This window comes from Oncorhynchus masou, chromosome 11 (genome assembly GCF_036934945.1).
Source record: "Oncorhynchus masou masou isolate Uvic2021 chromosome 11, UVic_Omas_1.1, whole genome shotgun sequence".
Lineage (NCBI taxonomy): Eukaryota > Metazoa > Chordata > Actinopteri > Salmoniformes > Salmonidae > Oncorhynchus > Oncorhynchus masou.
In genome coordinates this window covers 38,843,393-38,904,616 of record NC_088222.1, presented here as the reverse complement: position 1 = coordinate 38,904,616, position 61,224 = coordinate 38,843,393, and the positions used below count along the sequence as shown (strand labels likewise).

The 61,224-nt window shown below is 41.4% G+C and overlaps 2 protein-coding genes across 3 annotated transcripts; both read right to left on the bottom strand.

Annotated features, from left to right (window-relative positions):
* Positions 1-2,812: 2,812 nt before the first annotated feature.
* On the bottom strand, positions 2,813-14,308 carry LOC135548659 (BTB/POZ domain-containing protein KCTD7-like). The gene is made up of 4 exons (XM_064978482.1): positions 13,883-14,308; positions 9,419-9,588; positions 9,013-9,191; positions 2,813-5,712 (listed from the first exon to the last, which is right to left on the bottom strand). Exons 1-4 carry the CDS (start codon positions 14,183-14,185, stop codon positions 5,336-5,338), a joined length of 1,029 nt encoding a protein of 342 aa, XP_064834554.1. The 5' UTR covers positions 14,186-14,308; the 3' UTR covers positions 2,813-5,335.
* Positions 14,309-27,489: 13,181 nt separating this feature from the next.
* LOC135548658 (syntaxin-1A) lies at positions 27,490-59,134 on the bottom strand. Of its 2 annotated transcripts, none has more exons than XM_064978480.1 (10): positions 58,979-59,134; positions 49,176-49,253; positions 46,898-46,997; positions 43,163-43,237; positions 41,896-41,969; positions 41,684-41,792; positions 29,907-29,980; positions 29,561-29,698; positions 29,226-29,336; positions 27,490-27,867 (listed from the first exon to the last, which is right to left on the bottom strand). In XM_064978480.1, the coding sequence occupies exons 1-10, from the start codon at positions 59,006-59,008 to the stop codon at positions 27,790-27,792; spliced, it is 867 nt and encodes a 288-aa protein (XP_064834552.1). In that variant the 5' UTR covers positions 59,009-59,134; the 3' UTR covers positions 27,490-27,789. The 2 variants fall into 2 exon arrangements, with proteins under 2 accessions (XP_064834552.1, XP_064834553.1); XM_064978481.1 differs by having other exon boundaries at positions 27,789-28,576.
* Between the last annotated feature and the right edge of the window lie 2,090 nt (positions 59,135-61,224).

The following is a 61,224-nucleotide window of genomic DNA, read 5'->3' as shown; positions in this document are numbered from 1 at the left end:
TGCATCTTGGACAGGGTTTTTGGACTGAAAGCAGCAGGGATGTGGTTTCGTTTTTTGTGTGACATATTATTGCCTCGTAAAATAGCGATGTGCTCACCAGGACAAGTTAGACTCCAGTGAGTAGACTGGACCCAGGTTTTATGGACACACTATTGATCGTTATTCCTGTACAGTGGCAGTGCAATGTGTTTGTGCAATACAGCACGAATACAGTAAGACTTTCTTAAACATTACATTTCAAAATTGCAACTTTGAACAAAAGCAGGAGAAATTAACATAAATCATACAATCAAAATAGTGATTTTTTTTAATTGTCATGTTTTTTTACCAGTTCTTTACATTCATTTACTCAAGCTCCAACAATTTCTCAATGTGCTCCACCTTAAAATATTATTTATCTTATAATTCTCTTGCGTTTAGATTTCCCCCAGTGGTTATAATTGTTTTACATATTTGTAACATTATGCACTATGCAAAGCTGCAAAAAATATAGATGTTGTGTCATACACATAGCGTTTTACCGCAGACTTTTATTTTTAAGGCAAAAATCGAAAACCGGAAGGCTTAATGTGGCTGCCGGGACAAAATCAAATCAATAACATTTTCAAACGTTATTGGTTATTGGTCACATATGCTTCTTAAACAACAGGTGTGGACTATGCAGAGAAAAAGACAGAGAAAGAACAGAAAAATAAAACACATAATAATAAATAATAATAGATACAAAATGAGTAATGATAACTTGGCTATATACAAGGAGTACAAGTACTGAGTTGATGTGAAGAGGTAATTGAGGTATATATGTACATATAACTAGGAATAAAGTGACGGATAGTAAACCGTAGCAGCAGCGAATGTGATGAATCAAAAAAAGTTAGTGCAAAAAGGGTCAATGCAGATAATCAGTGTCGCTATTTGGTTAACTATTTAATAGCCTTATTGCTTGGGGGTAGAAGCTGTTCAGGTTCCTGTTGGTTCCAGACTTGGTGCATCGGTACCCCTTGCCGTGCATTAGCAGAGAGAACAGTCTATGACTTGGGTGGCTGGGGTCTTTTACAATTTTTAGGGCCTTCCTCTTGACACCCCCTGGTATTTAGGTCCTGGAGGGCAGGGACCTCAGCCCCAGTGATATATTGGGCCATCCGCACTACCGGATGAAAAGCAGTTGGCATACCACACGGTGATGCAGCCAGTCAAGATGCTCTCAAAGGTGCAGCTGTAGAACTTTTTGAGGATCTGAGGGCCCATGCCAAAACTATTCAACCTTCTGGGGGGGAAGAGGCCTTGTCATGCCCTCTTCATAACTGTGTTGGTATGTTTGGACCATGATAGATTCTTAGCGATGTGGACACAGAGGAATTTGAAACGCTCAACCCGCTCCACTACAGCCTCGCTCATTTTTCTTGCTGATGTTGAGGGAGAGGTTGTTGTCCTGACACCACACTGTGTCTGACCTCCTCACTATAGGCTGTCTCATCGTCGTCGGTGATCAGGCCTACCACCGACGTGTCGCCGGCAAACTTAATGTCGTGCTCGGCCACTCAATAGTGGGTAAACAGGGAGTACAGGAGTGGACTAAGTACGCAGCCGAGGGGCCCCCATGTTGAGGATCAGCGTGATGGATGTGTTCATGTGTTGTTGTCTACCCTCACCACCTGCACAGGGAGGAGTTCAGTCCCAGGGTCCTTACCTTAGTGTTAGCTTGGAGGGTACTATGGTGTTGAACACTGAGCTGTAGTGAATGAACAGCATTCTCGCTTGTCTAAGTGGGAAAGGGCAGTGTGGAGTCAATAGAGATTGCGTCATCTATGGATCTATTGGGGCGGTATGCGAATTGGAGTAGGCCCAGGGTGTCTGGGATGACAGTATTGATGTGAGCCATGACCAGCCTTTCAAAGCATTTAATGGTTACAGTGCTACAAGGGGATAGTAATTTAGACAGGTTACCTTGGTATTTTTTTGGCACAGGGACTATGGTGGTCTGCTTGAAACATGCATGTATTACAGATGGGATCAGGGAGAGGTTGAAAATGTCAATGAAGACACTTGCCAGCTGGTCAGCCCATGCTCTAAATACGTGTCCTGGTAATCTGTCTGTGGCCTTGGGAATGTTAACCTGTTTAAAGGTTTTACCCACATCAGCTACGGAGAGCTTGATCACAGTCATCTGGAACAGCTGGTGCTCTCACGCATGGTTCAATGTTGCTTGCCTCGAAGCGAGCATAGAAAGCATTTAGCTTGTCTGGTAGGCTCACGTTACTGGGCAGCTTGTGGCTGGGTTCCCCTTTGTAATCCGTGACAGTTTGCAAGCTCTGCCACATTCAATTATTTATTAATGAAGCCGGTGACTAATGTGGTAAACTCATCAATGCTATCTGATGAGTTCCGGGAAATACATTTGTCTGTGATAGTGAAACAGTCTTGTAGCTTGGCATTCACTTCATCAGACCACTTCCGCATTGAGCGAGTCACTGGTACTTGCTGTTTGAGTTTTTGCTTGTAAGCAGGAATTAGTAGGATAGAGTTATGGTCAGATTTTCCAAATGGAGGGCGAGGGAGAGCTTTGTACGCGTCTCTGTGTGCGGAGTAAAGGTGATCGGATTACAGTTTTCCTGCATTATGTGGCTGGGAATTGTCAGAAGAGGTGGAGAATTGGAATGGTACCCCTAGCGGTTGGAGTGCAGTAACATTCATGTCATTCATTGTACTGTGTATATTTTTCCCCTGACCCTACATGCATTCATCCATTCCAATTCAACAGTCAGCATACCAACAATGTGGAATATTTGGTTATATATGAGAGAGATGCATATTGAAGCTAGATCAACTTTATTATTAGGCTTATGATGAATAAGACACATAACTGCCAAGAATCAGAGGGAGAGATGACATCCTGGCCAAATGTGGTCACAAAAATTTGATAAGTGCCAAGTTGTTGCACTGATGAATGACACAGATGAGCTTGGTTTCAATGACAGATCAGCAACTGATCCCAGGTCTGGGTCTCCATCCACATGTTTTCAGTTTCGGTTGCTTGGTTCATTTCATGGTAGTACTGCATTTGGCAACTTGAAACATTGACACATTGTTTGCATAACATTATTAATAACCACAGATACTGATCATTTTATACAGTCAAAAACAAACTGTATTTGAACCTTGTTATAAAAACAAAAAATATACACGACTTACTATTAGCACAATACATCATAGCATTACAACAAATAATGCAGTATGTATTTTAAAGCGAGATATTACTCTTGTAAACTTAATAGTAGGCCACTGGTCTAGCTGTGCATTGTTTTTCAACTTTCCCATGCCATGAGCAGCCTAGAAAACATTGGCCAGCTATGGGATCTGCAAAAGACATTCACCAGCCAGGGGAGAAACTTCAATAAGGTGCCTGGAATGTTCATAAAGTCAAATTTGCCTTTAATGCCGAAATAAATAAATAAAATGGGATTATTTTAACCCCAAACCATCCCTGCAATTGAATCTTAAAAGATTGAAGCCTCGATCTGTGACAGGCTTCATAAAATCAATAACATCCAATCAATTGACATCCATCGGTAAGAAAGTGGGCAACTCTTAACACTTGTTGTCAATGACTCAACCTCATCCTAGAATCACAGTTAAACAGAGGGAAAAGACAAGTCACATTATCGAAGTCAAAACTCAAATTGTGTCAGAGACATCACATCAATAGCACAAAACAAGACTTCATCTTGATCTACCTGACGTACCTTATTGTTTGTTCTGCTTTAAAGCATTAATGAGCCTATACTGGATAACCCCAGCCATCTGGACATACAGTATTGTGTTGTTGTAATTGTATTACCTTCTGAAAACTATCAAAGTAATGGATTCACATACATTTTTGACAAAAGAAATACAGGTGCTGTACAAACAGTAAATTGCACATAATCCCTCTAAAACTAGAACTAGTAGCCTATTCTATGAACATTTAGTTAAAATGGACATATTATGACATCTGAAAATCTAATACATATTCACTAAATAACTAAACAACAACATGGGGAGCAAGTAAGAAAACAGAACCCACGGAGGAGTTGACAATACTGTCACTGCAGTCCTTGATTAGAAATATTGCGTGGTTTCCTGGTTTAAACTCTATGTAAGTGAAACAGTTGCCCTTAAGAAAAGGCACTTAAGCTGAATTTGTTTAAATCAGTATAAATATGTCATATAAAATGATCTATGAAACTTGTGTGACTAATCTATGTCATGCTGCAAAAGAAGATTATTCAATAATTTAATGGCAAATATCAGATAAATGTAAAGTATCGTAAAAATATGCTAAATTGACAATAGCTTTTTAAGTGTAAATTACCATTAGCAGCAAATTTCAATGTTCCATCTGCTATAGAAACCCCTTCAGAGACATACATTCTGGGGCAGTAGGGTCACCACCAGGAATTATTTTTACAAAAAGAAGATGCATAATTTTCAACTGCAAGATAAACATTTCCAGTAAAAAAAAAGCAATATCTTGGATCTCTCATGAGGCAACTGAAGTAAAATAACTTTGCCCATGCCTCTTTAACCTATTTGATTTTAAACTCTCTAGTTGACTTTGGGTCTCTCAAACTGGAATAGTAAAAAGAGAATGAAAAAGAGAATTCCAAAGCCTTGCTGATCACAGACCGTATAGCAAAGAACATCTACATTTACTTGTGTCTCTAACCTAGAACTTCTAAAAGTTTATGGGAGAGTAAGTGACAGAAAATACCAGCATCAGTAACAAAAATAGACATTTACTCTTCATGTAGATGAGAAATATTTCATCAGCTTGCTAAATTGCATCCAGTTAATTTGTGAAGGCTTTCTCTCGCGACCATCAATGTGGCTAACAGAGAAACGCAAAGCGTAGAAAACATAATAGCATAAATAGGAATTAAACCAAAGAGACAGACAACACTAATCACAATATGAGATTAACTTGACCCTTTTCTGAAAAACTTGATGGTCCACAAGCTTGGATGAGCACAAAAAACTCAGAGTTTAACACAAAAAAACAGCCAATGAGAGCCGAGGTTAATGCTGTTTATAAAAAAAGAAACAGAAAGAAAAAACATTGGTCACAACTATTCAATAAGGAAACAGAACAACAACTGTCAGACTCGCTCCATTCTATAAACTCAGCACTTCATAGGTTTCAGTTCTTGAAAAGGGGGAATAACATTGAAAAACCCGTTTTCTCTCAACCTGAGGGACCAGGAAGGAGATCAGTCAGCCTATTACAACACAAGTCCACCTCACAACAAAAAACACAGCGAACAGACAGGAAGGGAGAGAGTTCTGTCTTCCCCTTGCTTTACCACCATGTGATCTTGAACTCGTAGATTGGCCTCTTGCAGTAGTAGTGGTTGATGAGGTGTTTGTCACAGACGCCGATGCATTGCTGGTCGGCAGTGATGCCGCGCTCCGCCAGGTCGCTGACAATGCAGTGGAGCAAGTCGTAAACATCCGCCACCGACTCCCAGGGCCCGAACGACACGTCCACCTCACAGTGGTGTTCGAACAGTTTGGCCTCGCTCTCCGTGCGCTCAAAGCGCAGTGAGTTGAAGAGTGGCCGCTCGTACGGCGTGATGGGCATCTCCTCCTTGTACACGCAGATCTTCAGCTTGGCGAAGCGCGCCTTTCTCTGCATGGCCCGCAGCTTGGCGATCTCCACGATGCGCTCTAGATTATCTGGAAACAATACAAGGGATAACTTACTTCACTCCAGTCCAAGCTTTTCCAAAATAGTTAATTGACACATTTCCATTTACTTCACACATTTCTACTTTATAATAGTCAATGCCACTTAAAAGGCCCAATGCAGCCATTTTTATCTCAACATCAAGTAATATCTAGGTTCCATTCAAAAAGAAACTAAATTAGCTTTTTACCCAAAAACAATTTCTCAAGCAATAACTTTGCTAGGACTGTCTGGGAGTGGTCTGAGTGAGGGACTAATTGGAGTGGCCTAATGGGAGGGATATGTAACCTGAAAACTAGTGGTTATGGGTAGAGAGGTTTAAAAGCTTTTTGTTATTAATTTATAGAGCTTGGTGATGGCACCAGGCAAGCCAAAACCCCACCCATGTAAAACCTGCTGATTAGAAGGTCCTTTGTAAATTGTACACTACATGCCCAAAAGTATGTGTACACCTGCTCGACAAACATCTTATTCCAAAGTCATGGGCATTAACATGGAGTTGGTCCCCCCTTTGCTGCTATAACAGCCTCCACTCTTCTGGGAAAGCCTTCCACTAGATCAGGTATTCCCAAACTGGGGTACGCGCAATGCCGTCAGAGGTACGCCAAATAAAAATAAAGTTTTTTTCACACCTGAGTAGCCTCGTTTCACTGCCAAAAATAAAATGAAACCATGTTCAGCGAAATAACAATGACAAATACAAGTAGCCTAGTCAAATAATTAACATTCAATCACATTACTCTCTCGTGGGAAACCTTCACTCTAGCGCAGACATTTAGAAAGTAAACATGACAATTTGAAAAATAAGCCACAGGAGTTTTTTGAGCGAGAATAAAGATGACTTTCGAGTAGTAAGACATGTATAAAAGCAACAGATACCATTAATAAGAAGGGGCTAGAAGCGGCTTATATTTTGAGCTCCATACTATTGTGGAGGACTTAATTCTTCCTGCTGCCGCGGATATGGCTAGGACAATGCTGGGGGAAAAGGCCCAAAAAACTATACAGACAATAAGTCTATATACAATGTGAGCAAATGAGGTGAGATAATGGAGGTAAAGGCAAAATAAAGGCCATGGTGGTGAAGTAAATACAATATAGCAAGTAAAACACTGGAATGGTAGATTTGCAGTGGAAGAATGTGCAAAGTAGAGAGAAATAATTGGGTGCAAAGGAGCAAAATAAATAAATAAATACAGTAGGGGGAGAGGTAGTTGTCTGGGCTAAATTATAGATGGGCTATGTACAGGTGCAGTAAATAAGGTTTAATATGCAAGATGGCTAAATAAAGAGCAAAATTATTGATTATTATTATATTATTATTTGTGCCCTGGTCCTATAAGAGCTCTTTGTCACTTCCCACAAGCTTTTTCCACTGCTCCAGAGTCCAGGCGGCGAGCTTTAAACCACTCCAGCCGACGCTTGGGATGGTGATCTTAGGCTTGTGTTTGGCTGCTCGACCAAGGAAACCCATTTCTTGAAGCTCCCGACGAACAGTTATTGTGGTTACATTGCTTCCAGAGTCAATTTGGAACTCAGTAGTGAGGTGCTCTCGCTCTCTGGCATCATCACGATGGCAGAGAGTGGGCGCCCATAGCCCCATTCATACAATTAGTCTGGGAGGATGAGGCTCAAAGAGAAAGTGTGATAAATAGGAATAGAAAGAAAGAAAGAGAAGCATCAGCGTAGGATTTATCACATGCTAGTCTTTCATCTGACTGTCTGACTGCTTCTATCTTGGCTTAACCCAGCCCGTGGTGGGAGACACATTGTCTGTTTCAAAGGCGGTATTCCACAGATTTCCTGTTTGAAAAAGCTAAGATGGGGATGTAGAGATAGATAATAGTTTCTATGAACCACCTGGGTGTAATGAGTTTATGGTGCCTCCTATTACACCCATAAAAATGCATTATAACATTTGCTAAGCATTCATAAAAGCATATATGAATTCATAACTGCATAGAACATATTCTAGTGTGTACACCCAAATTTGTTCTGAATCATTCAGTGGGGTCTTTCTCTAACATACACTACATGGCTAAAAGTATGTGGACACCTGCTTTTTGAACATCTCATTCCAAAATCATGGGCATTAATATGGAGTGGGTCCCCCCTTTGCTGCTATAACAGCCTCCACTCTTCTGGGAAGGCTTTCCACTAGATGTTGGAACATTCAGACACAAGAGCATTAGTGGGTTTGAGGTTAGGGCTCTGTGCAGGCCAGTCAAGTTCTTCTACACCAATCTCAACAAACCATTTCTGTATAGACCTTGCTTTGTACACGGGGCGTTGTCATGCTGCAACAGGAAAGGGCCTTCCCCAACCTGTTACCACAAAGTTGGAAGCACAGAATAGTCTACAATGTCATTGTACGCTGTAGAGTTAAGATTTCCCTTCACTGGAACTAAGGGGCCGAGCCCGAACCATGAAAAACAGCCCCAGACCATTATTCCTCTTCCACCAAACTTTACAGTTGGCTATGCATTCGTGCAGGTAGCGTTCTCCTGGCATCCGCCAAACCCAGATTCATCCGCCGGACTGTCAGATGGTGAAGCGTGATTCATCACTCCAGAGAACGCATTTCCACTGCTCCAGAGTCCAGGCGGCGGGCTTTACACCACTCCAGCCGACGCTTGGGATGGTGATCTTAGGCTTGTGTGTGGCTGCTCGACCATAGAAACCCATTTATTGATGCTCCCGATGAACAGTTATTGTGGTGTCATTGCTTCCAGAGGCAGTTTGGAACTCGGTAGTAAGTGGTGCAAACGAGGACAGACGATTTTTATGCACTTCCGCATTCGGCGGTCCCGTTCTGTGAGCTTGTGTGGCCTATCACTTTGTGGCTCCGAGACGTTTCCACTTCACAATGTCAGCACTTAAAGTCGACAGAGGCAGCTGTAGCAGGACAGAAATTTGACGAACTGACTTGTTGGAAAGGTTGCATTTTATGACGATGCCACGTTGAAAGTCACTGAGCTCGTCAGTACAGGCTAAAGTTTGTCTAAGGAGATTGCATGGCTGTGTGCTCAATTATATACATCTGTCAGCAACAGGTGTGGCTGAAATAGCTGAATCCACTAATTTGAAGGGGTGTCCTACATACATTTAGCCATGTAGTGCATTTTCAACCAGCAACTATCAGGAAGTAACACTGATCACATTTTTTTCGTTTCCTCAGCTGTTGTCCAATATGATACAACACAGGAAAACCGATTTTGACTGCACTGGGCCTTCACACGTAAGCAACCATATGCAATAGGGTTAGCGGGTGAAAGTAAAGTGCCAGTTACCCTTGTAGTAGGGCAGGAGATCGAGGAAGGCCTGGCGGACTTTTTCTCCTGTGAGTGGCTGAGTGTCCTCCAAGCTGTCTAACAGTGGACCAATAGCATAGTACAGGGCCTCCCTATGTACCGCCCTCACATGATCCCTCTGAGGTAGCTCGCCCTCGCGCAGGAAGTTCAGGATGTCCCTATACAAGGAACATGCAAACAAACACGGTTTTGAGTTGAAATTGCATCCACCATCCTCCATCATCTGTTCATTCAACCTTGTCTAGACATGGATAGCCCACCTTACCATTTTGTCAGTCAACCTGTTAATGGTGCTTTCTTGTCAAATAAGGGTCTGGCATGCTCACTCACTATTATTAACATGTAATAAGCATGTTTTGCTGCAGGCTATTTGAAGAGTGCTCACCTGAAATATGCCCCATCCCGGTCAATGAAGAAGCGACCTTCAGCATCACGTGGGATGTGATGGCGTCCACTGAACATGGCAGCGAGCATGGTGTCTTCATAGCGCCTTAATGTGGACAGGCGGGTGGTGAAGTAGGTGCCACCCACATTGAGAGAAATTACCTCAGGAAACTACGAGTGATCGGAAAAAAATCAGGACAGTGCATTATCCATTTTGGAAGGTCTGTGCATAAAATCCAGTAATTTTTTTTAATTTTTTTAAAGGTGGATTCCATTAGATACCATAATCATGAATTCATTTAAAAATATATACTTTTATATAACAACATCAGACCAATTTTACTAAACATTTTAAAATGTGACAAGTGAAAATACAGAACTCATCAACAATAAATAACTATTGTCATTTTCTTTTATCACCTCTAATCTTGGTGCTCCTGAGTTGCGCAGTGGTCTAAGGCACTGCATCTAGGCATAGGGCAGCGCACAATTTGCCCAGCATCGTTTGGGTTAGGGTCGGCCGTCATTGTAATTTGTTCTTAACTGACTTGCCTAGTTCAATAAGATTTCAAAAATATATTCCTCTGCAGTTGCTTCACAGAAGCCAAATAAATAAATAAATAAATACATAAATAATTGTGTGTGTGTGTGTGTATATATATATATATATATATATATATATATATATACACACACACATACACACATTACCAGTCAAAGTTTTGGATGCACCTACTCATTAAAGGGTTTTTCTTTATTAGTACTATTTTCTACATTGTAGAATAATAGTGAAAGACATCAAAACTATGGAATCATGTAGTAACCAAAAAAGTGTTAAATCAAAATAGATTTTAGATTCTTCAAAGTAGCCACCTTTTGCCTTGATGACAGCTTTGCACACTCTTGGCATTCTCTCAACCAGCTTCACCTGAAATGCTTTAACAATAGTCTTTAACTTCTTGGTGACAGGGGGCAGTATTTTCACGTCCGGATGAAATGCATACCCATATTCAACTGCCTGCTACTCATCCCCAGATGATGAGATAATGATGAGATAAGATATGCATAGTATTAGTAGATTTGGATAGAAAACACTCTGAAGTTTCTAAAAATGTTTGAATCATGTCTGTGAGTATAACATAACTTATTTGGCAGGCGAAACCCTGAGGACAAACCATTCAGATGTTTTTCTTTTAAGTCACTCTCTTTTCAATGAGTTTTCATTGGGAATCCAGATTTCTAAGGGACCTTCTTGCATTTCCTATCGCTTCCACTGGATGACAACAGTCTTTAGAAATTGGTTGAGGTTTTTCCTTTGTGTAATGAAGAAGTATGGCCATCTTGAACGAGGGTAACTTGAAGTGTACTGTTAGATATAGGAGCGTCACCAGAAAGCTAGCTACAGTTTGTTTTCCTCCTGTATTGAACACAGATCATCCCATCTTCAATTTTATCGATTATTTACGTTAAAAAATACCTAAAGTTGTATTACAAAAGTAGTTTGAAATGTTTTGGCAAAGTTTACAGGTAACTTGAGATATTTTGTAGTCAGGTTGCGCAAGTTCGAACCGGTGTTTTTCTGGATCAAACGCGCCAAATAAATGGACATTTTGGATGTATATCGATGGAATTAATCAAACAAAAATGACCATTTGTGATGTTTATGGGACATATTGGAGTGCCAACAAAAAAAGCTTGTCAAAGTTAAGGCATGAATTATTTTTATTTCTGTGTTTTGTGTCGCACCTGCAGGGTTGAAATAAGCTTCTCTTTCTTTGTTTACTATTGCGCTATCCTCAGATAATAGCATCGTTTGCATTCGCCGAAAAGCCTTTTTGAAATTTGACATGTTGGCTGGATTCACAACAAGTGTAGCTTTAATTTGCTATCTTGCATGTGTGATTTCATGAAAGTTAGATTTTTAGTCATTTATTTGAATTTGGCGCTCTGCATTTTCACTGGCTTTTGGCCAGGCCCCACATATCCCAGTGAGGTTAAGGAGTTCCCACATATGCCGAGCACTTGTTAGCTGCTTTTCCTTCACTCTGCGGTCCAACTCATCCCAAACCATCTCAATTGGGTTGAGGCTGGGTTATTTGTGGAGGCCAGGTCATCTGGTGAAGCACTCCATCACTCTCCTTCTTGGTAAAATAGCCCTTACACAGCCTGGAGGTCATTGTCCTGTTGAAAAACAAATAAGCGCAAACCAGATGGGAGGGCGTATCGCTACAGAATGCTGTGGTAGCCATGCTGGTTAAGTGTGCCTTGAATCCTAAATAAATCACGGACTGTCACCAGCAAAGCACCCCCACACAATTACAGATCCTGCTCCATTCTTCACGGTGGGAACCACACATGAGGAGAACATCCGTTCACCTACTCTGCGTCTCACAAAGATACAGCGGTTGGAACCAAAAATCTCAAATTTGGACTCATCAGACTAATGGACAGATTTCCACTGGTCTAATGTCCATTGCTCGTGTTTCTTTACCCAAGGAAGTCTCTTATTATTGGTGTCCTTTAGTAGTGGTTTCTTTGCAGCAATTCAACCATGAAGGCCTGATTCACACAGTCTCCTCTTAACAGTTGATGTTGAGATGTATCTGTTACTTGAACTCTGTGAAGCATTTATTTTGGCTGCAATTTCTGAGGCTGGCAAATCTAATGAACGTATCCTCTTCCAGTAGAGGTAACTCTAGGTCTTCCTTCCCTTTGATAGTCCTCATGAGAACCAGTTTCATCATAGCACTTGATGGTTTTTGCGACTGCACTTGAAGTAACTTTCAAAGTTCTTGAAATGTTCCGGATTGACTGACCTTCATGTCTTAAAATAATGATGGACTGTCATTTCTCTTTGCTCATTTGATTTGTTATTGCCATAATATGGACTTAGTCTTTTACAAAATAGGGCAATCTTCTGCATACCATCCCTACCTTGTCACAACACAACTGATTGTCTCAAATGCATTAAGAAGCAGAGATTCCACAAATGAACTTTTAAGAAGGCACACCTGTTAATTGAAATGCATTCCAGGTGACTACCTCATGAAGCTGGTTGAGAGAATGCCAAGAGTGTGCAATGCTGTCATCAAGGAAAAGGGTGGATACTTTGAAGAAACTCAAATTTAAAATATATTTGTATTTGTTTATTATTTTTTATTTAACAAGGCAAGTCAGTTAAGAACAAATTCTTATTTACAATGAAGTCTTACCCCGGCCAAACCCTCCCTTAACCCGGACGACGCTGGGCTAATTGTGCGCCGCCCTAAGGGACTCCAGATCACAGCCAGTTGTGATACAGACCCGGGTTCGATCCCGGGCTGTAGTGATGCCTCTAGCACTGCGATGCAGTAGACCTTAGACCACTGTTTAACACTTTTTTGGTTACTACATGATTCCATGTGTTAATTCATAGTTTTGATGTCTTCACTATTGTTTTACAATGTAGAATACAGTAAAAATAAAGAAATACCCTTGAATGAGTAGGTGTGTCAAAACAAATAAAACCCACAAATGTTGTCTACTTGATAGCTTATTTGTGTAGGTAGCTATCTCAAATAAATGTATTAAAAGACTTAAAAGCAATACAAATAAAGTTGGTCAGTATGCGTCTACATATAAATTTAAGCAATAAGGCACAAGGGAGGGGGTGTGGTATATGGCGAATATACCACGGCCAAGGGCGGTTCTTACGCACCACGCATCACGGAGTGTCTGGACACAGCCCTTGGCCATGGTATCAGCAATAAGAGGATGGGATTACTGCTAAGGATATTATAATCACAAGGCAGATATCGACCAGACATATTGGGCCCATCATCAAAAGTGACAGTCATTAGACATGACACTGTCGGCAAGGGTTTCCCTTCACACGATTAAAGATCAATCCCAGTGAGGGGCTGTCACAGAAAACAAGAGCCAATTGGGCTATCCCTCTGTGTGGGTGGTGAACCAATCATGGTAAAGACAACACCGGAAGAAGAAATACATGGGCAGCGTTCAGTATGTTTTTACGTTCTGGAACGTTCAACTGAACGGAAACAGTGCTGTACTGAAGAACAGTTGAAAAACAGGGCAGGGTTGGGTTGTGGAACGCTGTAAGCATGGCCACTGGCCTTTAAATAAGTAACTCATTGCTTCAAGCCACACCTCCCCACACATCAAACGGTAGGAAACGTATCTCAAAGTCTGTTCAAGAACGTACAATAATGTTTTGGGGAAACTTGTCGTTCAGTACAAACGCAACGTAGCAAGCGTTCAAACTAACTGAACGTACCTACGTTGCCCGTGGAGACGGATCCATATAATTCTATTTTCTTTCTGATCAATGCTGAATTGTACAGAAAATGTGCAAATATAGAGATTCTCACAGATAGCGACGTTTATATAGCCATTGAACTCACATCCTAATTAAGCACCTTTAGTAACAAATGCCCCTGGATAAACAACAAAACGCCCATCTCACCTCTGGAGATGGCGATGCGTTTAACGTGGTGCTGAGAGACTTGCCCAGATTTAGGTTCGGTGCGGGAGTGGATAGATTTCGGAAATCACCCTTCACAGAGCCTGCACTAGACATTGCATCGCCTGGTTTTCCAGCCTCACTAGCGGCCGAAAAAAACACCATTACTCTCGAATTGGGGAGTGCTCGCCTCTCCTGAGCGAACACCCGTAACCGTGAAGGAGCCACGGGTAAAGGGCTGGACATGTTGAAAGAGAGCGGCGGTCGTTCTCCATTGGAAGCCTCGTCAGATCCATACTGCTGCATGCACACACACCAGGTCTGTGAGTGGCCAGTGCATCCGGTGAACTCAAATCAATCACCAAGGATAAAGCACCATCCACGTTTGATTGTAAGGGATGACAGGACAACACTAATCAACCTATGGGTGGTACGTGTCAGTTGATAGGGACTTTTACAGTATGGTACGAGATAATAATCCCCTTTACCTACTTTGCGTGTACTCCCATTAACGCCCTCTAGCTGACATATTGCAATAAAGCAGCTTGGAGTAGAAATGTCTCCAGGGAGAAGAAACACGTTACGCACGACGAGAACCTCAAACTGTTACGCCAACTGAGCGTGGTCTGTACAATAGCCTATGGGTTGCTTAGCCTACGTTTAATTCGTAGTTTATATCCTTCCAAATGTTCCGATTATGCGTATGTTAAACTGAAAATGAGACTAACTAATGAAAACCGTGATTTTAAACCGACAAAAATAACATCTTTCAAGATTGTAAATGCATAATAAACTCAATAATACATTTGCGGCCTCCAGATAGCACGACAAAGTTATGCTATAATGTAACCCAAATCAAGCGTGATAATATGCTCTAAATCCCTCAAACTCAACTGTTGACCTCGAAGCCAGTTCCACTGCATTTTTAATCGTTCCCCTCTAATCAGGGACTGATTTAGACCTGGGACCACATGTGTGTGCAATTATTTATCAGGTAGAACAGAATGCCAGCAGGCTGCAGACCTCGTAGGGTTATGCCGCGTTCAAAACCTTCTGGGAACTTGGAAAAATACGAGGTCAAATTATGACTTCAGTGATCTTCAGGTCGCAGCACTAGAAAGAGGCCCAAGTTCCCGAGTTGGAATTCCGATTTGGATGACCGTTCAAATCATTTTTTCCCCAGTCGAAGCTTGTTTTTTCCCCAGAGTTCCCTGTTTTGAACGCACTGAAGTTGGAGATCTCCGAGTTCCCAGTTGTTTTTAACACAGCAATAAGAGTTGAGTACCCCTGATCAAAAGACAGACCCCTTTTGTGGTGCGCGTAAATTGGTTGCATAACAATGGGGAGTTCTTATAGACCGCCAGAAAAAAAGCCCATTTACATGTTGCTTATGGGTGAATTTCACACTAATTTTGGATTATAATTGAATTATTAAGGCTCTTATGAATATCTTGCTTAATATAATGTGTCATCATCGCAAATTGAACTGCATTATATATATATTTTTTTAAACACTTCAACCAGTAAAATGGCTCTTTGGCTAGCTTGTGCTACAAGCTACAGCATATATAAATTAGCGTTAGCATTCTAGCTAACTGCTTCATCCAAAATAGTGTAGCGATCCGCCCAGACAGCTGTGTGTTATGCGATGAGTTGGTTGTGTTGTACTTACCAGCACCCAGTGTTCGCGGGGTCCGACATGCCAATCAACCTGCTATCTGCCAATCACGGGAATGCTCTGATGCCGGATATCCTGGTGGAGTGGCGGGGCAATTGCAAGTTAAGACCATGTTTACCAATTGTTCTCTTACGTATGGTCTTCACAAGAGAAGGTCATAATTGTTTTATAGGGTATCTTTAATTTATTTGGCTTGGGCTACGGCCAAAAAGTAGCCTGTGTGGAGTTAGGTTAATAAACCGAAAAATAAATTCATTGTCCGGACAATTGTCCCTTTATGATCGAGCCAGGTCATTACAATAGTTATTTTTCAAAGATCAAAAACAAATGTAATCTTAGCAACTGTTTCAAGCAACAATCAAAATATCACTGTAAGCGTATGAAATATCACTCTAAGCGTACAAAAATATATATTTTTTTTCTTTAGAAGTCACGTAGATCTAGGCTATGCTGAATGGGTGCTGATGGCGATGGCTTTCCTACTGCTGCCAAGAGTCGCACGCATCTGTGCGCGATGTCAGTGTCTCATGAACTGGAAAATCTTCTAATGAGATGGTCTTGTATGGAGCGAGGTAGCTGCCAAAAGGTTGAATGTCGGTATCGTTAGGATCTTAAAAAAATCTATAAGTAAATTGCGTTCGTAAGAAAAGCCATGCGTGAAACATGAAATGTAAACGTTCAATTTGATATGTAAACTTACAAACCCTGTTTCGACTATGAATTAACATTTATACGTTCAATTCTTACATCTCCCTTTACTCGGTTACAGATATTTTTTTATAGGCACACACATTTGTCATTAATGTGGCATCTGCAAAGGACATTAATCGACCATAGCTAGTCAAAATTAGCTCGTCATTCAAGCAACTCTCCGCCAAACGTTAGAGTTGCTTTGCAGCTTCCAGTTTCATTTCCAAAATAAAAGTCTAGAGTTTGTTATATAACTGTATTTAATAATGACGTTATACCAGTAGATGGCGTAGTATAGGCATGGTGCTTCAGCAAATGACTTGTGTGAGAATGAGACAAAGAAGAGCTGTGGCTAGAATAACCACCTGAGTTGCAATATAGAAAGTAAATATCATTCAGGCTAGGTCTATTCCACTATCTAATTATGACATGCTGTTGTGTGTTATTTAATGGCCATATAATTTCTAAATGTATTTTTATAGCCATGTGGGGCTACTGTGATGATCACGTAACTGAATGAATCACACTTTTTCCAGTATTTGGGAGCACGGACTGTAGGCCTTATATTAGGCAATTTGACTGTTGGATTAGTGAATTCAACTCTGTATGTCGGCTTGTTCTAGCCATTTGCAATGCACAACCCCATCATGCAGAGGCTATATCCATATCAATAAATGAGACAAAACTAAATATTGATGAAGTCGAGGCTATAACCTGTCCTGAGCGAAATAGCCAAGGGGTCCCAAATGGTCAAGACGATCTATAGCCTATCCTTATTGGCAGATCTGTTTTCCCTATCAGCCACTGCACGTGCTTTTTAAACTATTTTGTTCAACATTTATTTAGAGCCGGTATTTAGAGGCCTGTGAGCTAGGGCCTCTTTTTAAGGGGAGCCCTATAATAAGAACTGATAAAACATAGATATAAAATTATCCCGCAAGCAAGACACCAGTACCAAAAATGATAGCCTAAATTGCAATGCCTACAAGCTGAAGGCCTATTTTTTTTATTTGGATAGGCCTAAAAACTTAAATAAGTACTGAATTATTAAAGTGATAGGCTCAAGAACTTTGGAGACTTTAGATCATTTTGAATACACACATGGATTTCAATAATCAAATGGATAAGACTGTTCTATTCTTTTTTTTATTTAGTTCCTATTGCAACTCAGACAAATGACATACTGACTGAAGGATGAATTAAATGTTGGAATGACGAGTTGCACGCATCATGAATGCTCTTTATTTGGCTAGTAGGCAAATAGGCCTACATTCGGGTATAATGACTCTATAGCTGCATGCCTCCAGAAGGGCATCACCCGAGGTTTAGTGGTGCTTTTCCAAAGGTGCATGGTGCTGCATGGAGATCACAAGCTCTTCAACTGGGTAGCAGTGTCGCGATGGAGGGAATAGCCTATACAGAGATTTCCTAAAACCACTGCAACCACTGTAAAATGTGGAAATAAGTTTATGTCAGATTTAGCCTACGTTTAACCTCTCCCTTGTTCATTCCAAAATCCATATGTTCATGACCCGATTCATATAAATCGTGTCAAATTATTTTAAATTCATATTAATCCCTCCTACAGAATATGCGTCGGCAGGATTTTGAATGATTAAATAAATATCAACATGTTCAATAAAAAAATAGAGTGGCATAGACTCCAGTAGTCATACATAATTCCTAGATTAACCAAACATCTATTATTCCGTTTCATTATTTCTAGTAGATACTCCTGGTTATGATTACAGACAGAGCCCAGAGAATGGGATCGTGCAATATTGAATTAGTCATATTCTGATATGGTGCATGCATGGGGATGTTCACTCACCTAGAGATAATCACATGCTTGCAACATAATATTTGTTCAAACCTAAAATGTTAGTCTGTAAACGTAACATGGTGTTTGTATGTTCACAGATGAAATTTCACGTTTACGTTTCATGTTTCACACATGGCTTTCATTATGATCCTAACAATTTACGTATGGATTTTTCTTACTATCCTAACGCTATGCACGTTCAACCTTCTGGCAGGTATCTCGCTCCATAGTCTTGTCTCCGAGCTCGCCAGTTAATAGTTCTAAAAACCGGAAATGATTTACCTCTGGTTCGTTCGGCCATTCCTATGGGCAAAATTAATGGGGAAAGAATAGTGTTATGGAATAAACGCTTGAAAATAAGGTCTGAGGTTAACACATGCTTATGAGATCTTATACGTTTTGTTCTATGAGATCATATCAGTCAGTTAACATGACCTTTATGAATTATTAAGCATTTTTGTATTACATAAATGCTTAAAAATTCACAAAATGTGACATTAGCTGACGAAGATTATCTCATAGTACAAAACGTATAAGATCTCCTAAACCTGTCTTCTACAGACCTTATCTTCTGCGTTTATCCCAAAACTCTACAAAAGCTCCATTCATTTCCAATAGACTTTGGCCAACAAGCCATGGCGGAGTATGACAACCTTAGTGCCTACAAAAAGACGCCATTACTATTGTTCGCTGCCAGCCGTGGGCCTATTGCCTACTTTCGGTTTCACATTCAACAGGTTTTTGCGCATGTGCATGTCAGGAAAATCAGGAAGTATGTACGTCAAGCCTACTACTAGGGTGCGGTTCCGGTGGTTAGAAAAGTCTGTTTATTTTCTCAACTATACATATTAAAGTTAGGACAAACTGATCGTAGATCTGCAATAAACCCACGGTTTGCAACGAACAATAAGGTTGGAACTACAAATATTTTAGCAGGATAAACAAATGTGAAGATCATCAAGAAAGTTACATCATACTTTTCATCTACCCTTGGCAGCGATGGCAGGTAAAATACTGTGCAATAGTGTAGCCTATAAGTGTCACATTGCATATTCATAAAAGTTAAGTGTGATCTATTAATAGTGAAAAACAGTCAGACATGCCAGTAGACAGTATTGTGTCTGTCATGGTTGTCATGAGCAAGTCTGTTATTCCTCCTAACTCATTTCAAGAAGGTCCCCCAACTACAATGTATAAAGACTATGTGTTTACAAATATAGTCTATGTATTTATTTACCAGTTGAAAGTTATGGGAACTGAGCCCTAATAATAAGTGAAATGGTACCACAAAAACAGCCTATTAATTCATTGTTTCTTTGGTATTAATTAATATAAGCACCACTATGCACATTCACAATTTATATAATTAAAAGTACCCATTGATATAATTTCCTTGTTAATACCAAGTAAATGCATTGTAAACCGGTCTACCCTACAGTAACGTACTATAGGCCTATCAACATTTCCAAAATTGTAATGTCAACAGCTCAGCAGCTGCATGGATTGAGGACCAAATTCATTGAAAAGGTGTCAAAGACCGTTCTAGATCAACTGATGGATGACCTCTTGGAAGACATGGTGCTGAACGATGGAGAAATCGAGGATATAAAGGAGAACAACATGCTGAGGGCGGATAAGGCTCGCCAACTTATTGATAGTGTGCGCAGGAAAGGCAACACAGCCAGTGAGAAGTTTCTCATACGACTCCAGGAAAGAGACAACAATGTCTACAGTGAGCTTAACCCCCAGGTGTAGCCAATATGGATGAGAGAAAAAGGTTCGTCTGACATTTGACCCCTTCACCGGGGGAGAAACCAGATAAATGTTGGCTACAATATACTTATTTTGACTTATTTTTTTATCTCCACAGTGTCTGACTCTTGACCCTCTCTTGAAAGACCTGGAGGTGCCACCCAGAGAGCCTCTTACATTCCTTTTGACCAAAGCTTCATAATTAAATGTCTTAATGTACGGTATTTTTTTAAACAAATGAAATATCTATATCTTTCACAAGAATGTTTCATATAGAATAAATACATATACAAACTAAATATATATATTTTTACAATGTTTTTCTACTGAATTTTTTTAACCTAATAAATACTTTTATTTCCTGTTACATTTTTTTTAAATCATTCTTGCCTTATATCCTAGCATCAAATATGAGATGAATCGGCTAGGTGAGCCCCGGACATAACTGATTACAGCGAATGCCACACTAACAAAGCACTTCCCTTACATGCTTCTTGCAGTGGAAAAACAAAATACATACCTTATACCTCAGATTCTCCTGGCTAGTGGATTTGATTAGATAGCATCATCAATGTGTGCAGTGAAGTGGGTTGAGGCTGATCCCCTCAAAGACCTGCTGGGTGCAGTATAGCGACTCTGTACCGGTTGATTTCCCACCAAGGCCTTCTGTGTATTTGTTGACCTAATTATTCAGTGCAGACAACATCCCTCTAGAGGAAATGTTCCCCTGTGTTCCTAGCCAGATGGAATGTCCTGGAATCTCTTTAAAAACAGTAAGCGTATCAAACAATGAATTAACAAACTAGTAAATAGCAAAATAAATGATACCATAGGTGATGAAATATGTGTGTATTTTCACTTAGCATTGCACAGTAGCTGCAGATCTAACATTGAATTGATCTAACAGTGCTCTATTCCAATGAATAGTTAGTTCCCAACAGTTCAATAAAAATGAGTTGCTGCACACTGCACTATCAAAGTATCAATTGTTTATTTGCAAAGTATTGGTTATTTACTTTGCAAAAGTATTTTTGTGACAAAATTACCAAGTAATAGTTTGCGAGTGCAATATCTTCTTATCTTGGAACTGTTCACCATTTTTTTCTACATACCTACAAAGTAATCCCTTGATGTGTAAGTACATGTTACCTTTGTTCCAAATTGGATGATTATGCAATGCATGTTTATTTATTTTACCTTTATTTAACTAGGCAAGTCAGTTAAGAACAAATTCTTATTTTCAATGACGGCCTAGGAACAGTGGGTTAACTGCCTGTTCAGGGGCAGAACGACAGATTTGTACCTTGTCAGCTCGGGGATTTGAACTTGCAACCTTTCGGTTGCTAGTCGGTTACTAGTCCAACACTCTAACCACAAGGCTACCCTGCCGCATGTAGCATAACTACACTGTAAAATATGACCAACACAAATTATTTATTTGTATTAATCACCAATTATTATTTAGCTTTATGCATTAACATGTTTTAATGTGAATTTAATTTAACTTGTTCTGAATCATCTTCATCGCAAATGTGATTACCTGTTCAATTTGAAGCGGAAGCCTTTTTATCATTAAATCAGATAATAGAAGCCCCCGTGTTCCACATAATATACTAACAGTGTACATTCATAGTGATTCATGTGAACATCATAGTGTCAGTTCACAGCTGCAAGTATTGACTCAGCAGGCCGTAGTGATAAATGTTCACTCCCAAAGTTGACACCATAGAAATAGTATCCCTCTATGATTGACACACAGTGGCTTGAACGCTGCTCTTCATTTCCTTATCCAATTAAAACACCATTTAAAATTGCACCACTTGTGAGCATCAACAGACAAGGGATTTTAAGGGAAGTCATTACTCAGTCAGCCTATTATCTTCACTAGCATATAAATTAAGGCAATTTTCTTGTCTAGGGCCTACTACTATCATTAGCCTACTCGGTGTCCTAAAGGCCACATTTACTAAGTGCTTATTTCAGTTGAGGATAACAGACCAAAGACAAAGCTAAAGCATGTCTTAATTTACAATTACAAAATCTATTATGCATTTTCTACTTTATATGCGTTATTCCTTCTGCTGCAAACCTCGCACCGAGTGCAAATACTTCATAGCCTACATCTGGCCATACGTCTGTAGTCAGTAACAACTACAGCATCCCCATAATCTTTTCAGTGTATTTTTTTTCTCCCAACCATGTACCAGGGTACCACCTCCTTTATGAGTGCAGTGGCAGTGCTATATTCAGTGCATTCAGAACATATTCAGACACCTTCACTTTTTGTTACGTTACAGCCTTATTCTAAAATGGATTGAATTGTTCTTTCCCCTCATCAATCTACACACAATACCCCATAATGACAAAGCAAAAACAGGTGGAGACATTTTTGTAAATTTATAAGATAAACATGGAAATATCACATTTACTTACACATGGTTGAAGTTGAAAGTTTACATACACATTAGCCATATACATTTAAACTCTTTTTTTCACAATTCTTGGCATTTAATCCCAGTAGAAATTCCCTGTTTTAGGATCACCACTTTATTTTAAGAATGTGAAATGTCAGAATAATAGTAGAGAGTATGATTTTTCTCAGCTTTAACTTCTTTCAACACATTCCAAGTGGGTCAGAAGTTTGCATACACTCAATTAGTATTTGGTAGCATTACCTTTAAATTGTTTAACTTGGGTCAAACGATTCGGGTAGCCCTCCACAAGCTTCCCACAATACGTTGGGTGAATTTTGGCCCAATCCTCCTGACAGAGCTGGTGCAACTGAGTCAGGTTTGTAGGCCTCCTTGCTCGCACACACTTTTTCAGTTCTGCCCACAAATGTTTTATGGGATTGAGGTCAGGGCTTTGTGATGGCCACTACAATACCTTGATTTTGTTGTCCTTAAGCCATTTTGCCACAACTTTGGAAGTATGCTTGGGGTCATTGTCCATTTGGAAGACCCATTTGCGACCAAGCTTTAACTTCCTGACTGATGTCTTGAGATGTTGCTTCAATATATCCACATAAATTTCCTGCCTCATGATGCCATCCATCTATTTTGGTAAAGTGCACCAGTCCCTCCTGCAGCAATGCACCCCCACAACATGATGCTGCCCCCCCTGTGCTTCACGGTTGGGATGGTGTTCTTCGGCTTGCAAGCCTCCCCCTTTTTCCTCCAAACATAACAATGGTTATTATGGCCAAACAGTTCTATTTTTGTTTCATCAGACCAGAGGACATTTCTCCAAAACGTACAATCTTTATCCCCATGTGCAGCTGTAAACTGTAGTCTGGCTTTTTTATGGGGGTTTTAGAGTAGTGGCTTCTTCCTTGCTGAGCGTCCTTTCAGGTTATGTTGATATAGGACTCGTTTTACTGTGTATAGATACTTTTGTACCCGTTTCACCCGGCACAGTCAACTTAGTGTATGTTAACTTCTGACCCACTGGAAATGTGATAAGTTAAATAATCTGTCTGTAATCAATTGTTGGAAAAATTACTTTGTGTCATGCACAAAGTTGATGTCCTAACCGACTTGCCAAAACTATAGTTTGTTATTAACAAGAAATTTGTGGAGTGGTTGAAAAACAAGTTTTAATGACTCCAACCTAAGTGTATGTAAACTTCAGACTTCAACTGTAAGTATTCAGACCCTTTACTCAGTACTTTATTGAAGCAGCTTTGGAAGCGATTACAGCCTCAAGTCTACTTGGTTCCTCCCATTCTTCTCTGCACATCCTCTCAAGCGCTGTCAGGTTGGATGGGGAGTGTCGTTGCACAGCTATTTTCAGATCTCTCCAGAGATGTTCGTTCAGGTTCAAGTTCTGGCTGGGCCACCCAAGAACATTCAGAGACTTGTCCCAAATCAAATCAAATTTTATTAGTCACATGCGCCGAATAACCAACAATGCAGTTTTAAAAAATATAGATAAGAATAATAGATAAAAGTAACAAGTAATTAAAGAGCAATGGTGAAATAACAATAGCGAGACTATATACAGGAGGGTACCGATACAGAGTCAATGGGCGGGAAACCGGTAATTTGAGGTAGTATGTACATGTAGGTAGAGTTATTAAAGTGACTATGTATAGATGACAACAGAGTAGTAGAAGTGGTGTAAAGAGGGGGTGAGGGGGGGCTGCAAATAGTCTGGGTAGCCATTTGACTAGATGATCATGAGTCTTAAGGGTAGACAATGTTTAGAAACCTCTAGGACCTAGACTTGGCACTCCGGTACCATTTGCCATGCGTTAGCAGAGAGAACAGTTTATGACTAGGCTGGCTGGAGACTATTTGTAGGGCCTTCCTCTGACACCACCTGGTATAGAGGTCCTGGATGACAGGAAGCTTACTCTCTGTAACGCCTTGCGGTTAGAGGCCAAGCAGTTGCCAAACCAGTCAGGATGCTCTCGATGGTGCAGCTGTAGATCCTTTTGAGAATCTGAGGACCCATGCCAAATCTTTTCAGTCTCCTGAGGGGGAATAGGTTGTGTTGTGCCCTCCTTCACGACTGTCTTGGTGTGCTTGGACCATGTTAGTTTGTTGATGATGTGGACACCAAGGAACTTGAAGCTCTCAACTTGCTCCACTGCAGCCCCATTGATGAGAATGGGGGCATGCTCAGTCCTCTTTTTCCTGTAGTCCACAATCATCTCCTTTGTCTTGATCACGTTGAGGGAGAGGTTGTTGTCCTGGCACCATATGGCCAGGTCTCTGACCTCCTCCCTATTGGCTATCTCGATGTCGGTGATCAGGCCTACCACTGTGGTGTCATCTGCAAATTTAATGATGGTGTTGGAACACTGAGCTATAGTCAATGAATAGCATTATCACATAGGTGTTCCTTTTGTCCAGGGGGGAAAGGGCAGTGTGGAGTGCAATACAGATTGCATCGTCTTTGGATCTGTTGGGGCAGTATGCAAATTGTTGTGGGTCTAGGATTTCTGGGAGGATGGTTTTGATGTGAGCCTTGACCAGCCTTTCAAGGCACTTCATGGCTACAGACGTGAGTGCTACGGGTCGGTAGTCGTTTAGGTAGGCTACCTTAGTGTTATTGTTCCTGCGGCCTTCTGAATATTGACCTGTTTAAAGGTCTTACTCACATCAACTGCGGAGAGCAGTCTTCGGGAACAGCTGGTGCTCTCATGCATGCTTCAGTGTTATTTGCCTCAAAGCGAGCATAGAAGTAGCTTAGCTCATCTGATAGGTTTGTGTCACTGGGCAGCTCTCGGCTGTGCTTCCCCTTGTTGTCTGTAATGGTTTGCAAGCCCTGCCACATCCGACGAGCGTCAGAGCCGGTGCAGAACGATTCGATCTTAATCCTGTATTGACGCTTTGCCTGTGCGACAGTTCGTTGAGGGGGATAGCGGGATTTCTTATAAGCTTCCGGGTTTGAGTCCCACTCCTCGAAAGCGGCAGCTCAAGCCTTTAGCTCCATGGCTTCTGGTTGGGGTATGTACTAGAGGTCGACCGATTAATCGGCATGGTCGATTAATTACAGCCGATTTAAAGTTTTCATAACAATTGGTAATCGTCATCAACTTTTTTATTGATCTAGTCAAGGGTGCTTCCTGCTTTAATTTGAACTTGTAAGCAGGAATCAGGAGGATAGAATTATGGTCAGATTTGACAAATGGAGGGAGAGAGGGAGCTTTGTATGCATCTCCGTATGCGTCTCTGGAGTATAGGTGGTCCATAGTTCTTTTTCCTCTGGTTGCACATTTAACATGCTGATAGAAATTTGGTAAAAAGGATTTAAGTTTCCATGCATTAAAGTCGCCGGCTACTAGGAGCGTCACCTCTGGGTGAGCGTTTTCCCAAAGCCACTCCTGCATTGTCTTGGCTGTGTGCTTACGGTTGTTGTCCTGTTGGAAGGTGAACCTTCACACCTAGTCTGAGATCCTTAGAGCTCTGGAGCAGGTTTTCATCAAGGACCTCGCTGTACTTTACTCCATCCATCTTTCCCTCGATCCTGACTAGTTACCCAGTCCCTGCCGCTGAAAAACATCCCCGCAGCACGATGCTGCCACAACCATGCTTCACCGTAGGGATTGGTGCCAGGTTTCCTCCAGACGTGACGCTTGGCATTCAGGCCACAGTGTTCAATCTTGGTTTCATCAGACCAGAGAATCTTGTTTCTCATGGTCTGAGAGTCCTTTAGGTGCCTTTTGGCAAACTCCAAGTAGGTTGTCATGCCTTTTATTGAGGAGTAGCTTCCATCTGACCACTCAACCATAAAGGCCTGATTTGAAGAGTGCTGCAGATATGGTTGTCCTTCTGGAAGGTTCTCCCATCTCCACAGAGGAACTCTGAAGCTCAGTCAGAGTGACCATCGGGTTCTTGGACACCTCCCTGACCAAGGCCCTAATCCATCGACTGCTCGGTTTGGCCGGGCGGCCAGCTCTAGGAAGAGTCTTTGTGATTCAAACTTCTTCCAGTTAAGAATGATGGAGGCCACTCTGTTCTTGGGGACCTTCAATGCTGCAGACATTTTTTGGTACCCTTCCCCAGATCTGTGCCTCGGAGCTCTACGGACAATTCCTTTGACCTCATGGCTCGACATGCACTCAATTTGCTCTGACATGCACTGTCAACTGTGGGACCTTATATGTGCATTTACAAATCATGTACAAATCAATTGAACCTACCACAGGTGGACTCCAATTAAGTTGTAGAAACATCTCAAGAATGATCAATGGAAACAGGATGCACATGAGCTCAATTTCGAGTCTCATGGCAAAAGGGTTTGAATACTTATTTATTTGTAATACATTTCAAAACATTTAAAAAAACTGTTTTCGCTTTGTCGTTATGGGGTACTGTGTGTCGATTGATGTAGGAACATATCCAGTGTGCTACAGAGTGAGGGACGGAACAAACAGGTCACACTGAGTCATTCACACAGATCCATGGCCTCTGGGAGAGGAGATGGTAAGTGACAGCATAATAACACAGCCAGGTGTCTATAAATATAATGTGCTACACTCAATACACTATGAAAGTCCAGCCTACTTCCTGGATCATGTTACGTACTGTTTTTGAATGGGATTCAAGATATCAAATTCAAGAAACGTGGTTATGACGATGACGACGAAGGGAAGGGACGGAGGGTTATGATGATGATGTCATTATGAAGGGACCTATCAGAGAGCAGTTATGAAGATGTCATTATGAAGGAACCATTCAGAAAGTAGGGTTATGATGATGTCATAATGAAGGGACCATCACAGATCAGTTTTTTTGTATTTTTTGTATTTTTTATTTTACCTTTATTTAACTAGTCAAGTCAGTTAAGAACAAATTCTTATTTTCATTGACGGCCTAGGAACAGTGAACAACTTCAGAACGACAGATTTGTACCTTGTCAGCTCGGGGATTTGAACTTGCAACCTTTCGGTTACTAGTCCAAAGCTCAAACCACTAGGCTACCCTGCAGCCCCTTATGACAATGTTATTACGAAGGGACCAATTTGAGAGCAGGGTTATAACGATGTTATGAAGGGACCAATCTGAGAGCAGGGTTATGACGATTTCAGAACCATAAATACTTCCAAGACAAGCAAGCACACACATTTTCTTTTGGAAATGTCATTTTCTGGTTATAGATCGCTAGATCGTTCAGAAGTATTGGTCAGACAAATCAATCAGAAAATGCTGACTTCACTCATCAAAAGAGGCCATTTATTTTGACATACAAAAAAATAAAAAGTTATTTTCAATTGGAATGTAAGAGTTACAGTACTGTTGTCAAAAACACTAATGTCCCGCTCCCGGTTTACAATCAGACCCCAAATACATTTTAAATGTCAACTGTAAAACATTCAACATCCAACAATCAATAAGACGTTTAGAACCACATATTATTTACAAGAGACACTCATGCATAACGAATACACCTGCCCTGTACACTGTCTATCTTATATTTGTGTGTGTGCGCATGTGGGTCTATATGTGTAAAATGTGTCTTCTATGCTAAACTTCCACCAACACTGGAGGCAATAACAATACCAAGAACCACACAACATATAATAATCATTATTTTCTTCTGCATGACCATTATTGCATTATGTCAATCGAAATAAAACAGGGATTCCAGGCAGCATGAAAGAGTAGAGGGGGAAATGGCGTTACCAAAATGGCAAGAAAATGTTAGTCAGAACTACTACTAACCATATTGCCAACAGCATAGTTATGTGCAACAGGTAAAACACACATGGGCATGCTTACACACTGACATTGCTAGGAAATACACACATGCCCCAGCATTTCACAGCCTTAGGCAAACAGATACATTTTGAAAGTATGTTAATGTATTGCAATAGGGTTTTATTCTCTATATATATATGAGCTTTGTATTAGAGTCATACTTTAATTGTCTGTTTAAATTGCAACTTCTCTCAACCTTGACCTGCTATACTATTATCTGACCAAGTGGTGGCAATATTGTACCGCCTGTCACTTGGGAGGAGGAATGATGAGGTTTACCCGGCCTATACGCTGGTCTAAAGTCAGTTTAACATTTTCTCTCTGATAGCAATGCTCAGAAGTTGGTAAGAGTAAGATGATCCTAGATCGGTGCCTAATGGTAAGTTCTACAGTGTGTGTAGGAGAGACAGTTGAATAATAGATGTAACCCAGCAGAAACCAGTAGGCTTGGGGAGATTCATGCTGTTCTGTCACAGCAGCAGTGTTGAGGGTATATAGACACATGGACATCAATGAGACCATGTCACATAAGGTCATGCATGGCTTGCCTGGGTTGAAAAGGGGTTGAGGGTAAATGCAAGTAAACAGTTTGTGCACCTTTATTTGTGACTGTTTAATTTACCCACCTATAAACACTAGATGCAGATTTATTTACTACGGGAGATGAGCAAAACAGAAGAGGTGAAATTAATAGTAGCTTTTTCCACGGAGGTCTCCAGAGATCAATTGATGTCAATACGTGACATATTCACTTTAAAAGTGCGTTTGTGGGTCCAATGTTTTTAGTCTGGTTAGGAGCTGGGAGAGGGCTGTGTGCCCAATATGAAGGGACAGGCACTGTTCCCCATTGCACAGACAACAACTGTACAAGCATCACTTCTATGTGAGCAGGGTCCCATCCTATCCTGCACTGTATCTGTTCAGACACAAGGGGGTGGACGAGACATCTAAAATGTAATGTATGCTGTGTGTGACAGTCTTCTCATTGAACCACTGAATGGAGCGGGAGAGACAGAGACAGAGAGAGACCTATGGGCCTGAGTCAATTATCTCTCACTGAATCTTTTATTTTGGGAAAGACATGCACAGCCGACCAAGCCACCTCACGTCAACTTACCTCACGTCAAGCCACGTCGCATCTAAGTCATATCGAACGATAACAGTCGCATCAGGTCACATTGACAGTATTTGACTTACCCTCCTGGCTTTACTCTGGTACTTCACTGCCTTCTTGGTGTCAGACACGGCCCTCTCTACATAGTCCACTGAGTGCTCCACGTTGTACTCTATACGATCTATCATCTCCCCCTGAAAAGAAAGAAAGAAAGAGAGAAAGAGAGAAAGAGAGAAAGAGAGAAAGAGAGAAAGAGAGAAAGAGAGAAAGAAAAAGAGAGAGAGAGAGAGAGAGAGAGAAGGTGAACGGCAGAGCAGGAAACAGAAGGAGAGGGATTTCATTATTGTGGATTTTCTAATTGGTATGTGTGTAGTCTTCATTGTTGTGTGTTGGCCAGTCAGTGTGTATAGACTCCTACCTGGCTCTCCACCAGCATGGCCATGTCCATGAACATGTCGTGAAGTTCTCTGATGCTGTTCTCCAGCTTGATGATCTCAGTGTGTCTCGTCTCAATCTCATTCATGGCCTGCTGGGTGATGTTGGAGTCCATGATGATCTAGGAGAGACAGAGACACAGTTTATGTTTCATCACACACTCATATCCACACACAAGTTCTCCCCCTTGTAGGTGTGGCATACTCAGTTGGTATACCACACCTCGCCAACAGAGAAAGTTCATCTGCTAGATTGTACTGTGTATGATTATCTCAGATACTTGCATGTTCTTGTTTGTGTATAGGCTACGTGTACGTGTGGTCACTCACCCCTGATGTGAAGATGGCAGGGTTGTCACTCTCCAGCATGCTCTCCAGTTCCTCATTAGTTGTGTTCCTACCAGCTACAATAACAAAGACAATCCATAGAGTTGGTCTCCAATAACCAACAGCTATTGAGTATTTTCAGCACAACAGAAGACTATACATTCTGAAACAGCAATAAACCTCAAAGTTATCAAACTGGTAATGGCTAACTGTAACTGATGAAGACAGACCGAATGTCATTGTGACAGGCTAAATTAGTATCCTCAGGGATGATCTGTCTGTGTGTGTGTGTGCACGCACAAGTATACAGTATGTCTTTGTATATGTCTATGTGTGTACTATACAGTACCAGTCAAACGTTTGGACATACCTACTCATTCAAAGGTTTTTCATTATATTTACTATTTTCTACATTGTAGAATAATAGTGAAGACATCAAAACTATGAAATAACACATCTAGTAACCAAGAGTGTGCAAAGCTGTCATCAAGGCAAAGGGTGGCTACTTTGAAGAATCTCAAATATATTTTGATTTGTTTAACATTTTTTTGGTTACTACATGATTCAGTATGTGTTATTTCATAGTTTTGATGTCTTCATTATTATTACACAATGTAGAAAATAGTTAAAATAAAGAAAAACCCTGGAATAACTAGGTGTGTCTAAACTTTTGACTGGCCCTGTATATCCAAGAACACGTGTGTGTGTACTTGTCTTTGTGTGAGTGAGTGTGTGTGTTTGTGTGTACAGACGCATCACTCATCACAATGGCAGAGAGTGGGCGCCCATAGCCTCATTCGGGCAAGTAGTCTGGGAGGACGAGGAGCAAAGAGAAAGAACAAGTTTTAAGAGAGAAAGAAAGAAAGAAAGAAAGAAAGAGAGAGTGAGAGAGGCATCAGCGTAGGATTAATCACATGCTAGTCTCTCATCTGCCTGTTTCTATCTCTGCCTAACCCAGCCACTGGTGGGAGACACATTGTCTGTTTCAAAGGCAGTATTTCACACATTTCCTGTTTAAAAAAGCTAAGATGGGGCTGAAAAGATGGATACAGTGCCTTGCGAAACTATTTACCCCTTGGCATTTTTCCTATTTTGTTGCTTTAAACCTGGAATTAAAATGATTTTGGGGGAAGTATGTATCATTTTATTTACACAACAACATTATATTTGCAGCAATTACAGCTGCAAGTCTCTTGGGATAGGTCTCTATAAGCATGGCACATCAAGCCACTGGGATTTTTGCCCATTCTTCGAGGCAAAACTGCTCCAGCTCCTTCAAGTTGGATGGGTTCCTGCTGGTGTACAGCAATCTTTAAGTCATACCACATATTCTCAACTGGATTGAGGCCTGGGCTGTGACTAGGCCATTCCAAGTCATTTACATGTTTCCCGTTAAACCACTCAAGTGTTGCTTTAGCAGTATGCTTAGGGTTATTGTCCTGCTGGAAGGTGAACCTCCATCCCAGTCTCAAATCTCTGGAAGACTGAAACAAGTTTCCCTCAAGAATTTCCCTGTATTTAGCGCCATCCATCATTCCTTCAAATCAGACCAGTTTCCCAGTCTCTGCCGATGAAAAACATCCCCACAGCATGATGCTGCCACCACCATGCTTCACTGTGGGGTTGGGTGTTCTCTGAGTGATGAGAGGTGCTGGGTTTGTGCCAGACATAGTGTTTTCCTTGATGGACAAAAAGCTACATTTTAGTCTCATCTGACCAGAGTACCTTCTTACATATGTTTGGGGAGTCTCTCACATACCTTTTGGCGAACACCAACCATGTTTGCTTATTTTTATTCTATGGCTTTGGCTTTATTTCTGGCCACTCTTCCGTAAAGCCCAGCTATGTGGAGTATACGGCTTAAAGTGGTCCTATGGACAGATAGTCCAATCTCCGCTGTGGAGGTTTGCAGCTCCTTCAGGGTTATATTTGGTTTCTTTATTGCCTCTCTGATTAATGCCCTCCTTGCCTGGTCCGTGAGTTTTGTTGGGTGGCCCTCTCTTGGCAGGTTTGTTGTGGTGCCATATTCTTTCCATTTTTTTAATAATGGATTTAATGGTGCTCCGTGGGATGTTCAAAGTTTCTGATGTTTTTTTATAACCCAAACCTGATCTGTACTTCTCCACAACTCTGTCCCTGTTTGGAGAGCTGCTTGGTCTTCATGGTGCCGCTTGCATGGTGGTGCCCCTTGCTTAGTGTTGTTGCAGACCTTTCAGAACAGGTGTATATATACGGAGATCATATGGCAGATCATGTGACACTTAATTAAATAATGTCCACCTCTGCGCAATCTATGTGACTTCTGAAGGAAATTGGTTGCACCAGATCTTATTTAGGGGCTTCATAGCAAAGGGGGTGAATACATATGCACGCACCACTTTTCCGTTTATTATTTTTTAGAATTTTTTGAAACACGTACACTATTTTGTGTATGTCCATTACATGGAATCCAAATAAAAATCCATTTAAATTACAGGCTGTTAATGCAACAAAATAGGAAAAACGCCAAGGGGAGTGAATACTTTTGCAAGGTACTGTAATAGTTTCTATGAACCACCTGGGTGTAATGAGTTTTTGATGCCTCCTATTACACACATAAAAATGCATTATAACATTTGCTAAGCATTCATAAAAGCATATATGAAATCATAACTGCATAGATCATTTTCTAGGGTATCCACCCACAGAGCGCTTTGGTGATGACAGTTCACTTCCTTATGTTATAAAATACATTTTACCAAGACAAATTTGTTCTGAATCCTTCAGTGGGGTCTTTCTCTAACAAACAGTTGAAGTCTGAAGTTTACATACACTTAGGTTGGAGTCATTAAAAAAATGGTTTTTTAACCATTCCACAAGTTTCTTGTTAACAAACTATAGTTTTGGCAAGTCGGATAGGACATCTACTTTGTGCTTGACACAAGTAATTTTTCCAACAATTGTTTACAGACAGATTATTTCACTTATAATTCACTGTATCACAATTCCAGTGGGTCAGAAGTTTACAGTTGACTGTGCCTTTAAACAGCTTGGAAAATTCCAGAAAATTATGTCATGGCTTGAGAAGCTTCTGATAGGCTAATTGACATCATTTGAGTCAATTGGAGGTGTACCTGTGGATGTATTTCAAGGCCTACCTTCAAACTCAGTGCCTCGTTGCTTGACATCATGGGACAATCAAAAGAAATCAGCCATGACCTCAGAATATTTTTTTTAGACCTCCACAAGTCTGGTTCATCCTTGGGAGCAATTTCAAATGCCTGAAGGTGCCACGTTCATCTGTACAAACAATAGTACACAAGTATAAACACCATGGGACCACGCAGCCGTCATACCGCTCAGGAAGGAGACGCATTCTGTCTCCTAGAGATGAATGTACTTTGGTGCAAAAAGTGCAAATCAATCCCAGAACAACAGCAAAGGACCTTGTGACGATGCTGGAGGAAACAGGTACAAAAGTATCTATAGCCACAGTAAAACGAGTCCTATATCGATATAACCCGAAAGGCCGCTCAGCAAGGAAGAAGCCACTGCGCCATAACCTCCATAAAAAAGCCAAACTACGTTTTGCAACTGCACATGGGGACAAAGATCGTACTTTTTTGAGAAACGTCCTCTGGTCTGATGAAACAAAAATAGAATGGTTTGGCCATAATGACCATCGTTATGTTTGGAGGAAAAAGGGAGAGGCTTGCAAGCTGAAGAACACTATCCCAACTGTGAAGCATGGGGGTGGCAGCATCATGTTGAGGGGGTGCTTCGCTGCAGGAGGGACTGGTGCATTTCACAAAATAGATGGCATCATGAGGGAGGAAAATCATGTGGATAAAATTGACGCAACATCTCAAGACATCAGTCAGGAAGTTAAAGCTTGGTCGCAATTGTGTCTTCCAAATGGACAATGACCCCAAGCATACTTCCAAAGTTGTGAAAAAATGGCTTAAGGACAACAAAGTCAAGGTATTGGAGTGGCCATCACAAAGCACTGACCTCAATCCTATAGAAAATTTGTGGGCAGAACTGAAAATGCACGTGCGAGCAAGGAGGCCTACAAACCTGACTCAGTTACACCAGCTCTGTCAGAGGAATGGGCCAAAATTCACCCAACTTTTGTAGGAAGCTTGTGGAAGGCTACCCAAAACATTTGACCCAAGTTAAACAATTTAAAGGCAATGCTACCAAATACTAATTGAATTGAGTGTATGTAAACTTCTGACTCACTGGGAATGTGATGATATAAATAAAACTTGAAATAAATCATTCTCTACTATTATTCTGACATTTCACATTCTTAAAATAAAGTGGTGATTCTAACTGACCTAAGACAGAGACATTTTACTAGGATTAAGATGTCAGGAATTGTGAAAAACTTGAGAACTGTATTTGGCTAAGGTGTATGTAAACTTCCGACTTCAACTGTACACTACATGGCTAAAAGTATGTGGACACCTGCTCGTTGAACATCTCATTCCAAAATCATGGGCATTAACATGGAGTTGGTCCCCCCTTTGCTGCTATAACAGCCTCCACTCTTCTGGGAAGGCTTTCAACTAGATGTGAACATTCAGCCACAAGAGCATTAGTGGGTTTGAGGTCAGGGCTCTGTGCAGGCCAGTCAAGTTCTTCCACATCAATTTCAGGAGGTAGGAGCGAGGAGAGGGACGGAAGCTATACTGTTACACTGGCAATTCTAAAGTGCCTATAAGAACATCCAATAGTCAAAGGTATATGAAATACAAATGGTATAGAGAGAAATAGTCCTACAATTCCTATAATAACTACAACCTAAAACTTCTTTCCTGGGAATATTGAAGACTCATATTAAAAGGAACCACCAGCTTTCATATGTTCTCATGTTCTGAGCAAGGAACTTAAACGTTAGCTTTCTTACATGGCACATATTGCACTTTTACTTTCTTCTCCAACACTGCTTTTGCATTATTTAAACCAAATTGAACATGTTTCATTATTTATTTGAGGCTAAATTGATTTTATTGATGTATTATATTAAGTTAAAATAAGTGTTCAATCAGTATTGTTGTAATTGTCATTATTACAAATAATTTTTATTTATTATTATTATTATTATTTATTTATTTTTAAATCGTCCGATTAATCGCTATCGCCTTTTTTTGGTCCTCCAATAATCTGAACCAGTATCGGCAGATTTGTTCGTCAGACTGCCAGATGGTGAAGCGTGATTCATCAATCCAGAGAGCGCGATTCCACTGCTCCACAGTCCAATGGCGGCAAACTTTACACCACTCCAGCCGATGCTTGGCATTGAGCATGGTGATCTTATGCTTGTGTGCGGCTGCTTGGCCATGGAAACCCATTTCATGAAGCTCCAGACAATCAGTTATTGTGCTGATGTTGCTTTCAGAGAAAGTTTTCGAACTCAGTAGTGAAACCGAGGACAGATGATTTTGGCGCTCTACACGCTTCAGCACCCGCCAGTTCCATTCTGTGAGCTTTTGTGGTCTTCAGTACGGGAGATGATTTTGGCGCTCTACACGCTTCAGCACCCGCCAGTTCCATTCTGTGAGCTTTTGTGGTCTTCAGTACGGGCCATTCTACTGCCAATGTTTGTCTATGGTGATTGCATGGCTGTGTGCTCGATTTCATACACCTGTCAGCAACGGGTGTGGCTGAAATAGCTGAATTCACTAATTTGAAGGGGTGTCCACAAAGTTTTGGTCATGTACTGTAACATTAAGCAATAAGGCACAAGGGGATGTGGTAAATGGCCAACATACCACGGCTAAGGGTTGTTCTTAGTACCTGAACACAGCACATAGCCGTGGTATATTGGCAATATTTCACAAACCCACAAGGAGCCTTTTTGCTATTATAAACTGGTTATCAACGTAATTAGAGCAGTAAAAATAAAATGTTTTGTCATACCCGCGGTATACGGTCTGCTATACCACGGCTATCAGCCAATCAGCATTCAATGTTCAAACCATCCAGTTTATAATTAACATTATATCCCAAAAGTTGGATTTCGTAACCTAATGCATCCGATAATAAGCACCAACTTCTGTTGACACAGCGGTGCAACTTTCTCGCCAAAACTTTTGAGGATTTTACATTTTGTGGTCATCGTCTTCCAAGGGTTACAAATAGCAAAATTAGCATGACACCAGCTGAATTAAATGTAAAAGGCTTTGGAAATAAAAAGCTTGCAGTACGCTCAGTTGACATTATGGTGGAAATTACAAGATGATGTTATAATGCTGTTGTTGCATCAAATGGTTGTTAGAATGCACATCTGTGTGTGTTCTACTGAGGATGGGCCTCTGGAAGATTTACCATGTCTTTGGGTGATACCGCATTCCAGAGCATGAGTTAATGTTTCAGTACTGGGGTACCAGGGGGATATGGCTGCAGTATGGAGTTGGGGTCCAGACACTGGTCTCTACACAATGAGGACTGTTTTCACACACAATGAGGACTGTTTTTACAGCAGATACCGTTTGCTGTGAATTATAATTATCTTTCATACAAATCTTAACCTTGTGACCCATTCCATACATCTGTTGTGTGTCATGTAGATGAGATGATGGAATTTACTATAAAATGCGGTGGCTCAAACCAAGCTCGTTGAGTTCTCAGTGATCACCTCCAGGGGTGATTACCGACCAGGGGCGGGATTCACAAAACATTACTTATGAAAAAACTTAAGAAGCTGCTTAAGACTAAAAAATAAGAAGTTCATAAGATAGTTCGTAAATGTCTTCTTATGTGGCATGAGTATTATCTTCTTATGTGGCATTGACATTAGTGACGTGCTTGAAATGAATAAATAAGCCTATGTGACAGGGATGATAGGATTTGGCCCACTATAATAAAGTGTTGATATTTACATTTTATTACATTTTTTTTTTTGCTTTATGTCTCAAGAATAAAAACGTTTTAGTTGGCTCGCGAACCCCTTATACACGCACAAAAAAACAAAAATTTTTCAAAGAAGACAGGATGGGCAAGAGTGGCCGACTCTGTCTATGACTTCGGGGGTATGGCAATGGACAGCGAAGCCGTAAAAAAGTGGTCCGACATGAAGTCGGCTGCTAAGAAGAAGGGAACTGAGAGACCATTCATGTGGACCAGCTGGAGGAGAAGGTGTCGTCCATGATAGGAGAGGTGGTAGAGGGACTGCGCAACCGGGTAAATTAGGTAGCTACCTTAGCTTGCAAACGCGTCCCGACGTAGCCAACAACATAGCTAACGACGATAACGTTAGCTAAATTAGCCAAGTTATTCTTTGCAAATTGACGAGATTACGCTAGCTATTTAACACTTCTAGAATGTTGTAATATATTGTTCATTACTAGCTAGCTAGATAATGCACGTTTAATTTGTTTTCTTGCTGTATTTAAATATCCGATAGGCAACGGTGTCTGTGGTGCAATAAATCCTTCATGTTTACAAAAGTATCCATTCGTCTCAAGACAAGGGTTTAGCTGTCCTAAAGTTAAGTACATTTCCAAGAAGAAATCCTAAAGCATTATTTTCATGAATCCCATTTCTTAACCTTTTTCTTAGGAAGAAACTTAGGAAAAACCTTAAGAACATTTCCATTAACTGTATTAAGGAATAGCAACTTTGCCTAACTTTCTTCTTAAGTCTATAGTTAAGGAAAACATGGCAGTTAAGAATACATTTCTTCTTAATTAAGAAGGTTTTGTGAATCCGGCCCATATGTTCTTCTCTGGCCTCCATTGATTTACTCGTCCCAAATTTTGACCATCCGACATGGATAAAAACTCCAATAAATTGTGAACAGATTATGATAGAGACATGAGGTTTGGACCAATGGCTTTCTTAGAGGATTATGTACAAAATTAACATATTTACCCATTGGTCAAAAGATTTTGATTGGACACCCTATATATTCCTACAGAATAGAATACAACTTTATTGGCCATTGGTTAAAACTGATATTGGTCTTCTGCCCTTCCTAACACCCCCATATATACACACACACACACACGTTGCGAAGCACAGGGTCAGCAGCGGTGCAGTGCCCCTGGATGGATAGTAATTGTGTGCAGTTAATAAGTGCCTTGCTCAAGGGCAACAACTGGAGATGGTCATTAGAGACCAGTAGCCTTCTAGCTGCCAGTTCAGTTGCATTCCCATTTTTGTATTTAGTCCGGCCCAGGGCTTGTACTGGTCCACCTCTCTAATCTCTAGGCTACCGCCGAAATGAATTACACAGACCATATTTGATTAATACAGTATGGACTTTTTGTTTCACTCAGTAAATGTGTCTTAGTGATTGAATTCATCCAAACAAGAATCCATAGAAACCTGTTGTAGAGTTCCATCATGGTTGAATAACAGATTTTTAACACCATTACTATTGGAAATAAAGCATGCACACGCATCATTGCTTCAAGGGATCTTTCTACAGCTTTCCAAAGAAAAGTGCCTGCTAGCAAAACACAGAGATGTGTTGGGGCTATCTTGTGACAGCAGTTGGCAATAGGAGGGCCTAATCCACTCTTCCATCTAGGGGGAAACTGATATTTCAAGTCTGTAACCTTAGTGACCGACCCTGTGAGGATTTAGCATGGCAGCTTGTGACAAAAAAAAGGCTACAACATGCGATGGCCACACACATACGTACAAAGACACATGTAGACACACTTGTGCAAGCACACATACACACATATAGACATAACACCCTGAAAACAGACCTCTGCCTCCCTCCAAGTGCCCTTCTGTCCTCCCACTTCTAAATCCATCCAACCTCAGCCGCACCCCCAGTAACAGTCCCTGTCTCTTTCCTCTCCCTATTTGGGCTCAGGGCTGTGTGCAGGCACTCCTTCAAGAGAAGCTGAATAACTCTCACATTTGTCAATTTAGAAACCTTGGTTGGTTAGAGGTAGCAGGTAGTGACAGTATTATATATTTTCAACATGTTAATCTGCATGGCTTAACATCTTGGTCCAGCTAAATTAATGAGTGTGCCCTTTCACTAATTGCCATTGAGAGGAGTGAGTGTCATGATTGACTTATTCGGGATTGGCGAGGACAAAGGTAACATCGGCGTGGCAACCCAGCGCCCAATCATGACACGGCCAGTGCGTACCCACGCTTAGACAACAATTTTTGCATTTTTTTGTTGTGATTGTGGTGTGAGTATGTGTGTGTGTGTGTAAATACACATTTGTGTACATTTGTTAATGAGTGTGTGCACACACTTCCACTATGGATCAGTTCACCAAGGGCTAACCCATGTTCCACCCCCTCATTCTCTCTCTCTCCACTCTGCGGGGACCCAGGGCTATCAACACCACCACCTCATCTCATCCCCTAGCCTAGTCAGCCTCCCACTCACAGGTAAATGGTAGATTCCCACACTGCCTCACATGACACTGGAGAGCAGACAATGTGGTAGTGACGATGCAAATAGAGCAAAGGTCAATTTGACAGCCAAAGAGAATCTTGTATTTACGGGTATCAACAAAGTGTATACCCCTGTAGACTATGCATAAACACTATGACTGTACAACAATCTATGGCTTGGTATGATGTCTTACGGTTGTTGATAACGCTCCTTTCGATTCTTAACACTATTAAATTATTATTTGACCAGGACGTCTCTCTCAATTTTTGGAAAGAGACCTGTGAGAAGTGTAGGCCTACAATGCTTTACAACTGTGTATAACACTCTATAGCTATGCATAATGCTTTATGGCTGTGCAGTGTGTGTGTATATATATGTGTGGAGGTTCAGCTGCAGGATTTCTGTTGTGTGTGTGATGCTCCGCCTGGTTCAATATTGACTTAGCGCTGCTAGCACTTCCTGGCTGCAACACACCTGCAGCTCACCTGGGAGCCATGCACGCACGCACGCACGCACGCACACACACACACACACACACACACACACACACACACACACACACACACACACACACACACACACACACACACACACACACACACACACACACACACACACACACACACACACACACACACACACACACACACACACACACACACACACACACACACACACACACACACACACACACACACACACACACCTACCTTGTGGAAGGCTGGGGATTTAGACAGGGAAGTCACAGAAGCTGGCTCACAAGCCTGTTTTAATCAACCTCAACCTTTGAGGGGGGTCCCTTTGATACCCATCTACATATTCCTTGTTTGAAACGGTCAATTAAACTGAGTTAAAATGTCATGCTTTTTCCAGGAGCAGGCTTGAAACACAGGCTAGCAATTGCATGACTTCTTGAGACAAATGAACAAACCCATGTTGACAGTTGGAGTCATATGAAGTTGTAAATATCAATACACATTCATGTACGGCGGCAAAAAGCATAAGCCAGAACACCATGATGCTAATGTAAGAGTTTTAGATGAAGGACCAAGAAAAAGAAGAATCATCTAACCACAAGAAGCTATTTTGGTATCCCCACACTTCTCCAATAGTGAAACTTGTTGGAGAACCCAAGAGGAGCTTGTCTCTACATCTCTATTCACTTCAGAGTCAATCTTTCCCCCATTCTGCCTCAAGTCATTTGCTTCCAGCCTGAGTGACTTCAGTGTTTATATTATATTCTGCTCAATAAACCCCTAAGGGTGTTATCTCCTCACTACCGTCATCTGGAGCTGAAATTACAGTGCGACACACACACCTCCAGCCAGAGAAAACCGGAAAACTGTTTCGATGATCGCTTCAAGGTTTATTAAACGCAGTCTCAACTGCATGAGTGAGTGGAGAAATTAATTTAAAAAAGGATATTAAAATGACGTCAGTGCCCTCACCTTGTTTACTGCTATTCCCATGATGGCTTTTTAAATGAACCGGATCAATATCTCAAGCATTGGCTTGATTTCCCAGTCACTCTCGCACACGCTCACACACCTTTTCCGGAAACAACAAGGTTCTACCAGATGAAACAATTTAAAGAGCGTCTTAATACATGAGGCGATTCTCAAAGCCCTCATTATGCAAACCACACCAGTAGAGGCTGCTGAGGAGAGGACAGCTCAAAATAATGGCTGAAACAGAGCAAATGGAATGGCATCAAACCATGTATTTGATGTATATTATACCATTCCACTGATTCCGCTCTAGTCATTGCCACGATCCCATCCTCCCCAATTAAGGTTCCACCAACCTTCTGTGAAACACACACACATTTGCAAAACACACACACACGCGGGTCACCAATGGGTTGTCCTGATCAAAGTTGACTACACAGCCCTAAAGTTTATATGATCTACCGGTCTTCCATTACTCATGAAACGCGGCCTTGAATCATGCATGTGAACAGATGCATTCTACATAAATATATGCTAATACAATTAGCATACACATACACACCTCAACCAAACATTAGGAATCCCAGCCACTATTAAGAATGCATAAAATAGGCCTCCCGGGTGGCGCAGTGGTTCAGGGCGCTGTACTGCAGCGCCAGCTGTGCCACCAGAGACCCTGGGTTCGTGCCCAGGCTCTGTCGTAACCGGCCTCGACCGGGAGGTCCGTGGGGCGACGCACAATTGGCCTAGCTTTGTCTGGGTTAGGGAGGGTTTGGCCGGTAGCGAAATCCTTGTCTCATTGCGCACCAGCAAATGAGGTGCAAATGTTGGACGTGGGAAATAAAACCAAATCAACCCATTTATTCGGTGTATAACTATGTACTCTGTAATGCTAACATCATATCACAATTTCTGATAAGAGAATATCAGGCACATACACACACACACACACACACACAGAGAGAGAGCACACTCACTAATCTCCAGTTGTCTTTGGATGCGGCCCTTGCAGCGTTCCCGGTAGTCCGACTGCGTGGCATTATATTCTGACATCACCTCCACAAACTTCCGAGACAACGTGGAATGCTGGTAGGGAATGATGCAGGATGAGTTTTCCACGATTCACTAGACTAGAGTTAAACTCCAGACTCAGATTTAAAAAGTCCCTGCTATATATAGCATAACCCACCTGTGTCTTACGTATCCTCAGATCTGCAGACGACCTGCTTAAAGCCTCCTCATGCTCTATGGACTGTTCAATGCCTGTAGGGAACAGAGCGAGAAGGAGAATTCATCTACCATAGATAGTAGCATTTATTCAGAAGGTCTAATTAATGAAGAACCTGGGCCTCGTTTCCCCCAGAGCCTCCGCATCCATCGTTAGAACCTTCTTACGATGGATCATTAGTAGCCAAGGTGTTTCCCAGAGCCTTTGTTAGTAACGTGGCTCTTGAAACCCATGCACATCTACGAGTGATCCAGATGAGTGATCCAGGCCACTCATAGAGCAGCCAAAATGCATTGTTAGAGCTTCATTTGACCCCTTTTGTCGCAGGAGTAAAATAATCTTGCAGCAGGATGATTTTAATATCTGAATAAATATTTAGAATCGCCACCAGTGGGCAGCTGGAAGTGGTGTTTGTATATAAAATGCAGTACCGCACCTAATGTATATTGTACTTTAGGCTAAATGCAGGCTTCAGCACATCTCTTGTGAATTCTTATGTGGATTATAAAACATTTACATATTTGTAGGGGGTAGATGTATTTTTCGTTAAGGAAATCTGTTGTTTTAGATCAATTGTTTTATTAAATGTTGACGACAAGCAATAGGCGGACTTAATATCTGTGTGGTCCAGCAGTTACAGCCACTGACCCGACACACATATGCCAGAGTTGTCATGGGTTCGAATCCGGCACACTGCCCTTTGACTCATGGATGAATGGCAAAGATTATGGCTATTCTGACAAGATACATGTCTCTTAGCCCTAACAATGGGAGACATAGTCCGTTCATTTTTTGTTGTTGACAAAATCGACACTCTTTTTTCATCAAATCATTTTTTTAATATAAAATCAAATGGCAAAATGATCCTTGGTATGACTTTCTTTTAAAAAATCCATACAGCTTAGTAGATCCATTGTCAGTATTGTGAAATATAATATTAAGCTAAGATTTGAATGGAGAAAGCTGATCCGAGGGCAGCGCAGCTTTTCTTTAAATCCAATCAGTATCGACACATGGTCTGACGACGCACTTAGCCAATGAACGTTCTCTCTACTTGCTTGTTTGGGTAACACTTACAAAGTTGGCTAGTAAAGAACAATACATCTGGTACAATCATCCTAATGCTGAAGTAACTAGGAAACGAGGCCCTGGTTTAGTTTTTTAAGAGAATCTGGCCAAAGGCGGCAACATTATTTAGCGTAGAGAGGGAAGTGTGTTTGCAACATACTTTTTAACTTGGAGCGCACTTTGTTCGCAAACTTCTTTATGTCCGTCATCAGCTGCTCCAGCTCTGCCTTCGTTTCTGTTGATAGAGAGTAAAAAAATAAATACAATTTAAATCACAATTTTATCCAACAAAATCAACACGATTGCAACAGTGAGTTTGTTTCGGTTTCTTCCAGGAAAGAAATTAACATCAAAACAACCCCAGCCATATCAACAGATGCTGAAATGCTTTAAACTAATACATCTTCCTGAGAGGGGTAAAAGATTCCTAAATAAACCAAAATAATACATCAAATGGAAGATCAGGGATGCTTTGGTGGTGATGACCTAGTTCCTGTTCCTGTCCTGTCCCACATCCGCCAGCTCCCAGCATCAGTCATCTTCTCAGTGGGCTACACAGACCACACCACCCACACAGAGATATGGTAATTCCACCCTACTTCTAAGCCCTATATACAACTTTGGGCTAGGTCTCAATAGTCAAAACAAGTGGATCCCTATTCTCATATCCTTACCCTAATGATCTAGAATGACTGGATAGGTGAAAGTAACATGTTGGTTTGAGTTCCTACATGTTTCTCTCATATATCCTGTGTTTTCAGCTCGGGATGGGTAAAGCTCCTTTTATGTCTGGAGTAAGAGGAAGGCAGCCACAGCCACTCATCAATTATGAATAGGAGAGTGATGGCCCAAAACCACCACTAGACCCCACAATAGCTTGTTAGTGTAGCTCTGTGTTCTTTATATACTGTATACTCGTAGTCCTCCTGATTTGCAGAAATCAGACTCAACCCCCGTTTGGAGATTTTATTCTCTCTTCTAGAGGTTGAGAGGAGAGACATTCACATAAGAGGCTCCCTTTGACTCCAAGACAGCTCTGTCTTCAGTGGGTGTGGGTGAGTGTGTGTCGTGTGCGTGTGTGCATACCTGTGTGTGTTTGCATACCAGACCGTCTCTGTTATGGTATGTGTGAGGAACCCTGGCTCTTCTCGTTAATCATGCATCTGATCAGAATGCAGCAGCAGGGGCCTCCTTAGTGGCGCAGCGGTCTAAGGCACTGCAGTGCTAGGGGCGTCGTTACAGACCCAGGTCGAACCCAAGCTGTATCACAACAGGCCGTGATCGGGAGTCCCATAGGGCGGTGCACAATTGTCCCAGCATCATCCGGGTTAGGGGAGGGTTTGGCCTGGGGGGGCTTTACTTAGCACATCGTGCTCTAGCGACTCCTTGTGGCAGGCCGGCCACCTGCAAGCTGACCTGGGTCGTCAGTTTAACAGTGTTTCCTCCGACACATTGTTGCGGCTGGCTTCCGGGTTATGCAGGCATTGTGTTAAGAAGCGAGGTTTATGCGGGTCATGTTTCAGAGGAAGCATGACTCAACCTTCTCCCGAGCCCGTTGAGATAAGATCGAAATTGGGGAGAAAAATGGGGCGCTGACAACTAATTTCTGCCTGTTGTAACCCTGACAACGAGGGTAGGCTGAGTGTGTGGCAAAACAGGGAGGTCAAGTTCATCTGTTGCAGATGAGGAGCTTGTTTGTGTCACTGTCGGCGGCACTTTAATGGGGGCAAAGGTCTTCTCTAACCTGCATTAATGATGCAGGGTTCTTCCCCTACTTCGACAGTGACCTGGGAGCACATAGACGTGTTAAGGCTTAGATACATCCAGACGTCATGACGAGACAATAAGTTGGAGGAAATCTTCATATCATCAAATAACTGAACCCATGCTTCTCTCTCTGTGTAGCGCTAGGGTAGTGACTGCCCTATTGATCAGGGCAGGGGTGTCAAACACATTTCTCCACAAGGGCTACACTGTCACTTTTGGATTTTTCATTGCTCCCAGACTGTCTAGAATTCTTTTCGATTACTGTTAGCAAGCTGGTCGGGTGAATGAAGTATACATGTAGACCCATGATCATTTCTACAGTTTCTATTCGTTTTTAGTCATTTCAATGACAATTGAGATTGTGTTCCCTCAAAAAAAAAGAATGATATTTATTTAACTCAACCCCTCACGTATGTTTTGACACCAATGGATTAGAGCCTCTAACTGAAAACAAAAGAATGACTACTGACTAGAGAGAGGTAATCAGCAGTTTTACCTCTTCATTTTATGTGGATTATCTTCCTCCACCCTCAACGTGTCTCCAGAGTGGACACAAATCAATGCAACACACTTCCTCTTGTTTAGGTGGGTTCCATTGAGCTGCTGAAGGGCCAGGTTTCACAAAGTGTAGGTTTGACTGACTGTCTCTCAACAGCAAGTCAGCAGTCAAGGTAGCATTGCCCTTGAGTATTACACTATGCATTAAACAAGTAGTGTAGCCAATGGACTGTGACAATAATGTCTTAACAATATGGTCATAAGACACTTTTATTCAAAAGAACTTACAATCCATGTTATGCTAGTTGGAGCGCTGAGTGGGTGGGGAGTTGAATCTGACGTGTGTGTGTGTCCCTTGAGTGAGGAAAATGTATAAAAAATATTTTTTCATCACTCGGTGACAGTTGAAGAACATGCTTCACTTTGATTCCCCCTATCCTCAAAATGGAGCCACTTCTCTAATGACACCAAAACAGATCAACAAATTAAAGCATTTCTCTCTGAACTTCAGTGAAATGTCATACGTGTTACTGTGAATTCAACACAGACACTTTCCTACACGAGCAAGAGTGCTTTGGTAATTACACCAATATTCATCTAATAAGACTTAATGGGAGATGGAACATTGAATCTCTCTCCAAATGCAACCCAGGGGAAAAATTGCCCAACGTGAGTAGTCTATAATTGGAATGTATTAATATTTCACTTGACGTGTCTGTCGATGAATATAAATGCAAATGGAAGCTTTTCTTTTTCCATCAGCACCTTAAGCCCAGTGGTTCTTCTCTGCAAGGCCAACCAGCATGCATTGGAGATTAGTGCTTGTTAGGGAAATCTCTTAATTAATTGGCCATGCTTAACAGTTTTTGATTGATAAAAATAGGAACTTTTATTTTTGCGGGGGGGCGCAAATGCATCCGTGCATAACTACATGTTTTATTTTATACAATGCAATTAAATGATTATATTACAACTTCCAAAGAAAACAGAAGGATATTTATACACTAATTAAAATGAAGTTGTGGCACATTGACTCACATACTGAAACTAAGTGTGGTGGCGTCACACACACACACACACACACACACACACACACACACACACACACACACCTCTCCAGAGAGTGAGTGACCTTCCATAAACGGTGTGAGTCGACACCACTCCACACCAACAACACCAAAGTCCTCATGCCAGGGAATTCACATAATGGGCTGTTCTCCACCTCAATTCAACAAGTAAATTCTCCAATTCCTGAACTTAACAAGCAGTGTTTGAGTCTCCTCTCCTTTTCACACATTACATGTGCTGCCATCACTGATAAGAAAACAGTAAGGGTGTGAGAAGAATACATTGCGGGTTGAGAGTAACATAGGGCTTGCTAGTATAGCATGTGGGCTCAACAGATAATAACTCTTGATGTATAACAAGGCTGTAATGAAAGAGAGGTTCAGAGGTAGTATGCACTACCTATGACCGTGTGTGTGTCTGTAGGAGGCAAATAGCCTCCTACCATTTCGCAAAAATCTAATTTCATGATCTGTGGAGGTTACCACCCACCTTTTCCCTCTCCCTTGTTCCATCTCGCATCCTTTCATCCAGGGAGGAAGAGTAGAGGAGAAGAGTGACTTACTTTCGTCAGGATTGGGGGCAGCTAAGATGGCGCTGTGTTGTCTCTTCACCTCCTCCACCTTCTCTGAGAGCTCCTCGATGAAGCCTCGGATCTCCTCCACCTGGTACAACAGAGAGGGAGACATTATACAACAAGCCCACTCGAGGAGGCCATCCACAAGCAGACCAGGTAATGATGTAGGACCCAGAAAGAAGCCCATTTAAAAAAGCATAACATCTATACTTAATATGATTTCCGTTTGGACAAATGTGTTATATCACTCAGATTTGGGGAGACAAAATCTGTTAGCACATTAAGAGGCCAATTGCCTAATCAAAACAGGCAAGCTAACATAGAGCTTTTTACTTGATGTAGCCCATGCAGTCTCTGTAGATATGCCCCCAATATAACTGTCATAAATATATCAAACAGTATTGGGCCCATTCCATTCATTTGGCTCCTGAGTGACGCAGCGGTCTAAGGCACTGCATCTCAGTGCAAGTGGTTCGAAACCAGGCTGTATCACATCCAGCCGTGATTGGGAGTCTCATAGGGCGGCGCACAATTGGCCCAGCGTCGTCCGGGTTTGGCTGTCACTGCAAATAAGAATTTGTTCTGAAATGTCTTGCCTAATTAAAAAAAGTTGAAATAAAAAAATATCAGCCCTATCACAGCACACCACACTTAGTTATAGGCCTCAGTGATGTCATCGGCATGCAGTGTGTGTCTATAGGGAGCTGGTCTAAATATCACTCGTGGAGGATAGAGACGTTGGTTACGTCAATGTGTATATTCCACCACTACGGACGCTGCACAGTGCCTGGTAGCTAGGGAGATTCTCAGCTGAGTATGGTGCTCCTCTACAGCTCAGCATGGTGTAGTATTTAAGTGTGCTGTTAGAGAGCTCAGACACTGCATGTGGGCAGCCTGATGGGAAAATGCCTGTTAAAGTAGAGGAAGCAATGCCAGGAAGACTTCAATGAGAGAGAGGAGAGCAGAGGGGATTTAAGTTATTATACCATCACAGTCCCTGTGGAATAAGTTGTACTTAGAGCTAAATTCAATTTATGTATTGATTTATCCACCTTTATTTGATCAGGTAAGTTGATTTAAGAACACATTGTCTTGGGAATATAGGAAGAGGTGCATCATGGGAGAGGTGAGGGGGAGGTTTGATTAAGCCAGTCGGAGGGTAAGGAATCGGATGCTAAAATAATCAAATCAGCAGGTTCAGAACAGTGCTGTATGTACCATGCTAATATCAAACACAGATAGCTCATTTCTATGGTCCTCAGATAGCACCAAGCCCCACCCCCATAGAGGCCTGTGTTTGATGGCTTGATGTGTATCTAGATACGGCATGGGCTCTTTGCTGACTGATCCCTTACTTTGGAAGAGGACTGCTCGCGGAAGATGTGTCTGAAGTAATGACGCAGGAGCTTGAACATCTGTAATTGGGAGCGCAAGATATTGCCTACCTACAGTGAGATGTATCGACTTCAGAGCTCAAATGCTGAGCACAAACATGGCAACCCCGCTGCTTCTCGCATAACAAGGGCCTGTTCAGTTATTGAAGTAGCTAATGTTAGAAACAGGATCAACTCCAGCTGAATTACAGATTAAATCCTCAACTCAGAGTCAGCACCACTTACAGGTGAGGTTGAACTAGGGCTGCATGATATGGGCAAAATAATATATATAATAGTGATTTCTTTACCAAATATTGACACATGATATAGATCCAAAACACTTGAGTAAAGTGTTGGAATCATAGAAATATAATGACTTACAGTGTATATTAAGACGCAAAGAAGAAAACAGCACCGTTCTTGTTTGGATGATACTGAATCTAACAGAGGAGGGAACTGTGCTGCTTGAGTGACAGGGGGCGGGGCTTGGTGTGTGTGGGAAGCAGCCGCAAGAGAAAGAAAACGGAGTAAACTATAGAAACGGACGTTACATGCGGCTGAGATGCATTTCAAAATATTGCATGCGATATGGATCTCGTGCGATATGGATCTCGTGCGATATGGATCTCGTGCGATATGGATCTCGTGCGATATTGATCTCGTGCAATATGGATCTCGTGCGATATGGATCTCGTGCGATATGGATCTCGTGCGATATGGATCTCGTGCGATATGGATCTCGTGCGATATGGATATTGAACATGTAAATATTGTGATTTCGATGTGAATTTGATTAATTTAGTTGTACACAGGCACTGCACAGAACATCTCAGTGGTGTACATAGACAGAGTACTCGCCGCTCACACACACACACACACCTGGGGCTTACCTGTACAAAGAACTCATCCATAAATCGATCTTTTTCCATGTTGACTGCCACATCATCTTCTTCCTCAGTCTCCTTCCCCTAAAGGTGCATAGACAAGGCAATATTAACAGAAATGAATACATTTTCAAAATGTGGATGTAGAAAATGCATCTACAAAGCATCAAAGACCATCTGCCTAGAGCCTGAAAACCAGATTTAAAAAATTAACTGGCAACTTCCACATTTGTCATGCCTAGTGCAACTCTACTAGTTTATCTAACGTCAACAACAAAGGAAAATAATTATTCGCAGCCAGAGAAAAAGACACCTGTGATGACAAAGGATTCGATTGATCCCCAAAAAGAAGGTGAAATCAGGGAAGGATAGCTCTCTCTGGGGGATTCGTGAAGGAAGTGCTATCCTCATCACATAGACCTTGGCAGCTGGGGGTGGATGCAATGAGTCCTTAAAAGCATGAATGTTTAATTCCTCTACCAGAGGAGGTCCTTGGGGAGGTTCAGGACGTGGGCACAGGGTCAGGGTTCACCTCCCCTGTAATGCTGTCTCTGTCACATCTCATGCATTTAATTAATCTTATCTAGAGCAACTTAGTTAGTGCATTCATCTTAAAGATGCAATATGTAACTTTTTGGGCGACCTGACACAATTCACATAGATATGTGAGTTATTGATCGGTCATTCTAATTGAAAGCAAGTCTAAGAAGTGGTAGATCTGTTCTATGTGCGCCATTTCTATGCTGCCCGTGCTTAAATTCATTTTTTTCATCTTTTACTTTTGGTTTTGTACACAAGCTTCAAAACAACTGAAAATATTTTTGGTTATGGAAATTGTATTTCAGAGCAGATTAGATGCTACAATGATTCTCTACACTATACTTGCTTGTTTGGTCACAAAATGAAATTAGGCTAACTACTATAAATTTTCAGCTGAGCAATTTCTGCATATTGCATCTTTAAGATAACTAGGTGGGACAACCACCGTAACGACTAAGGCAAAACAGGTTATTGGACATTTTTGCAAATACATTACAAATAAAAAAACAGAAATACCTTATTTAGGTATTCAGACCCTTTGCTATGAGACTCAAAATTGAGTTCAGGTGCATCCTGTTTCCATTGATCATCATTGAGATGTTAACAACTTGATTTGAGTCCACCTGTGGTAAATTCAATTGATTGGACATGATTTGGAAAGGCACACAACTGTCTATATAAAATGTACCACAGTTGACAGTGCATGTCAGAGCAAAAACCAAGCCATGAGGTCGAAGGAATTGTACGTAGAGCTCTGAGACAGGATTGTGTCGAGGCGCAGATGTGGGGAAGGGTACCAAAAAAATGTCTCCCAAGAACACAGTGGCCTCCATATTTCTTAAATGGATGAAGTTTGGAACCAACAAGACCCTTCCTAGAGCTGGCTGCCTGGCCAAACTGAGCAATCGGGGGAGAAAGGCCTTTGTCAGGGAGGTGACCAAAAACTCGATGGTCACTCTGACAGAGCTCACCCTTCCAGAAGGACAACCATCTCTGCAGCACTACTACCATAAAGGCCTGATTGGTGGAGAGTGGCCAGACAAAAGCCACTCCTTAGTAAAAGGCACATGACAGCCCGCTTGGAGTTTGCCAAAAGGCAACTAAAGGACTCTCAGACATTGAGAAACAAGAGTCTCTGGTGTGATGAAACCAAGATTGAACTATTTAGCCTGAATGTGTCACGTCTGGAGGAAACCTGGCACCATCCCAACTGTGCAGCATGGTGGTGGCAGCATCATGCTGTGTGGATGCTTTTCAGTGGCAGGGACTGGGTGACTAGTCATGATTGAGAGAAAGGTGAACGGAGCAAAGTACAGAGAGATCCTTGATGAAAACCTGCTCCAGAGTGCTCAGGACCTCAGACTGGGGGGCAAAGATTCACGTTCCTACAGGACAACAACCCTAAGCACACAGCCAAGACAACGCAGGTGTGGCTTTGGGGACAAGTGTCTGAATGTCCTTGAATGGCCCAGCCAGAGCCTTGAACCCAATCGAACATCTCTGGAGAGACCTGAAAATAGCTGTGCCTCGACGCTCCCCATTCAACCTGTCAGAGCTTGAGCGGATCTGCAGAGAATAATGGGAGAAACTCCCCCAATACAGGTGTGCGAAACTTGTAGTGTTATACCCAAGAAGACTCGAGGCTGTAATCGCTGTCAAAGGTGCTTCAAAAAAGTACTGAGAAAAGGGTCTGAATACTTATGCAAATGTGATATGTTTTTTATTTTTAATACATTTGCAACAATTTCTAAAAAACAGTTTTTGCTTTTTCAATATGGGGTATTGTGTGTAGATTGATACGAGGGGGGTGAAATTCATTTTAGAATATGCAGTAATGTAACAAAATGTGGAAAAACTCAAGGGGTCTGAATACTTTCCGAATGCACTGTATGACATGCATACATAGTCAGGCCCTTGTGATTGAAGAAGGCTCAATGACGATGTTGGTATACATGGGTGGGAAATGCTAGTTTATCAACACTAGAGCCTTTGCTACTTCAACAGCTTGAATCAGGCAATACATTTTTCTACCCATACCCATTTTCTTTCACTGATCACCCAATTCCCACTGACCTTTGGCCTCTATTGAGAAGCATTAGCCAGCCACAGAAGGAAATTAGCCTCCATGAATATCGCCTTAAAGCTAGCCTGGCATGCCAGAATTCGAGACGCCTGTAATAACACCAAGACATCAAGGCTAGTGAACAAGCAGGAAACCAGATGAAGACAGATCAAATTATATCATTCCAAAGATATCCAGCAAATAGGATGAAAATATACTTGGTGGCAAAATGCAATTAGCAGAAACAGGCTATTGATGCCATTGTAAACCCTGCTTATCTAGAAGCATATTGGATTTAGACTTTACTCATTATAATAAAATCTTCAAAATGCAATCAAGGAATGAGTACTTGTAAAGCACAGATTTGATTCTTTGTCTCACAATAAATGTAAAAAAATGACATTTGATGGTTGACATCAAGAGAGGTGGAGGTTGATGATGAACCTAATAGTCCCCATGGAAGTAGTGGGGGAGCGTTTTCACCGTCACACACTCATCCTGCTCCTACTCATAGGCTGTGGGAGGGCACAGGAAGGGAGACAAGGGTTCCTGGCTCTATGCTGCTACACCATAGTCATTACAGCCATCAGCCCACAGTGACACCACATTATCTCCATTAGCCAACATGTTCCACGACACAAAAAAAAAACCCACACATACAAACACTGTCCTCTCACCCACACACACACACCCTCCTCTCACACACGAAAGAGGGGTGACCACTCCAACCCCCCTCCCCGCTCTATGGTTAGGGAGGACATGCCTTGTCACGACCGCCGTTCTGCCGACTCACTCTAACTCCAGCTCCATCTGCACACTCATCATCACACTCAGAGAAAGCAGTCAATGCTGTCACTGGCAAGTGTTACATAATATTTCAAGTGGTCAAAAGGAACCATCAATAACATTAAAGAAGTGTCATAGCTGAGATATTAAAGATATTATGCAGACAACATGTATGGATTATATACTAACCAAGAACTGGCCATGGGCAGTTTGTACAATCCCATTGCTTTATGCTGTTCTACAATCTACGAGAGGCCCTTGAAAAGTACAGTATCTAGAGGTTTTCATAATGGGCACCAGTGAATACACAATTCAACACTGGCATACACTAACAGACATGATGCATCTCTGATAATACACCAAGATCTCAAACAACTAAGAACAGCATTGGGGCGGCAGGGTAGCCTAGTGGTTAGAGCTGGTCTTGTAACCGGAAGGTTGCAAGTTCAAACCCCCGAGCTGACAAGGTACAAATCTGTCATTCTGCCCCTGAACAGGCAGTTAACCCACTGTTCCTAGGCAGTCATTGAAAATAAGAATTTGTTCTTAACTGACTTGCCTGGTTAAATAAAGGTCAAATAAAAAAAATAAAACCTGCACCAAAACATCAGTATTTTTCCTTCATTGCTTGTTTTATTTTCTTTTACCAGGCAATTCCGTTTACAGTGACGGCCTATTCCGGCCAAACCCTAACCCCGGCGATGCTGGACCAATTGTGCACCGCACTATGAGACTCCCAATCACGGCCAGTTGTGATACAGCCTGGAATCGAACCAGAGTCTGTAGTGACACCTCGAGCACTGAGATGCAGTGCCTTAGACCGCTACAACACTCGGGAGCCCCATCTCTTATTTCAATAGAGAGCCAATTTGTTTTCAGCCTTTCATATCCGATCAAAACTTGTTTTCTCATGGATCCCGTCCATCTGCAGCAGACATATTGTGAGTAATATGGTTGGAACATTACAGCATCGAGTTGCAATACATATAGAATTGTGAGCACCGCAATATACACTACCATGCAAAAGTTTGGGGTCACTTAGAAATGTCCTTGTTTTTGAAAGAAAAACAATTTTTTTTCCATTAAAATAAATTCAAAATGATCAGAAATACAGTGTAGATATTGTTAATGTTGTAAATTACTATTGTAGCTGGAAACGGCAGATTTTTTATGGAATATCTACATAGGCCCATTATCAGCAACCATCACTCCTGTGCTCCAATGGCACGTTGTGTTAGCTAATTCAAGTGTATCATTTTAAAAAGGCTAATCATTAGAAAAACCTTTTGCAATTATGTTAGCTGTGCAAAGCTGAAAACGGTTGTGCCGATTAAAGAAGCAATAAAACTGGCCTTCTTAAGACTAGCTGAGTATCTGGAGCGTCAGCATTTGTGGGTTAGATTACAGGCTCGAAACTCGTCAGTCTATTCTTGTTCTGAGAAATGAAGGCTATTCCATGTGAGAAATTGCCAAGAAACTGAAGGTCTCGTTCAACGCTGTGTACTACCCCCTTCACAGAACAGCGCAAACTGGCTCTAACCAGAATAGAAAGAGGAGTGGGAGGCCCCGGTGCACAACTGAGCAAGAGAACAAGTACATTAGTGTGTCTAGTTTAAGAAACAGATGCCTCACAAGTCCTCAACTGGCAGCTTCATTAAATAGTGCCCGCAAAACACCAGTCTCAACGTCAACAGTGAAGAGGCGACTCCGGGATGCTGGCCTTCTAGGCAGAGTTGCAAATAAAAAGCCATATCTCACACTGGCCAATAAAAGAAAAGGTTAATATGGGCAAAAGAACACTGGACAGAGGAACTCTACCTAGAAGGCCAGCATCCCAGAGTCGCCTCTTCACAGGTGACGTTGACACTGGTGTTTTGCGGGTACTATTTAATGAAGCTGCCAGTTGAGGACTCTTGAGGCATCTGTTTCTCAAACTAGACACTAATGTACTTGATAATTGGCCTCTGTATGCCCATGTAGATATTCCATTAAAAAAATGATCTGCCGTTTCCAGCTACAATAGTCATTTACAACATTAACAATGTCTACACTGTATTTCTGATCAATTTGATGTTATTTTAAAAAAGGACCAAAAATATGATTTTCTTTCAAAAACATTTCTAAGTGACCCCAAACTTTGAATGGTAGTGTATCTCGTATCGCCATCAAAGTATCGTGAGGTCCCTGGCAATTCCTAGCCCGATTGGACAACATACCCACCCATGCCGTACACTTTTTGAATCAAATGCCTGTGTGATGATTCCACACCAGCACCAGGTTCTCTCAGACCCCCATATCCAGTCAGATGCATGCAGGGCATGGCAAAGGTGATAATAATGCATAACCCCATTGGCAGGCTACAGGATCTGAATACACAAAACCATCTATGACCAATTCCATTGGCTTCCTATGGTCTCAAAAACAGCTAATTCAATTCGTAGAAGTCTTCTCCAGAATCCACACACACAGAGCCACAGCATGTCTTCCTACACTGAACAACTCAGAAGCAACATTGAGCAGAGATGAAGTTCGACACTGCATAATTTGGGAAGATGAAACTAATTAGGGATTGAGGTGTAGCTGGATCTACTCAACAGGTGGCTTAGGAAGTGGAGCTCACCATTAGACCACTTTTGATGTCTGAAAAATGTATTGTGGTGACTTTGTCACATGTAAAATGCCTGATGTAAACAAATCAATCTAATAGCTGATATGTCAGCACCATGGACAGTGACAGAATCCCAAACTGTTGAAATTCAGCACCACAGAACATTGGACAGTGACTGCAACTCATTATTGCACTGAATATGAGAGGAAATATCACCCTCCAGTCATGCTATGTCTTGTGGTGTTTTACAGCCACCGCAGCATGACGTTCCAGTGTGAAATGGCTTTTTTAATAGCAGCAAGCTGTGGAGCCTGAAATGGATTTGAACTTAATGTAGAGGTTTAACAATGACTGGGCAGTCATACACTGCATGACCAAAACTATGTGGACAACTGCTCGTCGAAAATCTCATTCTAAAATTATGGGCCTTAATATTGAGTTGGTCCCCCCTTTGCTGCTATAACAGCCTCCACTCTTCTGGGAAGGCTTTCCACTAGATTTTGGAACATGCTGGCGAGACTTGCTTCTATTCAGCCACAAGAGCATTAGTGAGGTTGTGCACTGATGTTGGGCGATTAGGCCTGGCTCGCAATCGGCCTTCCAATTCATCCCAAAGGTGTTTGATTGAGTTCAGGTCAGGCCTCTGTGCAGGCCAGTCAATATCTTCCACACCAATCTCGACAAACCATTTCTGTATGGACCTTGATTTGTACACGGGGCATTGTCATGCTGCAACAGGAAAGGGCCTTCCCCAACCTTTTGTCATAAATTTGGAACAGAATCGTCTAGAATGTCATTGTATTCTGTAGCGTTAAGATTTCCCTTCACTGGAACTAAAGGGTCTAGCCAAACCATGAAAAACAGCCCCGGACCATTATTTGTCTTTCGACCAAACTTTACAGTTGGCACTATGCATTCGGGCAGGTATAGTCCTTCTGGCATCCGCCAAACCCAGATTTGTCCATCGGACTGCCAGATGGTGAAGTGCGATTAATCACGCCAGAGAACTAATTTCCACTGCTCCAAAGTTCACTGCTCCAATGGCAGCGAGCTTTACACCACTCCAGCTGATGCTTGGCATTGAGCATGGTGATCTTAGGCTTGTGTGCAGCTGCTCGGCCATGGAAACCCATTTCATGAAGCTCCCGACGAACAGTTATTGTGCTGAAGTTGCATCCAGAGGTAGTTTGGAACTCAGTAGTGAGTGTTGCAACCGAGGACAGATAATTGTTACACACTACGCGCTTCAAAACTCGGCGGTCCCATTCTGTGAGCTTGTGTGGCCTACCACTTCGTGACTGAGCCATTGTTGCTCCTAGATGTTTCCACTTCACAATAACAGCACTTACACATGACAGGAGCAGCTCTAGCAGGGGAGAAGTTTGACAAACTGCCTTGTTGTAAAAGTGCCATCCTATGACAGTGCCACATTGAAAGTCACTGAGCTCTTCAGTACAGGCCATTCTTCTGCCAATGTTTTTCAATGGAGATCGCATGGCGGTGTGCTAGATTTTATACACGTCAGCAACAGGTGTGGCTGAAATAGCTGAATCCACTAATTTGAAGGGGTATCTTTTGGCCATGTAGTGTATGTAAGAAATTGTCCCCTTCTATAAAAAGATAAATCTTGACTCTCTGTGAAACCATTCCTAGATTACATTTGGGATATCACTCATGTGAGACGGACTGCGATTGGTCAGTGTGGTACCTCTCGGGGAGAAACCAGGTGTCGACTGTCATCCACAGATGCTAACACAGCTCCTCTGAGAACTGAGGAATGCCCATTTTCCCCCACTGTGTGTGTGAGATAGAAAGGAAGCGCTAAAGAGATACAGTCCCTTCGGAAAGTATTCAGACCCCTTGACATTTTCTACATTGTTACGTGACAGCCTTATTCTAAAAATGGATTAAATCCTCTCAATCTACACACAAGAGCCCATAATCACAAAGCAATAACAGGTATTTTTTATTTATTTATTTTTTTACATTTTTACAAAAATTGAAATATAAGTTTTACATAAGTATTCAGACCTTTACTCAGTACTTTGTTGAAGCCCCTTTGGCAGCGAATACAGCCTTGAGTCTTCTTGGGTATGACGCTACAAGCTTGGCACGCCTGTATTAGGGGAGTTTCTCCCATTCTTCTCTGCAGATTCTCTCAAGCTCTGTCAGGTTGGATGGGGAACGTTGCTGCACAGCCATTTTTAAGTATTTTCAAAGATGTTGGATCGGGTTCATGTCCGGCCTCTGGCTGGGCCACTCAAGGACATTCAGAGACTTGTCCCAAAGCCACTCCTGCATTGTCTTGGCTGTGTGCTTAGGGTTGTTGTCGTGGTGGAAGGTGAATCTTCACCCCCCGAAGTCTGAGGTCTTGAGCACTCTGGAGCAGGTTTTCATCAAGGAACTTTCTGTACTTTGCTCCATTCATCTTTGCAGCGATCCTGACTAGTTTCCCAGTCCCTGCTGCTGAAAAACATCCCAATCCCCATCCAATCTTGTTTCTCATGGTCTGAGAGTCCTTTAGGTGCCTTTTGGCAAACTCCAAGCAGGCTGTCATGTGCCTTTTACTGAGGAGTGGCTTCCATCTGGCCACTCTACCATAAAGGCCTGATTGGTGGAGTGCTGCAGATATGGTTGTCCTTCTGGAAGGTTCTCCCATCCACACAGATGAACTCTGGAGCTCTGTCATTTAAGAATGATGAAGGCACTGTGTTCTTGGGGACATTCAATGCTGCAGACATTTATTGGTACCCTTCCCCAGATCTGTGCCTTGACACAATCCTGTCTCGGAGCTCTGTGGACAATCCCTTATACCTCATGGCTTGGTTTAGCTGTTACATGCAGTGTCAACTGTGGTACCTTTTATAGACAGTCGTGTGCCTTTCCAAATCATGTCCAATCAATTGAATTTACCCAGGTGGACTCCAATCAAATTGTAGAAACATCTCAATGATGTTCAACGGAAACAGAATGCACCCCAGCTCAATTTCGAGTCTCATATCAAAGGGTCTGAATAGGTATGTAAATATGGTATTTCTGTTTTTATTTTTAATAAATTTGCTAAGATTTCGAAAAATCTTTCGCTTTATGATTATGGGGTATTGTGTGTAGATTGCTGACGTTTTTTTGTATGTAAACATTTTAGAATAAGGCTGTAACGTAACACAATGTTGAAAAAGTCAAGGAGTCTGAATTCTATCTCAAGATGAACGTGATTTAAAATGTTAGTAAGGTTTCACTGAGATGTTAATTGACTCAAGATCGTTAATAAACACTTGGATATAGACTATCCGATAAAATACAACTAGCCTATGTGGAATTAATAGGGAAAGTAAAGCACTACACATTCGGAGAAGGCAAGTTAATAAAACAATAGTTAATACACCGTTTTCTATAGGGCTGAAGCTAGAAGCTAATTCATTAATAATTTGGCACACTGGCTAGACTACAAGTGAAATCACATTGGGTAAAAAAAGTTTCACTCGCGCTTTTATGAACAATTCCCATATAAAAATAATGTACAACAACTATCCTATTAATGGACAAAATTCTACATTCTACGGGTGCCAATGTTTTCGCGTGGAACAAGTTTAACCTTGATAGACTACTTAGCAAAACGGATCCCCAGAAATGTACATCATTGTTATGATATGACAATAAATACATAAAAAAGATGTTCTACTCTAAAACAACTGCTTTCCAACTCCCACGAAATAAGTGAGGCGCACCTTCCGCCCAACCCCTCCGAATAACCACCGTTTGCTTCTGGGGTCTCGAATACAGTAGGGTAGAATTACAAATATAATCACTTACCACCCTTAGCTCGTGTGTACGGTCCTTCATCGTGAATTAACAACTTTTCTACTTGTTTCTACAACTAGGTTGATGCTCTTTATATCCGTACTCTCGAGTCAGGGTTTTATTTTATTTTCCGTGAAGAGAGCAGCGGGCGCGCGCAAGGGGTGTAGATCAATCGAGAGCGCGCGATAATCTCGAGGCACAAAATGTCATGAATTTTCTTGACATCAATGTATTAGAAATATCACTTCAACAAAAAAAAATCGTAATTCTTTTCGCAGAGATGAATATCACGATACCCGATTTCAGGATTAAAAGAAAAACAAATTGCATGGTACAGACTACAATATAGCAGACACATTTTAAATGGGCCTCCTTTACAGATTATGAAGAATAAAAACTGGCATTCAAAATTACTGTTTTGGGAACAGTTCATATATTATCAAAATTATTATCACTTTAAAATACATATCTATGTTTTACACACTAGCGCCACCTGGTGGAGGAAGTCACTGCAGTTTAGCTGACGCCTCATACGCATGGTTTTACTCTGATTCCTTCGAAACATCTCAGACAATATAAAATGTCACTCATCCTTGAATGAATTTCTTATATTGTATTTCATGGTAAGGTAGAAACGTTTACAAAAAGTGAACATACTTCCTTGGTGTCCACATCACCAGCAAACTAACATGATCCAAGCACACCAAGACAGTCGTGAAGAGGGCATGACAAAACCTATTCCCCCTCAGGAGACTGAAAAGATTTGGCATGGGTCCTCAAATCCTCAAAAGGTTCTACAGCTCACTGTAAAGTCTACACCTGTTGAGTGAGTGAGTGAGTGAGTGAGTGAGTGAGTGAGTGAGAGAGAGATGTTTTTTATTTTGAAGTGTTTTGAATCATGTCACGTCTCTGCTAATACATTAGGGCTCAAATTTGCTAGCTAGCTAATCCAACATCTGTAACAATGGATTTGAGAGATAAGCACTCATTATTTAAATAAACATTTGTAGAGGAAATATAGTTTAAATGTTGTCAACGATGATTTGATTCTATTAAAGCCAAACCCATCTGTTTTGCCCCAAGGGTCGTATACACATCGGTTTTATTGCTAAACAACCCACCCGTCTATTGCCTACTATGCCAATTTCTCTGTTTTAAATGGGCCATAACTCTGGAATTGTTATATGCCTGTAGAATATATGATGTTCAACAATATATTGAAAAGTTTGCCAAATAATTAAAAATGTATATTTTCCATATTCATGATTATATATTTCTTTATTTTCATAAATTAATGTAAGAAATGTTTTATTGAAAACAAAATACTACTAATATTACAGAGCAAGAGGTAATATTTGCACCCCAGTATCTCTACTTGCACACTCATCTTATGCACATCTATCACTCCAGTGTTTAATTGCTATATTGTAATTATTTTGCCACTGTGGCCTATTTATTGCCTTACCTCCCTTATCCTACCTCATATGCACACACTGTATATAGACTTTTTCTATTGTATTATTGACTGTGTGTTTGTTTATTCCATGTGTAACTCTGTTGTTGTTTGTGTCGAACTGCTTTGCTTTATCTTGGCCAGGTCGCAGTTATGAGAACTTGTTCTCAACTAGCCTACCTGGTTAAATAAAGGTTAAATAAAAAAATACATTAAAAAAAGCTTCATATGACAGCAATGTTTGCAGTGTACCACCTAGCGATGAAACATTATGGAATCTTAAAGGAGACTTGGGTAAGACCATAATGTCATAAATATGCCAACATTAAATCATTATTTCACAATTATGCTTTTAGATATAAATGTCTAATATACTGTACACTCTCATATGTATTTATTTGGACAGTGAAGCGTAAACGTTTAATTTGGCTCTATACTCCAGCATTTTGGATTTGACATCAAATGTTTCATATGTGGCAACAGTACAGAATGTCACCTTTGGTTTTGAGAGTATTTCCATAAAAATAGTTTTTCCGCTTACAAATTAAAGCACTTTATGTATCTAGTACCCATTTGAAGTTGTCATAAGTATTTGGACAAATGTAGTAGTCAAAAGTTTAGTATTTGGTCCTATATTCTTAGGATGCAATGGCAACATCAAACTTGTCACTCAACAAATTTGTTGGATGCATTTGCCATTTGTTTTGGTTGTTTCAGATTATATTGTGCCCAATATAATTTCCACCTGGCTACCCCTACCCCGGTCAACAGCTCTGCACCACCCACAGCAACTTGCCCAAGCCTC

Excerpts from the sequence above, each read along its gene's own strand:
- LOC135548659 (XM_064978482.1), bottom strand. The coding sequence starts at position 14,185 with ATGCAGCAGTATGGATCTGACGAGGCTTCCAATGGAGAACGACCGCCG. Across the intron at positions 9,192-9,418 it reads CGGGATGGGGCATATTTCAG|GGACATCCTGAACTTCCTGC; the intron begins GTGAGCACTCTT and ends TTCCTTGTATAG. Across the intron at positions 5,713-9,012 it reads TCTCCTGCCCTACTACAAGG|ATAATCTAGAGCGCATCGTG; the intron begins GTAACTGGCACT and ends TATTGTTTCCAG.
- LOC135548658 (XM_064978480.1), bottom strand. The coding sequence starts at position 59,008 with ATGAAGGACCGTACACACGAGCTAAGGGTG. Across the intron at positions 29,981-41,683 it reads CCAAAGACAACTGGAGATTA|CTGGTAGGAACACAACTAAT; the intron begins GTGAGTGTGCTC and ends TTGTTATTGTAG. Across the intron at positions 29,699-29,906 it reads CTGCCATCTTCACATCAGGG|ATCATCATGGACTCCAACAT; the intron begins GTGAGTGACCAC and ends TGTCTCTCCTAG.